This window comes from Phlebotomus papatasi, chromosome 2 (assembly GCF_024763615.1).
Source record: "Phlebotomus papatasi isolate M1 chromosome 2, Ppap_2.1, whole genome shotgun sequence".
NCBI classification, from domain to species: domain Eukaryota; kingdom Metazoa; phylum Arthropoda; class Insecta; order Diptera; family Psychodidae; genus Phlebotomus; species Phlebotomus papatasi.
In genome coordinates this window covers 100,261,542-100,333,630 of record NC_077223.1, presented here as the reverse complement: position 1 = coordinate 100,333,630, position 72,089 = coordinate 100,261,542, and the positions used below count along the sequence as shown (strand labels likewise).

Here is a 72,089-nt window from a genome sequence, read left to right as displayed (position 1 = left end):
TCATAAAATATTTGTAAAATTAAGAAAACAATTGTTGAAGGGGGGTGAAAACACATGGTTAATGAGTGAACCGGTAGATCGACATATCCCACCGATGGCAGTGTGACCGAGTGCGTGATCACCAACCAGAGTACACCGATCAGGTACCATGATCGCACTGACAAGTATCCTAGGAATACCGTGTGCGGCAGATCTGTTAACTTCCTGAATTGCTGTCTCTCCAATATAATTAAAATTGTATTTACAATATTTGCAAAATATTAGTAATAAAAAAATTATTATATCAAAATGTTTGTAAAGTCTATAAAATTAAATTTGTAAAACTTGCTAATTAGTAATAAGATAAAATCATTCACAATAGAAATAACTAATTATTTACAAAATTTACGATATTTCTTTGACCACTAGGACCACCAAGTCTTCATCTCTCGTTGTGCCGGGATCCCGTAGCCGTATTATGCATTGCTCCTTCTTTATTGAGGGAATAATTCTCTAAAATGAATTTCCTATTTTCTAGAGACCGGAAATGGCCAGCTTATCCAAACCTTTTCGGGATCTTTTATTTGCCTTTCTTTTTTATTATATGTAAATCGTAAATCTTATATTTAGCATATGAAGCAAATGGTCCATACAACCTAAGAAAGAGCACATACAATCTAAGTTTTCCACCGTTTTACTTTGGAGGTTGGTGACCAACGCTAAGACGGCGGTGGCCGCTATTACACAAATATTGAATTCCTTGAAAACCTGCATCTGACAAATTTTTGCATTCAAAAATATTTTTTATACTCTAAAAAAAAACTATATTCCACAAATATCTTCAAATTATTACTTTGCACTTGAATTTATGATGTTTCTACTGCATTTAAACTTGAATTTAAATTTAAAATTCCTGAAAAACCAATTTATATGTTCGGTCTTTGAATAGTGTATCTCAATAGCAGTATATGAAATCAAAAAAATAAAAATTAATATGAGTAAAGTTACCTTTGTGAAACTAGCAAAATATGAGTAATAGGAGACAAAAATAACAGAATATCAAAATATTTACAAAATGATCGTTATATAAGCAAAAAATATTTTAAATCATATAAAGTAGTAATAACAATACGATAAAAATATTCATAGTTTTAGCAGAATATTTATAAAACTTAATCACTTGCGATATTTACAAAACATTTACAAGATGAACAAAATATTCGGAGTATTAACTATTCCTTAATTCCCGATGTTAATAAAAATTATACACATCTAAAATCACTTTATTTTCCTTTCTCTTTGCACTTTTTTCTTTCTGAGAAATATTTCTTAAATATGGGAATTAATTAAATAATTTTTAAAATAATAAAATAAATAAGAATTTGATATTAGAAAAGCAAAAATTACTATTTTTTACTATAAAAGTAGAACTAATTGTTTTTAATAAATCACTCCGTGAACATTACAAGGAGCCAACTCATTTTCAAAATATGTTTTTTTTATGAATTAGCTCATTGTCACTCTAAATTTTCTTGAAATTAGAATGACAAGGAATCAGCTTGCTTGAGTTAGTCCTTTGTTTCACAAAAATTTGAATGATAAATTTATTTTGTGCCCCGTTACTTCAAGCAAAATTGTGCAAGCAATCAAAATGAATAAAATAAAAATAAATGCTATTAAAGAAATTTAATCACTTATATCATCTGAAAATTTAGTAAACCTTCTTTCTAAGTGGATTGAAATATCAAGATCGCAAAAAAAAATAGTTGGTTCCATGTAAGTTCCAAGGAGCGAAATGGTAATCTAAAAATTCATTTAGAAGTATTCTTGGTCAAAACAACTTTGTTGCATGTGTTTAAAATAGATAATGTCGAACACTGAGAGCAATCCGAAAAAGTTAAAATAACATTCCGGAAATGTTAATTTTATCCTGCAGTATTGATCCGAAACTGGTGTAAATATTATGCTTTTTAAGTGTATTACGGATTGCAGTTACCCTTTGTCATGTTAATTTTACCCTTAAAAATTTATCCTTAGAATTTTCAATAACCAAAACCTTGAATAACATTCAATTAAGCCCATGTTGCTCCGCCTAAAAATAATTACAGGACACGCCTCTTTCTGACATCTTTATAGAAAGACTCTGCTATGGTCGCCTTAGACAAACCACTCTTACGATTTAAGGCGTCTACACACTAGAAGCATTGAAAAAAAAAACTTTTTTAAAGAAAATTTCCCTTATCATTGTAAGCAGAAAGTCAAAATTTTTTATAAAAACGAAATCTTCGACGAAAATTCTTCTAGTGCGTAGACGCCATAGGGGAAAGCGCGCTACCTTCGAACGACTCAAGCTTCGGACAATTCAATTTTTACTCTATGTTCATTATGGATTTCACCCATAGCTCTTTTATGAAAATTTGAGGCATTCAACTTGCTATTAAAATATAATACTATAATGAATCAAATTTATTTATAACAAATTGAAAAAAAATGATTTGTGCGTAGTATAAATCGTCCGAAGGTAGCGCGCTTTCCCCTATATATAGTTTAATTACTTAAAAATAAACTTGTTTTTCCGAAAAAACTTAAATAGTTTCTATTTTTTTAATTTTATTAAATTATTCTATTTTTTAGAAAGTTTTTATAATATCATGGATGCATTCCCAACGTTTCATTTTTAAAACATTGTTTAGAGAAAATTAAAATCAAATCTTATTGGGGGCGTGGTTTATATTTCAGAAGTTGCAGAATTTTCATTAATTTTAGCCTGTTTTGGAAATTCAAAATCCTAAATTATGTGTTGACACTTGCTAAAGTAGGACTCTCTGTATTACCATTTATTAAAAGCCTCTTTAATTGCTAAGTTATTAAGAATGTTTAGGCGATAAAATAGCATTACAGCTGTCATTAAACTGAGTTATCTGTACGATTTTCAAAGTTGCAATTTGTTGCATTAAATTTCTCAAATATATGACATTTTTTTCCTGTGAAATACCACAAGATAATAAAATAATATTTTATTGAAGTGGACTAATTTTCTGCCATCGACTTTCAGTGGTATTTAAATCTCCTTATCTTCTCGAAATCTCCAGTGGACGATATTTTTTTGCAATGATAAAACCTGTATCTAAATTCTGACTATAACCGATAATGAATGCTGAGATATTGCTCATTTATCGGAATTTCTGGCTTGATCATAGAAAAAAAATGCTCAATCAATTGGAATTGAAAATATTACTCAACTGGGCATTATTTCTTGCAGTGTTTGTGGTTGGAAAAAAGCGTTGAAATTGAACTGTAAACTCTGCGTTTGTCATTCAATCCCCGATGGCGGTTTAGTGCGAGGAAATTTATAGCTTTTCAATTAGCCAAACGCTCAGACTTTCTTGTTTTTCTATCTCCGTCCATAAGAACGCAACTCTTTTCAGCTGATGCAAAAAAGTATTTTTCCTATTTAATGCACGCACCATTGGCTTTCGGCGGAAATTATGGGGCGAAACAGGAAAACTTTGAGGTAAATCCCGAAAAAGGAGGTGTACATTTAATGTTTTAAAATAACATATGATAACATTTTCTAGTATCTCTCTCGTTTAATGATAAAATTCACCATATGAGGAGTTAATTAATGTCTAAACAGCTTAATCAATTAACTTTAGTCATTTGGTGGATAGATTTAGAAGGTAAAATTGACCTAAAGTTGTCCAAGGAAAAGCTCACAAAAAAGCTTATGACACTATTTCAGAAGAATGTAACTTTTTTTTAACACGAATTTTATTGTATTCTACTTTAAAAGATACTTCGGATTTTCAATACCTTTCCAAAATGATGAATTTTATCCAAAATGGAATATAAGTTTCATGTAAAGTGTGCCAAATTCCGGCCAGCTTGCAATTTCGGCCACATTTTTTGTTCTTTGAATATCCATGGATTTTCAGAATAACAAAGCAATAAATAATAAATTTTTAGAATAACAAAAAAAATGTCGCTTCGACGAGCACGATGATCTGAAAAAGACATTGAAAGAATTCTGGAAAGGCAAGGAACTATGAGAATGAAGGTGGCCGAAATAGGGCACCAATGTTATGTCTACATTTTTATTCCCTTTAAAAATGATTAGGAATGAATTTAGAGAAAATAAAGACGATAAACTGTCTACAAGGTTCCAAGAAACACTCCTTATTAAAAAGTAACAAAAAAATTTAATTTCTAATAAAAATATTACATTTCAAACTTGAGACTTTGGCGGTTGCATGTAACTATGCCGAAATTTGACACACTTACCCTAAATTTTAAATTTTGTAACAAAAATGAAAAAAAAATTAAAGAAATCCTCTATTTCGTAAATTAGGTACTAGAAATTTATTATTTTTAACAAAGTTCATCAATTTATTTAAGAAAATATGTCTGCCTGTCTGTACCTTCAAATATAAATAATTTTGTCTACCATACTGCATAGTAAACAAATGGGCTTCAGAAAGGGCGTGGATAGTATCGATTTCCCCTTTTAAAACGCACTCTTTTAATAATTATTTTATATAAGAATCCTCAATAAAAGCTATTGCCAACACATTTCTTCAACGCAGCACAATACATTGGCCGATGTTGAAACATAAATCATAAACAATCTGCGTGATTGCAGTGTCTCTAAGCGTCAATTTATTTTCAAATAATAATCAGCAACACTTAACACCACTTGCAATTAAAATCTTTTTTTTTCTTCTCCATCCCATTGAATGGAGATTTATGGTGAAAAAAAGAGAGCACTATGACAAAAGATCAAAAGGAGCTTTTAGCGACCAAGCAAGTCAATGACCATTTCAAGAAGTAGATGGCAAAAAAAAAGACCACATAGACTAAAGTGAGGCTGATAAGGCATGCTCCTTATGTAAGCTGGGGCACTTTTTGTGGGCAACTCGTTTGGGAGTTTATGCTGAGATTGTCCTTAGGCGATTTTGCAGACGACAGCACAAATAAAACTGATGGCAGGTATTTTGTGTGCAATTAAATAACAATAAAAACATAAAACTTTTTGTTTCAATTGCAGGAATTTTAATTATTCATTTAAATTCGTGTACAACTGATTTTTATTATAGTGTAATTTATACATAATCGACATAATTAGGCTGCGGTGGCGTCTCACCGAATGACATCGAAATCATTAACACTTGTCTCTTTAAATAAAAGACAACGAATTGAAAGTACATGTAAATTAAGTTTAAGTGGACAGTGAAAAATTGACTATTGCACGTTTTTTTACACTGTTGCTTGTCTACTGTTATAGAGACTTTTAATTTTTGTGTAATTTTTGAAAAATGTGTAATTTTTGAAAAATTGTATAAATTTACACGATACGATGCATTTGTTTTTTGTACTTTTTACAAATAGAACATGATTTTGTAATGTATAGAAATTAGGTTCAAAAAGACTTGTAATAATAGAAAATTTTCTGTGTATCAATGAATCAGTTATATCCACATTTTGCACACATCAATTTACTCAAAACAGTTTGATTCCTAGAATCACTAGAACACAATTGAATACAACATTAATTTTTTTAAACAAAATAACAAGAATTTTTAAAAATATAATAAAGCGAAAACTTGTATTTAAATATTTAGAAAAAAAAATTAAATATAGCACAAGTAGGGTGATCAAATTAGAAAATAAATTAATCAAATTTAATTAGACATGAAATTCTTTTAATAAGATTCATAACTCATAAAGAAATTTTATAAGATTAATTTTACATAGTAAATTCACAATTTTATAAAACGTAAATATTATTAAAAGCACTCCAAGTAATTTTAAATAAATCCCTGCTCAATTGTTTGATTTAACACTAAACCTACCAAGACCCGGTCAAATTGACCGGTTTGAAATTAAAACATTTTTAAACGGTACAATGTCACTATCAAACTTTATGAATTTCTTAAAATATGCATATATTATATTTTTCATTGTTTAAATTTTAATTTTTTGCTCTTTTCCAAGACAAATTTGTTGAGTATCTTACCCTATCGCGGTTTGTCATTTAACCGAAAAACGATCAAAAACGGCCGGAAGGTTGAGTGTTAAAGTGATTCCATATTTTGAAATAAATTAACCCGATCCACAAATTAGCCTTTAAATGATTTTTTTTCAATGAGTTCTTAATATTTTTATATTTGTATCTCATCTGCATAAAACAAAGTTTAAATAATGAAGAAAAGACTCTACTAAAAAATTGTTTTCAAATTCAACGTTATTTAAAGTTAAAATTAAAATTAATTATCGTGATATTCCAATAAACAACGAACATAGGGGAAAGCATGCTACCTTCGGACGATTTATGCTTCGCACAAATAATTTTTTTCAATGTGTTTTAAATAAATTTGGCACATTATAATATTATATTTTAATAGCTGGTCCAGTGCCTCAAATTTTTAGAAAAAAGCTATGAGTGAAATCCTTAAAGAACATAGAGAAAAAATTAAATTTTTTGAAGCTTGAGTCGTCCGAAGGTAGCGCGCTTTCCCCTACTTTTTAGCGCATTCTTTCCTTAAATTATTTTACGAGCTCTCAGAAGATCTGAGATATTTGCAATCAGATGATCCTGATATATAATTTGTAATTTGTGTCATATAGAAGATTCATCATGTTCGAGACACTTTTTTATGTTTTACTTTAAGGCATTATAACTCAGAAAATTATTAAAATAGCTCGATTGGTGTTTTGTTACGTTTATTTAAATAATCAAAGAATAATCCACCGCCTCTCAAACTACTTGCATCTCAAGCATGCAGGCTCATCCCTATACAATTTTTCTAAAGCTCTTTTTACTTTCTCGAAGAGCAATTTACTTTCGAACCATTTTCTCTAAGGTTTTTGTGTTCAAAAATGTTGAACAAATTATTTTACAAAATGGGGTAATTTGTGACATTAGAAGGTTGTTTGTGTCAGGAAAAGTTTCTTCGCTAGTTAAAAAAATGCAGAAAAGGCGAACTGGAGAAGAAGTTGGCTCCTTAGAAGTTGGCGCTTAAAGCTCTATGGCAAAGCTTGAAGCCTCAGATTCTTTATCTTCGATACCCCTTGCTACATTTTGGTCCAGGCTACACCTTATAAAGTGGTCTTCAAACCAGAAATATAGCTTAGTTCCAGAAGAACTCAAAAACCTAAGTAATTCAATTCAAATCAAATAGGACAAACTGTCCTCTGTAATTATCGATAAATACCTTCCTGGAAATCTCAGCCGCATGGTCGGACCAAGTGAGGATTTCATTGAAGATGATCACAATATCTAAGGAGCCATGGGAGATTATTTATAAAAAGTGAGAACAAAATTGGTACCAATATGGAATCCTGAGGAACTGAATGAGTAAAAGCAAGAGCAAAGGACGTACTCTCACCTGATCGGTGTGGAAACCGGTGAGCGTCGGGTAAGAAGAAGCCAAGAAAATTTTCAAATTCTTCCCAAAGCTTTCGACTCGGACAAATTTTTAGTCTTTTCTTGCTTTGTCAAAGGGTCTTTTGGTTCACAGGGCATGGAATTTCTGGCAGTCTCACAAAGGAATCTCAAGAAAGACGCACAAAGAGAGAAAAATTGCTAAAAATTCTTAAAATAACTAGAAAATTAAGTGCAGTGCCCCAAATCTCATGCAATGTGAACCAAAAGACCCTTTGACAAAGCAAGAAAAGACTAAAAATTTGACCACTGAGGAAGGCTTGGAGTCCGATCCGAAAGCTTTGGGAAGAATTTGAAAATTTTCATGGCTTCTTCTTACCCGACGCTCACCGATTTCCACATCTATTGAATTAATCGTCGGAAATTACCAAAAACTCACCTGATCTCACAATTTGCGATCGATCCGCAAAATGTCACTGAAAATTCAGGTAATTATATTTAATTTTTAGGATCTAATGGATTTTTGCCCTTTATATCCATTTCTAAGTAAAATTTTCCAAAAAGTCTTTATTGATAAGAATTTAGAGAAGTTAAGACATGTCTTAAAGTCTGAAGCCGATGTTAGGATGAATTAAATAATATTTTAAATAAAATTAAATTTGTATGTAATAATTCCCTAAAGAGACTCCATCCAGGATCGAAACGTGGGAAAAATAAAGTCAAATTGAAGAACAAAGCGGTAGACCGAATTTCCCATTTTGACTTCAGCTGTATAGTACATACCGTCGGAATACAGGACTGAACTACACTCTAAGTTTCTAAAGCTTTGACATGGCCAATCTGCAACAGAATCTTCAAACTTGAAGTTTAACGATATGGTTTAATTTTGTTGATGATTTAAAACACGGATTATGACCTATGTTTGAATTTATTCAATTGTTACTTCATACGACGCGACGTTTCGGAGATGTTTGTCTCCTTCTTCAGGTCTACAAATTTTGTATAAGAACACTTTAAAAACATTAAATAGTAAAGATTTTTTCACATTACATTTATATTAACACTTACATGGAGATAATTGGGATAAATCCCAATTTAATTTACAATTTAATGTTTTTAAATTGTTCTTATACAAAATTTGTAGACCTGAATAAGGAGACAAACATCTCCGAAACGTCGTATGAAGTAACAATTGAATAAATCCAAACATAGGTCATAATCCGTGTTTTAAATCATCAACAAGTATAACTAACTGACCATCCCAGCTAGCACAGTTAGCAGAATAAAATAGGATTTTCAGCATTTTTTTGCTGAATCGGTCTGCTGGCCAATCAGCAGCTCTCGAACAAAAAGTGCTAAGCAAATACATAAAAATGGCACTGTTTAGCGCTCGCAGTGGATGATGGCAGAACTAAATACTGCCGGTAGATGGCGCCAGGAAGCATTTAGCAGCAAATTTTCTCTTTCATTTTTTTTCTTTTTCTCTCAAAATGTCAAAATGGACTTGGAATTTCCCCTGAAATTATTTATCAACTTGGGGGATATTATAATCACGATTTTTATTACTTATATTATTATAGGAATTATGCTGCGGTATGCTGCCTATAGAGAATGGTCAAATAAGAGTATTAAACATACTCCCGACCAAAAATGTTGCATTTTTTAGTGAATTGCGTCATTATTTTCCCGAGAAAAAAAAAATATTTTTTTCTGAGCAAATATTCAGTCGGGGGTTATAAAATTATTCATTATTTATGAAAAATATGTTTTTTCTTTTGCAAAAAGCATATTTTCCTCAATTTTCGCAATTAAATATTGGCATCTTTCCTGGAACAGCTATTGATGTATTATGCTCACAGTCGGTCACAACTATTGTAATTGATCTTGAAACAGAATTTTTCTACTTTTTTTAACTTTTTATGGTAAATAAAGTTCCAGATGCATTTAAAAAAATCCATTTAAAATTTGTGACTCCCCCACTTAACTCTTTCGCCTCTTTTGGGACTCTGAGTACACAAAGCAGCATATGAATACTTTGTGGAAAACAATGCTTTTTTTTTAATTATTCAGAACTGATAAAAATCCTATTCTTGTGAATGATTACAAACTATAAGGATGTCTAAATGTAAAATATTTTTTTGTAGGACCTCAATTACAGTAGACTCTCACTCAATCGGATCTTTTTCAATCGGGCGACGAATTTTGTTGACAATTTTCACGTTTAATTATGAACCTAATTCGCTCAAATTCGCTGTAGTTCTTCCTATTTTATCGTGATTCTTTATAATTGAGCGCCCTTTGTGGAATTTACAAAGGCTTTGACGCTCAATTCTATCGCTAAACCGGATGACATTTTGCCCCATATTCCCGATTGAGAAAGAGTCTACTGTAATTTCTGAGCAAAGATATTTTTGATTTAAAAAAAAAGTGAAATTGGCTTACAGTATATGCTGCGGTCCGGAAAGAGTTAATGAGTTCAATAATGCCTTTTAAAAATACTAAAAAAAAAATTTCTATGGATACTACAAAATAAAATATAATTGTTTTATCACAATTTAAGTTGAAAAATTTACATAAAAGCGTTTTTGTTTGTTGCGGCAAATGCGGAAAATATATATTTTTTATGTTATAAAATGTTTTATATTTTACAAGTGAAATAAATGTATGATCCGTGCACGATGCATATGCATAATGTATATGCTGCACTTTTCTATTTATAAATTTTCGATTATAAATTTTCTAAAGCGTATTTTTACGCAAAAAACTATTTTTATTATCGTGGTAAAATAACAAACCAATAATTATCGTTTTTTTAATACTGTACGTATTCTTTTTTAAATGAAAAATTTATTCAATTTGATGATTCATTTTTTAAATTAAAAAGATATGCATTTATATTTTTTAGAAGAGAGTTTTTAAATACCTTTAAAGTCAGGAAAATATGCTAATTTGTTGGAAATCATTTCAAATAATTTTGAGTAGACTGTGTATACCATTAAATAAAAATTATAGAGGCTCTAAATTCTATATGTTCTTGATCTTCTTGGTATTTCCATGAGGTTCCGAAGTTTTTTCAATATTTCTCGAATTTAGAATTCATTAAATATCAAAATATCTTGAGAATTCCCAAGAATTTCTTGGGTTATTAATTTTCTAAAATCACAGCGGACAAGAATTCTTGGCAATGCAATTTTAATTTAGGTGTAGTATATTTTTTTATAAATGAATTCACAATATTTTTTGATAAAATTAGATAAAAAAATTAAATTTATTGGTCGGAAAAGGTTTAAGAATACATATTATTCAAAATATATTATAAATATGATTTTTTAAAATTTTTGTGAATTTTAAATTTTTTGCTTTATTTTTTAATGTCAAATGTGGTTATTGTAAGAATCATAAAATTGTAATAATGGAAAAGGTTAACCTTAGCTTCTACTCAACTCAGCAAAGACAAAAACCAAGTGCATTAAAGTCTCTCACTCGATTGGGGAAAAAGAATAACTTTGACTAATTGCCACTGCGATCGCTAGTGTAACTTCGAGGTCAGCAGAGCTCAGCTGAAAAAATATATGTTTTCAGCTGATTTGAAAAAGCTTAGCATTTGGTGCTCGCTGGGATACCATTCCAACGATATGGTTTAATTTCTCCGATTTTCTTATCAGGGAAGATCCATAAGGAAATTAAAACTTAGAATATGGATGAATGATCCATTACATTTCAAGATCTTCAAGAACTGAATTAGATTTCTAGTCCAAAGCCCTGTGTGGGGGGAGACTTTCAGGCTTCGTACGCACCCTGGCTTCGAATACTTTGTACTTTTCCCTTATTCCTTTAATGAATTTGACACAATATTAAGCTAGGTATTAAAATCTGCCAAAGATAGGTCAAATACCTCAAAGGAATATCAGAAAAACATGAAGTATTCGAAGCCAGAGTCTGTGCGAATCCTTAAAGTCTTCCCTAAAGTCAAGCTATTTCGTTTTAAACTTTATAATAAAGAGTTTATCCCCATATGTTCAAAAAAACTCTCTGTTTTTATTAAAGGATTAAGCTAAATCCTTATTTAGATCCAAAGTCGATTAATTAACTAGTTCTTTAATTAATTTTCCATTAACATTTTACTGTTAAATTTCTCGCTTTTTAATTTCGATTAAAAACGTGTTTCTTGTGCATTCACATTCCTTTGGAATTTTAAACCCATCTCTTTTTAGCTTTTTAATTAAAAAACTAATTTATGAGACACTTTGATTGATCTGGCATGTAATTAAATTGATTTAATTAAACAAGAGTAATTTCATAGACGAAAAGTTTAGTTTTTTCGCAATAATCAAGTTGCTTCACCACGATAAACTTCTCAGAACATCAACTGTGAGCTTTTCCGGAGAACATTAATAACAATTTCAGCTAAATTGTACTAATTATATTATTTCTAGGTGTCACTGTAAATTCCCGTAACGACAAAATTACGTGAGATCCGTGAGATAATGTAGATGAAATCTGTACAATTAAATTCGCATTATTCATTATAATAATGTCCAGGTGAGTTGGATGTAGTGAGGGAGCTTTTTATAAAAAAAAAAAATATCGTGAGAACAAATATAAAAATACGAAGAATAATAGCTAGGGATTGAAGAAAGGATGATGAATAAATTTAAAAACGTTTAATGGGGGAAATGAAGATGATATTTCCAAAAAATCCGCAGATAAAAGTTCAATAAATCCCAAGTGAGAGCAGCAGAGCAAAAAAGCTTTGAGGTGGAGGCGCCTGGTGCTGGGGCGCCCCATACGAGATTCCTCCGTGTTTTTGCAACATAGTAAGAAATGTTGACTGGAGGGTGTAGCCTGGTTGGGCGTAGGAAGAGTTAATTAGACGTTTTTGGATGCTACCTGTGGACTTTCTTGTATCGTGTGCCCCACTGACGCATTCCTTTCACTTTCCGCCACTGGTCAGTGATCGAGTTCAATTTAAATTGGACCTGTAACCGATCGCAGATTCTTTCACACTGAAAAATATTCTCAATGACGATTGCTCTGCTTGAGAAAATGCGTCTCAGTCGAAAATCCCTGCCAATGTGTATGAATTTTTCCTCGTTTTTTTTTCCATCATCTGCATGAGCCAAAAATTTTTCACCCAGTGCCAAGACGCGAGCCGAGAGGAAAAAAGTGATGTAACCAGGTGAGCCAGGTGAGAGAAAGAGATCGATCTGGTGATCTGCCCAAGAAGTGGCATGTGTGTGAGCGACGATCTGGTTTTTCAAATCGGTGTTTGTATCCTTCGCAAAAATTGAGATCGCGGTGGGGCCTCCAAAGCTCCACTGGACGTTGCTGGTGATCAAATGGGGCAAAATGTGCGGATCTCGCGACTGTGGTATAAAAGCGATCTTAGGGATTGGCCGTCCATCAGTCTCACTGTGCTCTACAAAGTAGAGCTCCATTCGAAACGTTCTTCATTTTTACACCTCTTTTTCCCACACATTAGCTCACAAAACATTTTTCCACCTTTTTTTTCTCTCTTCATTCTTCCGATCACACCGCATTTTCCATCGAGGTGCGCAGAAAAATCGAGCGATCCGCGAATCGTTCACAGTGATCCTCTTACAGTGCCGTTCATCCCCTAAATTCCTCTGCGAATGAAAATGAAGGTGAGTCACTCGCAGGATGCAGCCCTCAAGGATTAATACCAAAATAACAAAAACAGTGCAGTGAAGTTTATGAATGATCTGGAAAATCCGAGGATCATTGATCGTGATCAGTGTTTTTTTTTTTGCTAAACTTAATTATGGCTTCAATTAGCGAGAAAATTGAAAATGAAATTCGAAACCAGCGACAGCAGAAAATCCCAAGATAAACTACTTTTTTTCCTCCACCTGTCTCAAATTAATTGGACTGTATGTCTCAAGCGATCGCGTTCGGTTGCAATTGAGATCATATTGAATTAATTGATTCAGAGGATCGTGCTCAGAACTACCTTAACGGCCAACGTAAACCGCAGTGGTGTCAAAGTTTAAATAAAAAATTCACGGCCGTGAGAAATATTCTAAGTTACCTGGATATTACAGTTTTTTTCTGGCAGTTAGGATCCGGGAACCTAAAATGAACCAAATACTAAATGAGTGTCATTCTAAAATATCATATTATTGAATTAAATTTTTGCTTTTATTTTGGAACCTAATTTAAAAAGGAACCTAGTTCCTAGATATCCAGTGTGAGAATATCCAGGATCTAACAGATGCTTTCTATGTAAATTGGGATTATGTTTCTTTAATTTCCTATCGACGAATAGTAAACATTTGTTAAGCTTGTTAATTCTAGGTTCCTAAACCTACTATTTATTTATTTATGAACATTTTGTCAAATGTTGTGGAACCTAGATAATAGTCCTTCAAATGTTCAAGGTACAAAATCTTGATTATTTCTATAATATTTTTCTATTTATTTCTTCAAAAAAGGGATTTGAGATTGGTTCCTAAATTCATTTTCATCATCATTGTAACCATAAGTAATGGAACCTAGGATTTTTGCTATTTAGAATCCTTGCATTTAAGCTAAGATTGCATCTGTAAGGTATAGAAAGCTTAATTACACTTTTCCAAAATATTTGTTTCTAAGTTCCTAATATGAAAATACTAGGATCCTAGTAATTCAAAATAAAACTAATAAGTACTAGGTTTCTATATCCGCGATATAATAGGAGTTTTTTGATATTCCCCAGGCATTCGCAGCCCTCCTCGTTGTGGTGACTCTGGCTGCTGGAGCAACGGCCACAGCTCAACCAGACTGTATTCACGGAGACTCAGTGGGATACTCCTACCCAGCCCCTTCAGTTCAACTCAGTGTAGCCCCAGCTGTGAAGTATGCTTCAGTGGGCCCATCCTACAGTGCCTACAGCGCAGGTCCAGCTTACGCTTCCTACTCTACAGGACCAGCTGTTAAAGTGACAAATGTTGTGCCTGGATACAGTGCTCATGCCTACACTCCTGGCGTCACATACGCCAAGACAGCTGGAGTGGTCCTTGCTGACCAATCTCCATCCTCCAAATATGCCGCTGTGGCTCCATCTGGCTATGGATATGCCACAAGTGCTGGCCTCTCCTCCTACACATCAACAGCTGGAGTATCAACATATGCCGCAGCTCCAGTGGCTAAAGTGGCCGTAGCTGCTCCGGCTGTGACTTATGCTACCGCTGCCCCAGCCATTGCTACCAAAGTTGCCTATGCCGCTCCTGCAGTCTCCTATGCTACTGCTGCCCCAGCTGTCTCCTACGCAACTGCTGCTCCAGTTGTAGCAGCTAAAGTGAGCAGTGCCTACCTCCCTCCTGTGACCAAATACTCCACAGGACCCGCCTACGCTTCATATGTCTCCTCCCCAGGATACACCAAGGTTGTCTCAGCTCCTGCTGTTTCTTACGCTACAGCCGCCCCTGCTGTCTCCTATGCATCTGCTGCTCCAGTTGTAGCCAAAGTAAGCAATGCCTACCTCCCTCCAGTTACAAAGTACGCCACAGGACCTGCCTACTCCTCATACGTTTCCTCCCCTGGATACACCAAGGTTCTGTCAGCTCCAGCAGTTTCCTACGCCACTGCTGCTCCAGCTATCTCCTACTCCGCCCCTCTGGCTAAAGTAGCCACCTACGCCCCAGCCGCTAAAGTTGTAGCTCCTGCTGTGTCTACTGCCTACGTATCAGCTCCTCAAGTTGCCACCTACGCTTCTCCAGTTGTATCCAAATACGTCTCAGCTCCAGCTGTGGCTTCATACGTATCAGCTCCTGCCAAAGTTGCCACCTACGCTGCTCCTGCTGTTTCCTACTCCTCAGCTCCTGCCGTTTCTACAGCCTATGTTTCAGCACCAGCTAAAGTTGCTACCTACGCTCCTGCAGCTAAAGTCGTCGCTGCTCCTACTTATGCCACTTACTCAGCTGCTCCTGCTGTCTCAAGTGCCTATGTCTCTGCTCCAGTTGTTTCCAAGGTTGCCTATGCAGCCCCTGCTAAAGTTGCCTACTCTGCTGGACCAGCTGTCACCACCTACTCATCTGGACCTGCTTTCAGTAAGCTCGTGGCTACACCATCTGTAGCTACTTACGCTGCCCCAGCCTACAGCAGTGTCAGTGTTGGACCCTCTGTGGCATCCTACCATGCTGGCCCAACAGTGGCTTCCTACACAGCTGCCCCGGTTGTCAGCAAAGTTGTTGCAGCTCCTGCTGTCGCTACCTACTCCCATGGACCAACTGTTTCTACCTACTCCTCTGGCCCAGCTTATGCTAGCAAAGTCGTTGCTGCTCCTGCTGTTGCCACCTACGCTTCAGCCCCAGCTTATGCTAGCAAAGTTGTTGCTGCCCCAGCTGTCTCTTACGCTGCCCCAGCTTACACCAGCAAAGTCGTTGCCGCCCCTGCAGTTTCCTACGCCGCCCCAGCTTATGCCAGCAAGGTCGTTGCTGCTCCAGCTGTCTCATATGCTGCTCCAGCCGTCTCCTACGCCGCCCCAGCTTACACCAGCAAAGTTGTTGCTGCTCCAGCTGTAGCTTCATATGCTGCCCCAGCTGTTGCTTCATACGCTGCTCCAGCATACAGTAAGGTTGTTGCTGCCCCAGCCGTTGCTTCCTACGCTGCCCCAGCTTATACCTCATACGCTGGACATGGATATGGAGGTTACGGAGGATATGCAGGCTACGGAGGATATGCCGGACATGGATATTACGGTGGCGCTGGATTGAGATACGCTGCTGCTGCTCCCGCTGTCACACACTCCGTGGTCCCTGCCGCCAAAGTCGCCTATGCCGCAGCTCCAGCTGTCGTCAAGACCGTCAGCGAGAAGCACCTCGAATACTACGTAAGTTGACTTTTAATTAAAAATTCAATAGTAGGGTATCGTGATCTTGAAGGTCTTATTGAGGAGAGCTCTGGGATGACGCCTGTTCTAAAATTCGGTAGATGGTTCAAAGCTAATTTGAAGGAAGAGGGAGTTTCTTTTCAAAATTTATCAAAATGTCGGACTTCTAAATTCTAAAACATAAATCAAAATGTTAAATTTGGTCTAGTTTCTCTTCTTCATATATCCGAAATTTTGAACCTAGATAGGATGAACCTAGATAAGATCTTCTTCGAAATCTAATTAAGACAGGATACAAAAGTTAGGTAAGAAATAAAAACTGAAGTACGAAACTCAGACAGAATTTCCTGACTTAACTTATATTGTACTCCATACGTTCAGTTGTAAATTACGGTAGTCTTGCTCTTAGTTCAGACGAACATGAGCAGTTTTCTTGAAATAAGTTATCCAGACGTAACCTGCAAATTATGACATATCCTTTGAGTAATCTTCCTACCGGTTTCAGAATCAAAAATCACAAAAGCATTTCAAAATCAAAAATTGGCAAATAAATGATAATTTTAGAATGCTCTGGCATGAGTTACAAGTATATGAATAAACAAAAATTGTAAAAACTAGTAAATTTAAGATTTACAGTTTGTTTAAATTGTTATAATTCCGATTCCGGCCTTTGAAGCCGGAACTTCTTTTCGTTTTAGGATCCTTTTTATTTATTAAACACCTATTCAAATAGTTCTGGTTCATCTAATGTAGAATATTAAACTTGCCCATAGGGTTTACTGTCACTAACGGTCAGTATTTTAAGAAATATTTCAAAGTCCGTTAGGAAATAAATCTAGAGAGCTTACATGAGGGCCCGAAAGCTATGAAGCTGTTTTATGGGAGCGGCGATCTGGAAATTATGAAGGTTGACCCTGGATTCTCGATCTTATCTTTCTGATCTTAACTTGTAATCCTACTAGAGGGCGCAACACTAGCGTAACTATCGTTTTACATGTCAACTTGAATTTGATTGCATAACGGTTAGGATGAACTAGGTCTTTTACAATATAAAAAGAATTAAACTTATTAGGAGTAAGGAGTCGTCCACTGCAAGGAATTGAGCTAGTTTTACCGATGACGAGCCCATGAGTGAGGTTTTCGTACCCAAGAAAGCTATAAGAAGTCCGGGGGCTCATGAGTAACGCTGGGAAATAAAGGAAGTCTATTAGGAACCCAGGGGGTCTCTTGGGTATTTAAGGAATCCTCAGAAATTCCGAGGAATCCAGAATTCGAATATTTTAGATTATTAGCAGTGCCGATGGACGGAAAACTTATGCCCTAGACACACTTACGACTTAAGCCGAGAGACGACTTAGTGGAAAATTATGGAAATGAAGTTTAAACTTTATTTCGAATATAATTACGCTAAGCCGTCTCTCGGCTAACCCTCAGGTCTGTCGAGGCCCCTAGACCATTCTTGATTGCCTCCGTTTTATTCTTCGACATTCCGTTTTCTACGGAAAAACGGATAAATTCAAGAAGGACCTAAGTTTTCCGTCTACTCCCAGTTGTATTCCAGCTGACCAAAATTTTATTAGATTACTTTCATCCCATTTCAATCATCCGTTCGCCAATAGTCATCCCTTATCTCTGTAACGTTTCAGGATGACCATCCTCGTTATGCCTACGAATACGGTGTTAACGATCCCCACACCGGTGACATCAAAGAAGCCAAGGAGGAGCGCGATGGTGATGTGGTCAGGGGTCAATACTCCCTGGTTGAACCCGATGGTAATGTCCGTACTGTGAACTACTACGCCGACTGGGAAACAGGCTTCCACGCACAGGTGACAAACAGCCGCGATCAGGTGCACGGAGTTGTGGCCAAGAGGGCTGTGAAGGCGTAAGACGTCCGCCGCGGCGACTCACAGTCTCCACAGATAAGAAGAGAAAAACGCAAAGCCTAGAGCAACCCCCCATAGAGATTTCAGATACTCAAAGTTAAACTTTAATTTAATTTATAGATTCTTCCTCTATCTCTCTCTCTCTATCCTTTCAATCTTTCTGCAAATTTATTTTTTGTCTATCTGTCTCTCTATGAAAAGCTAATCTAAATATAATGTCTCTCTATGTAATTGTTATTTAAGAATTGAAAAAAAAAACTTCTGTATATTATTTTTTTTTTGTAAAGACACCCAGCAATTATTGTCACTGGAACTCACAAGAAACGATCAAAGAACGTTTCTCCCAACACAGCAAAACCAATTGGTCCTAAATCTATTTGTTACCTTTATACTTTTCTTAAGCTCCTACTAGTTTTTCTCTTAATTTAGAACTATTCTTTTTGAAGAAGAAGAAACAAAACAAAAAACAAAATGAAGAAAAAAAAATAGAGAACAAAATGAAATCAGCAAAAAGAGAAAATTATTTTGCGTGCATTTGCATTTGAAATATTACCTTCTTGTGATAAAAGTGTCATAAATAACTAATAATTGTACAATTATTTTTACTTATGATAATTTGTATAAAATAAATACTTTAATTATTTCACTTTTGTCCCAATTTTGCCAATCTTTTACGTGATCTTTTTTTTTGTCTTCCTTCATTTTTGTTTTTATTTTTTTGTGTGTTTATTTTGACTTCAATTCATGAAAAAAAAAGCTTAGAGTGAAATAAATCTTTTCACTGTGTCTCTTTTTTGCTTATGACTTATTTTTCAATTCGCAACATGTGTACAAAAGATCGCCAAGAGCCAAGTCGCGGTCGATGATGTCTGTTTGGGATTTCTCAGTCCACCGCCAAGATCTCAATGGAAGGTGGAGGATAGGCTATAAAGAAAGAAAAAATTGGAGGAAAGATACTGGATCACTCAATAAATTCCACCACCAGCCGTGAGCCTTTGTCGTACGCAAAAATTGTGCAATCAATATCGTGCGCTCTTGTAAAAGTTGTCTGGCCGGCCGCCTTCGGCCGCATGATCCATTTCTCATTTTAAATACACACACCGATCATATACTATTTTATGCAAATTTGCCTCAATTTTTTTTCCCTCTTCAACTTCTCCAGCGTATTCCACATGGGGACACCAACAAAAGTCTCCAAGATTTTTCTTACGCGATCATTTCCTCGTTTCGCAGAGCACGCGATCGCTGTGAAACATGATCATTTTTGGTTAATTTTTTTCCAGGTCAAGACCATCACAGGTATTGCATAAGGTTCATTTACAAACCACCAACTCGACAGAGCGACAATTTCTCTAAAAAACAACTCCCCTCATAAATCCCCCAGCACAGAGTATCCCAGATCCTAAGATCATCATCCCAAAAAGTTGCATGAAACATCGCAGAAATTGCAATGAAACACAATCTAACGGCTTTCTCTGCACCTCCTTGGCACATTTCCTTTTCCACTGAGCCTTATGTAAGAGCAATTTTCGAATAATTTTGCAATTAATCCATTGAACAAGCACTTTCAATGAAAGCTCTGGGGAAAAGGAATGTCAAGATCACACAAATTATCCCATGTTTGGTAACAGTCTCGTGCGATTTTAGCTATTTGTGGTGGTATTTGAATAATTTCAAATATTTAAATCTATTTTCAGAGCATCGATGCCTTTTTCTAGAGCAATCATAAAATTTTTATAGCTCAAAACTCGTTGATCTTCAGAGCTTTCGAGCAATTGCCCAAAGAAAGTTTGTTCAATATTAAAAAAAAAAACTTTATGTGTTTGGAATACTATAAGCGGTGCTATTTTTAGAGAAAATTAAAAATAGGGGAAAGTACCCATGCTTTGCACAGTTCCAAGCTTTACAATGACTAAATTTGTCCTACGTTTCTTAACAAATATGACTCCACAGTACAGTGTCCGCTTTCTAATCCGGATCGGCGTAATCCGGACGAGTTATCGACGGTTACATTCAAAATAATTTTGATGGCATGTAGGGTAGAGTCAGTACTTTTTCGCCACTAAGCACTTTTTCGCCACCTAAATTAAAATCACGTTTTAAGAGAATAATTGAGTTCATGGAACTACGAAATGAGTGTTATTTCGTTACCTCTAGCCTAACGAATCAGAAAATCATATCTGGTGAAATTCTCGAGAAGGTGAACAGTCACCAAAAAAATATGGAGTTCTTAATAAACTTGTCAACGCTCAGACAAATTGTCTTGCATAATTTTATGTTTTTGCTGTACAGCATTCGATATTTTTTCACTGAAAGTCAATCTGTTATTAACAGAACTTTGTTCCAATATCATTTTTAATAATTTTTTTCAAAAAAAAAATAAAGAAATTCGGATGTGGTGAAATAGGACTTACCTTTTTCGGCCGTGTAAGTACTTTTCGCCACTCATTTTTCCAAGCATTTTACAAGTGGCGCTCCTTGCGGAATTTAGTTGAAACAAGTATAATTTTCAATTGATTTTTATCGCAAATAAATAGATTCAATAGAGAGACAATGCTTCAAAGCACCTGTACACAAAATTTCATTTTATTTCGACAAAAAGTATAAGAATTATAAGGGTGTCAACTCTTAAAGTGGCGAAAAGTACTTACTCTACCCTATGCATGTGTGTTCAGCAATGAAAATGAATTATCCTGTGATGTTTTTGTTTAATAAATGAAGTATAATAGCATAGAAATCTCTAATTATGTCTTTTTAAGCTTCTTTAAAACTTTTATTCTATTTCTACAAAAATAAACTTTGTATTATATTTTCGAGACGTTGAAAAAATTCAAAAAATCCATCCGGATTACGAAGCGGACATCTGTCACATTGTCTCCCAATCATCCGGATTACAAATCGGGCACTGTATATTTTAAAAACAAGACACTTTCCTCTAGTTTTTAAAATATGGAAGAGACGAGTTACATTTAATGAAAAACATAGGGTGGTGTCACCACTTCTCGCCAGTGACCCACTTCTCGCCACCTATAGCTAAATCGAAGAAAAATCATATAATACGAGTAATAAAAAGGATATCGGGAAGAAAAAGCAACGCTGAATATATTTTTTAATAATATTGTCCAAAATAATTGAGTTTGGGCCTTTTCAAGTAGGTGGCGAGAAGTGGTTATTTTTGAATTTTTAATAAAAATATATTTTTTTAAGTAATCCACCGTTAAATTCAGGAACTATTAGTTTGATATATCTATAGACAACATATCTAAGTAACTTTGTGTCAAATTTAAGTTACTTAAAAATAAGGGTTTAAAAAATTATAATTAAATTAATTTCAGTTTTTCCTAAAAGTGGCGATAAGTGGTTACTCCACCCTACGAAAAATTTAGGCATTGTAAAGCTTGGGACCGTGCAAAGCATGGGTACTTTCCCCTACCATTTGTAATAAGGGTTCATACAGACAATAAAAGAAGATGGCAAAGCGTCTCAGCTTTGCGGAACGCGCGAACTTGTGAATTTTAACTTATATTGCTCAGCTTTATCGATCTTACATGGCAAGATGATTCACAAAATCCTTATCTTTCCATTATCAAAGATATTTAAATATTTTCAGGTTTTAAAATTTAAGATTTTCTTTCTATTAATTTATCTAATTATATTGTTTAGCAATCTTATCTGAGAAAACATTTTACTCACGATTTCAGCATTATGACCAGCGCACAATAACTTTTGTTTGTAAACATGTTTTCAAAATTTCCCATGAGAATGAGCGAGATGACTAGATCTAGATCTCACTCACTCTCACTGAAATGTCAAAAACATGTTTACTAAACAAAAGTTATTGTGCGTTGTGCATTACTTAAAATTTTAACCGATTTACAATCAAATTAACAATTAGTTTCTACAAAAGATTCATAATTGGTTCAATACTGAATTTTTACCGCTACCACAAAGAGTCAAAGATTGATCGGAACGAAAGAAATGGATGAAGGAATGTGGTTAATTTGTTTATTCCTTTTACGGGCATTAAACCTAAGGCTTAGCCATATGGCTTAATGCGTTTAATTCCTTATCAGGCAAGATTTTTGAGTAAGTTCTTGTTTAGGATTGGATATTAAGGGTCCATTAGATTTTGAAAAATAAGGAAAATAGTTTGTTTGCATTTTCGAGACTTTCGAGAACTGGGCTAAACCTCCAGTCTGAACCTGGCATTATTTACTTACTTAGATGGCTGAAATGTCCCTGAGAGCGGACCAGTCAAACTAATCTTCTTTCAGCAGTATCCTCAGATTTTTAAGAACACTGCCTACTACAGGATGGCTGTAAAAAATGCAACTACGACGCTGTAATATCCTCATTTTTTTTAACTTCATTTTAAATAAAGTCCGAATGGTAGTATATACATCAAAATTTTAGAATATTATCGGTTTTGTTCAATACAATCTTATTTTGACTGAACTATGGTCTTAAGTCTGTCAGAAAGTCAGAAAATGCATCGTAGTTTGCACGAATGCCAGCGTTCGGAATACCCTTTACGACGAAGGGCTGTCTATTCAGCTCATCGACACTTCGCTACTTTTTAGTCCTATCCTTGACCAACAGAATGCGTCTTTTGGAGAAGTCAAGCAGTTTTGTATCCGGGTTTCATTGAGGTCATTGTGCTCCAAAATCGAAAAAGGAAACGTTGTTTGTATTTTAGCCAATCTTGTTTGGCGTGTGATTTCTGCAACGGTGCCAAGTCTTGTTCGAACTTCCAGAATCGTTTTTCGAAATTTTTTGTATACCTATATTTTTGTACGGCTTCAGGGATCCTTCCGGAATAATTTCCAAATATACATTGGCATTCATATTGACGATACGACCCATAAATCACAGTGGAAATTTGCCATCACGGAAGGCCTGACCTTCAAATACGGTGATCTCTGACTTCCAGTGGCCATTCGAATGTTTAAATTAAAATTATCGAAAAATTTTTTCCTTCATGTAGACATAATCATATATTGTTTGCTGACCAATTTGTCAATTGGAACATTTTTTTCATAAAAAATCGATATTCTGCAACAGGCCTTAAACGTGCAAACCAAGTTACTTCTTCGTTCTATCGAGTATACATTTTTTTTGACGATCGCTAAAATCTTGTCGTTTTTGTGATTTTTTAAACCTCATATGAAGGTCCTTTTAAAATTTTTGTTGAAGGATTGTTTCCGATATACGTGTCTCACGGACCATTTGTTTGCAAAAATGACCACTGAGAAAAAAAGAGGGTGCGATTCACTTTTTTTCCTCATAACTTTAACACTTTTTAGGTGTAAAAATATATCAACATTTTTTAATGTTAATTTTACACCTTTTTAAGGGTAAAATTAACATGATCAAGGGTAAATTTAACCCCCAATACACCTAAAAAGGGTAAAATTTACACCGATTTTGGATCAATACTGCAGGGTAAAATTACCATTTCCGGAATGTTATTTTAACTTTTTCGGATTTCTCTCAGTGATGCAATTTGCTTCTTTATACCTTCAGGACGATGACTAGCGATGTAGCATTTTTTTTACATGTCCATTGAAGTATTTAAAAATGCTGCAAGTATCCTTGTACCAAGATATGTTTCGAAAAATAAAAAGTTTAATTACATTCAGGTTTTGAAGAGCCCTAACTAGCTGCTCCCAATTACAGATTAAGGAAGTTTCACAAAACATTTTCGGAAATGATTTCATAAGCTTTTAACCAATATAATGAGTTATAATTATGCGAAATATGAAACCGCTATCACAAGTGATTTGGAAGCTATGAGCTTTGAATCTTGTTGCTTTTTTTCAGCCACCCTGTACCTTCTTCCATCGTTTTCTGGGATACTTCGGATAGGACGGACTTTTCGGCAGCGACCTCTGATCCTTACATCCATCAAATGCCAACTGAAAGCTTGTAAACAGTGAACCTGATAGATAAAGGATCAGATGACATCTTATTAGTATCACTTCGACTCGATTAATAATAACAATAATAATAAGGCGATGTCATCTGATTCCTTTCCCTTCAGGCTCATTGTTTACTAGCTTTCAGCTGGCATTTGGTGGATGTAAAGATAATAGGCCGCTATTGAAAGTCCGTCCTATCCAAAGGTTCTTGCGAGCTTTCGTAACAATCTTGCTTTTACGGAGAGAGGGTTGTTAGCCCTACGTACAATCCTCTCAGAAAAACCAGATCCCTTTATCGTTAGCCTCAGAATCGTGACTTCCCACTAGAGTTAGAACGCTTTTCAAAAGGGCGTGACCTATTTCTATATGGGCGGGGCGTAAAAGCCAAATCGAAAATTTCCATTTAAAAGCATTTTTTTAAGTTTTATTATTGCATTTATAATTGGTTAATGAAATTGTCTAACAAGTTTATTAACTATAAATATATCTAGTTACAGTTAAAGAATGATAAATACTACCAAATCTAGTTGATCAATAAAAAATGACAAATTTTAACCCTATGCAATTCATTTCCATTCCGGCCTGTCTTTGCAATTTCTTTTAGCATAATTTATAATTAGATTAAAATTCCGCAATCACGAAAACGCCGAAGCTCATGCTAAAGCTTCTGTTTGAGCGTTGATAAGTGCAGTCATAAATAAAATGTGCGAAAGTCTCGAAAAGCCCACGATGTCAGATCAGTCTGACCAAATGAATTGCCAAATAAATTAGCTCGCGATCTCTCTTTGGAAGTGAGGGAGAAGTTTGTAAGAAAAAAAGTGCTGATCGAGCGACAAGTCGATTGAGTGCAGCCAAGAAGTCGAGCAAAAAGTTGCACAATATGATGCTTTTTTGTCAGTATTACATAATTGTATATTTATAGTTTTTTTCCTTCGAATTCGAGGCCTTGAACGTCCCTCAGAAGTGATCTCAATAATGCACTAAAAAATGCCTTTTCGGAATTTCGCGCTTCAGCACACAAAGAGACATAAAACATCGAATAGCCCGGGATTGTGCGGGCTTCACGAGTCCATGCTCCATTGAATGCCAATAAATCCATGGGCAAGCCTGAGTGCATCCGGTGGATAGTTTGTATCAGCTACAAAGTCCAAAGCTGGAACACCCTTTCGATGTTTAAGAAGGCCTCCGAATCGCTGTAAAATCTCACACGCGGCTTCTAATTTAAATATCAAGCGAGTCTCATGCAATTTTTTTCCACACGCCTTTCGGCAAAATTTCGTCGACTTCAACACATTCCGTTGGATTTTTCTTCAAATGCGACCAGCCCAGCTTAAATGGACACCATGAACGAGGAGAGTGCGAAAGTCGTGACTCGTGCTGTGGCTTTGGATCTTAAGACCTCTCCGAGGCACACACACAATCTCGATGACATAATATTTTAATGATATTCCAACCCTTTCCCCCGGCATTTCTTTTAAAAACCAAATGCGACAAATACAAAGTTTCATGAGAAAATCAATGGCAAAGGAAAATCTGCAGAATGCTCGAACTTGTGATTGTCTTTGTATAAATTACGATTTTACAGTTCCAAATTTAAAAAATGCATCCTTCATTAGAAGCCGAAGTCATTTGATTCGAAATTGAAGACCTATCATAAAATACAAATTTGATAAAAATATGATGAGAAATGGGAAGTTGAGATACACTTTGAATTTTAACCTTGGGAAATTCTTATAAGGAATAATTCAGGGCCATTGACATTATGAGACGCACAGAACAAAAGGGATTTATCATTTATTAGCGAAAAATGGGCAAAGTAACTATCTTATACCGGTTTCAGACTGGAGCTTTAGCCCAGTTCCCGAAAGTCTCAAAAATCTAAATAAAAAACAATTTTATTGATTTTTCAAAATCTAATGGATCTTTTGCCCTTAATATTTAAGACTAAACAACAATTCCCTAAAAACTTATGCCTGATAAGGAATTAGAGTAGTTAAGCCATATGGCTAATGCCCTAGACATACTTACGACTAAAGTCCAGAGATGACTAAGCTCGTTCATTGCCAAGTCAGTTCCTGACACACTACAAACGAGGCTTAACATTTTCTGGCAATCACAAAACATAACTTTCGTGGGTTTTTATGCAGATACTTCTACTGAAATGCACTAGTAGTCCTTTGAAAATGAAACTATTTGTAAATTTACTTCACAATTCACGTATAACAACAAGAATTATTCACTAGAATCGCCTAAATTGGCTTAAGTCGCGAGTTAACTTCCACCTCACAAATAATTGTAATTAACAATAATTATTGAACGTGTACTGAGACATGAATTTACAAATTGTTTCATTTTCGAAAGAGTATTAGTGCAATTCAGTGGAAATATCTGCATAAAAACCCACGAAAGTTATGTTTTATGAGTACCAGAAAATGTTAAGCCTCGTTCGTAGTGTGTCAGGAACTGACTTGGCTATGAACGAGCTTAGTCGTCTCTGGACTTTAGTCGTAAGTGTGTCTAGGGCATAAGCCTTAGGTCTGAAGCCCGTATTATGCCCTAGACACACTTACGACTTAAGCCGAGAGACGACTTAGTGGAAAATGATGGAAATGTAGTTTAACCATTATTTCTAATATAATTTCGCTAAGCCGTCTCTCGGCTAATCCTCAGGTCTGTCAAGGACCTTAGCCTATGAGATTAAAACACGGAATGATCTAGATTCTAGACACTGAAATGGTAATAGTAAGAGCAATACTAAAATTTATTAAAGGGGAAAATTGAGGAAAATAAAATTTTAGTAGTGATTTTGTGCGAAGGCTCAGTGAAGTTTTCACCTTCGCATACGATTTATGTAATTTTGAACTGGATACTAAATTTTTTAATATCATTATTTAAACGAAACTCTAATCTACTTGAGGAAACCATTTGTACAACGAATAAAAGCTACATAGTACTAAGGCTGAAAACTGACCAACTGAAGAAAGAAAAACATATTTTAAAAAATTCCTATTATTAAAAAGACTCAAAAATGACCTAAAAATACTAAATTTCCCTTTAAAAATATAAAAAAACAGAGAATTTCCTTTTAAAATTAGAAAAAAACTAAATCTTCCTTTAAAATTACCTGATTCAACAAATTTTCCTTTTATGGCCTCTATACAGTAGAGAAATTTATAACCATATTGAAGCAAATTCCCTGCTTCTGTAGGAAAAACCCTTCAATATTTACATAAATTTCCGTAGTGTGTAGGAGCCATTATATTACCTGAAACGGTATATTTCCCCTTAAAAGTACCCAAAACATTAAATTTCCCTTTAAAATTACATAAATCAGAGAATTGTCTTTTAAAATTACCCAAAACAATGCACTTCCCTTTAAAATTTAACAAAAATATTAAATTTCCTTTTAAAATTACATAAAACAATAAATTTTCTTTAAAAAATTTCCCTTTTAAACTCAGAAGATCTAATCTATGAAAAAAAAGCCATGCCTCTTAAAATACAAATATATTTAAAAAATATTTTTAAAAAAATGTGTTTCTTTGAAAAACTAAAATTAATTTTGTAAATCATTTGCTTGGTACTTCTTAAACTACTTCTTTTTTGATAGAACCGAACCTATAGAACATTTTCAGCGATCAAACTTCAGTTTTTCATTTTCTGAAACTTGAAATGAATGTGACTTATTTTCTTAACGACCATTCTTTCGAACCTGAGCATTGACTGAAATGACGAAGTTTTACTCTAAATGGGTTGTTTTTTTCTCCTATTTTCAACTGATTCATTTTTGTGAGAAAAAAAAATGTTTTCACTGCGAAATGAAAGCAATCGAAGGGGCGTCGTGTTGTCACTTCAGTGACAGTGACAATCTGGTTGACCGCTTGAGGGCACTGTTTTCTCCCGCGAGTGGCGCTGGCAACTTTTATTTTATTTTATTTTTTTTAATTTTTCGCTTTCTTCCTAATGGCCTCTACACACTAAAAGCAATTTCTTTAAAAAAGGCCTTTTTAAAGAAAATTCCCCCTATCCTTGTAGGCAGAAACGTCGGATTTTTTTAAAAAAGGCAATTTTTAACGAAAACTGCTTCTAGTGTGCAGACACCATAACGGAGTTACCAAATTTCTAAGAGTTTTTTCTATCTGAATAGACAGACTAACTCATTTAACCCATTCAATCAATGTACCAGAAATACTTGAGATAGAATGTTCATATTTTGGGATGAGTTTCCTACAGATTAATAGATGAATTTTTTGAAAAGAAATTTTTTTTATCTATTATGGGGGTGCGGGGAGCCGCCCTCAAACAGACGTCTTAACGGTCACTGAATTTAAATTCTGTATATTAATTCATTACAAACTCTATTGATTTAGATAGAGTAACTATCCAAAAAAACACATTCGCAACCAGAATTCAAATCAGGAAAGAGGATGAAGGTCAATTTTAACAAATTTGACGGGATGTCGAATTTTCCGTCCGCCATTTTGAGCAACATTTTTGCATGACTTCACGCGAAGCGAGGAAAAACAACAAAATGTATTCCCATCTCTGTCGGGCTATTTTTTCCAAATAATTGAAGGACTAAAGTAACTGAAAATCCATTCCCGACATAAATTCGAATACCAATTGCCCTGGAATAAATCATCTAAAATCACTCAATTTGCATATGATGTGTAATACCATGGTAAGGAATGGGTTAATTTCACAGGAATGTTTGTTAAACTTAAGCATCATGCTATTTATGCTAACTTTTTATATAATACATCCTGAAGAGCACTAAAATATGATTAAAATACAAATAAAATTGATCGATTGATGTGTCCGACTAATAAACTTAATGTAATCTTTGTTTTTCTTCTTTTTGCAACCTTAATGTTTTATTTTCTTATTGCTCAATGGTAAGATTTCCCTTTTATCACCGACAATTTAATGACTTAATAAAGTTAATGCTTGCAGTTTTATCTTGTGCAATTTTTTATTAAATGCCACAAAGTTCATTAAAGCAACTATAAATAATTTCAGTTGTACCCCAACGATGAATTAATTGTTGCCAGGAAATGCAATATTCACTTGCAATATTGATGTGAAAATTAATGAAAACTCTTCAATCCCGATGATCTCTGGGAGATATCATAATAAGAATCTGTATGACTTTTACTTATATAAATACAATTTGATTAAAATGGCAAAGGCCTGCAGTCTCAGGCCTAGTTACGTGTTCTTTATTCAAACGATATCGTTCAAAATCTCAATGAGAAAATTGCTAAGATCGACAGTTTCATTTACACACCATTATTATCTCCTAAATGTATCATGCGTATTCGCCTTCTGGCTGAACATTCATTCTTGGGTGTTTCTGAGTAACACTGCGGCAAGAGGGCAATTTTCTGTTGGAGATTTATGAGGATTCGCCTCCACCTCCTGGGAGCTTCTAGTCTTGGCTGCATATGGCACCAAAACAGAATGCCCAAGGACTCGGGGCTGCCTTTTTTCCCTTTCAGCAGAACATTCTCCACCTCAATCATGTTAAACTGAATTTGGTATTAAAAAGTACTAGTACGTGCTTGTCGCAAAAGCTCCAGTTTCCCAACTGACCATGAGTACATTTTAAGAAGAAGAAAAAGATCTTACGGGTTTCACTATTCGTCATTATTTCACTTGGACGGAAGTAATTTCTGTTTTAGATTTAATGTCATTCCTCTATTCCTCCGTTCCACAATAAACTTTGAGTTATCTTCCCAGTTTAAAAGCTTTCTCCACTTTACGTTTATATTAATATACCAATTCGAAAGTTATACGATTTATTCGATATTCGATTGATCTTCGTCTAAAATAATCCGGGGTCAGGTAAATTTTAAAAGATTTATTGACATGTGTTAACGTCTTCGAGCTTTTAGTTTAAGCCTAATATGCTGTGATTCCTTCTTATGGTATCTTTTTTGAAAATTACGCATATTACGGGAAAAAATCGATTCGGTCAGATCAGGATTCACAGCACAAACTTGAAACGTAAACAAAAATCGTTAGATTTTCAAGAGTTTGACATGTGCCAATCCTAAAATCCACGTGATATTTGGAGCGAGAGTCTATACTTACCAAAAAAAAAACTGTTGAATAGTTCGTATTTTAAATCCACTTTTACACAAAAACGTTATTTAAAAGCTTAAATATGTTCAGATAGATAAAGAAGGATAAAAACAATCATGAAAAGATTTGAGAATTATACACTGAGAGAAATCCGAAAAAGTTAAAATAACATTCCGGAAATGCTAATTTTATCCTGCAGTATTGATCCGAAATCGGTATAAATATTATGCTTTTTAGGTGTATTAGGGGTTAAAGTTACCCTTTTTCATCTTATTTTTACCCGTAAAAAGATGTAAAATTAACATTAAAAAATGTTGATATATTTTTACACCTAAAAAGTTTTAAAGTTATGAGGAAAAAAAGTTAATCGCACCCCCGTTTTTTTCTCAGTGTATCATACAAACGGTAAAATATCATTAATTTTATCTGTCACCTGTCAAAACCCATTTTGAATGGAAAACATTGTCAATGCTCAAGTGGCGAATACATGAAATACATCCTAGGACTTCCAATTAATTTTTGAGCATGTTTAACTTCTTTTTGCCTCTTCGGAAGTTTTCTGCTTTGACAAAGGCTCTGATAAACAAATGATAATTTTTCGAAGAGACAAAGCTAGTGAAACCTATTCGAAAAGCATCGAAAGTCTAAAGTGTAAGTTCACATTTTTCCGCTTTAGAGCTGGCTGTTCTTCCACTTCAAATTTTTCTACAAAACTGATTTTTGTGAAATTTCAGGATGGCAAAACGTTTTAGATAAGTTCATTTTATTTTCTAAGTTAATGAGGTATTACTAAATACAATTACTTAACAATTTCACGATGATGAATTTCGAGGATTTCTAAGAACAAGAATAAAAATTCTTCTTATTCACTTTTGTGCTACACGTTGGATTTAAAATTTTCGAACTTCCAACGAGCTTTTAGATAAGTTCTCTCTGATGTACCTTCGAATCGATACCAAAACAAAAGACTCAAACTCAACGGTGCGCTAGTAGTCAAAGTTTCATTTTACAAAAGTGTCGCAGCTAGGAGACAAGTAGCATTCTATTTTGTACGAAATATTATTTATGTTCAAAACAGAATTTCGAATTTTTAAACCAATTTTTCTGGAGAAATATCATTAAAATTAATTAAATATAACTCTGAAAAGCTTTTAAGGTAGTTATATGGTGATTACAAACAAAAATGTTATGAGACAGGTATATTATAAACCAAAAAAGAAAATTTGCACTGTTAACTTTCTTCTTCCTCCTCTTTATTTTATTTATTACAGCTGTCGGATGTTGATATTCGAAATAATTCGAAATTCAAACAGAAAATTTCCCAAAAGACGTCAAAATAACTTTTCATTAGCTTTTGACATACATATCTTCGAATTATTCAAATATAAATAGATTTATGATCTTCAGCCATGTTCAGACCAGAAAAGCAAATTAGTAATCGCGTCTAAGAGTGAAGCTGTGCTAACTAGGAGATACTTATTTCGATTAAAGCCGACCTGTTTAATACAGTTTCTGAAAGTCCGAGCTGGCTCGATTAATCTTTTCTTTGAAAAAGGGGTTGTTGATTGATTAAAAATGCATAATGGGTCCGAAAACTAAAAAATGAGCAAGGGATTTTTTGTTAAGCAATTTGCAATCACTCTTAGGGCTCTTCAAACTCTTCTTCACAGTAAGTTGTTCTTCAGTGATTTATTTAATTATTCAAAATTGTTTTTATTTATTATCCTTTTGTCTGTCATATGGAGAATAATATAGATCTATTGTTACTTTTTAATTTCAAATTTTGTTTTTAAAACATTCTGCGGCTAAACTTTGAAAAGTTTCGAAATAAAGTAGTAAATCTGCCGGCTTTCAATTTTAGCCAAGACATACTTGGGATTAGCGGAAAATATTCATCTCCAGAACAGACCGCTAAATTTTATAAGGCAAGCAATAAGGTTTGATGTCCAGTACAGTACCAATAATTTAATATGCCTTTAGGCCACGATTTGTTCAAGGCAAAATAAAAATCAGCTTTTCGAATCATAAAGTGTAAACCGATTACCACTGGTCAGTCGGGTTATCAGGAATCACGTATCATGTATCACAAGCAGGGCAAAAAAAGCTCCGAGATAACCATCGAATCGATTACAAGCATTGAAAAGCCATAAAGGTAATTAATTGCCACTCACAATTAATTAAAAAGACATTTGTGCAACACCGCCAGAGATTTTTCATCTGCAACACCTCATTATGCATATTGCAGAGTCTTTTGAGCATGATTTCCCTGGCCAAATCCAGCTCAATCATGCTTCCACTTGAGCACTTTTGAGGAGGGTGAAATGCTATTCTTATGCATTTAGCACCTTTTTGTTGGCCTCTTGAGCTCCCGTTTGGAGTGGCTCTTGCAAATCTATGCAAATTGGCCAGCAAATGGGTGGAGATTCGCATATTTTGCCGCCAATTTATTATGTGGGGATTTATTGACTTGTATATCTTGCAGATTATGTGCATTCTTAATTCTCCTTTCTTTACCCATTCATCTTTTGTGGAGTGTTGAATGAATTTCTGACAACAAATCCAATTTATTTGATTTACTGTCGAGAAAAGGTGCAAGAAATGAGCTTAGTTCACTGCTCAAGACATGTTTAACCCAGAGATTAACCTTTCCTACTCGGGAATTAATTAGGATTAGGTTACTTACATGATGTGCATGAATTTATATTAGAATTAGAAAACATTTTGTTTATTTATATAATTTAAAAGAAATTGCAAAGCGTTCTAACTTTGCGTAATGTTCGAACTCAACAGATAGAGCTCTCGTGAATTAGTTTTCCACATAATCTTTTGGTGCTTACTAGTCTACTAGTGCTTAAATTGATTCACAAAACACAAAAGTATTTTAAAATCGAAAATTGGTAAATAAATGATAATTCTATAATGTTCTCGTGTAGGTCACAAGATTGTATGGAGAAAATTTGTAAATACGAGAGAGATAAGTCATTTACGGATATTGAACTGATTTCAAGACCTCTCCAAAAAATCCAAATTTATCCAAATCGGTTGAAAAATAGGCCCTCTCTAGATTGATCAAAATTTGACATTCAAAAAATCAGAAAACAAGAATATTTAAAAGCCAGTGATCAACCTACATCAGCTTATAGAGGTGTGATTCTTCATTGATAATTTGGATAGTAGCCAACTCGAACGATTATAATGCAAATTTGGTTTAATAATTCTTAAACCCTATGTAATTTATTATCGTTATTAATGAAAAAATTGGATGAGAAAAACATAAAAATGTCTGACAAACTTTGCAGTCAATTATCTTGGAATAATCCGAGAAAATCCACGACAAATTCTACTATCCCCGAAAATCCTTGAAATATTCGAGTGGTAACTGACGTTATGTAGAATTTTAAAGATTCAGGGAGATCACCTCTTTCCGGGGGCGTCAGTGGTGTTTCTCTCTTCAAGGACACGAAAAACACACAGGATTCTTTGCCAAAGCTTTCGACGCTGCAGTGCGCCTTCCTCAGTGGCTAAAAAGGAGGGTAATTTTTATTGGAGACTGTCATAAATTAAAAAACCAACAAAGATATGTATTCATTGAATCATTCCCAATAACCGTTTTTCAAAGTCAAAGACCAGAAGGATATTAGACAGCGCATTAATCAAGCGAATGGGGTCATGTTTGATCTCGTTGGAAAGGTCTTGGAATATTCTATAAAACTAAACCGGTTCCAATCGATTTTGAATCGGTAATGAATCGGTTCATAACCAATAAATAAAATTTTTATACGGAATCCAACTAAATTACTCCTGAGGAGTATTTTAGAAAATATTTTGAGTGATTATAAGTTGGTTCTAAACGGATGTGAACCGGTAATGAACCGGTTATTTACCGATAAGTAATTTTTATTTGAATTTAATTTTTATTACTCTTTAAACTATTTTGTGGAATCTATTGAGTGGTTTATGAATCGATTTAAATCGGTTATGTACCGGTAAATGGTAAATGATGCGAAAGTACTTTTGATGTAGGGGAAGTGCTTATAATTTTGGACAGTCTGCATATAAGCATCGATATTCTAAGTTTGAAGTGCCATATTTTCAATACTAATTGACTTTTCTTGTTACTCTCTTTTCAGAAGGATTGTTTAGAAACTTGGCAAGCTATTTATCATCTCATTTTTACTAAAATTAGTTTTAATACGTTTAAAAATGAATTGATATGTAGAGGTGAATTTGACTCTTATTTTGGACAACTTGGTTATTAATTTTTACAACTTGTCTGTAAATTTGGACAGATAATCCGCCTCAACAGGATGCCCATTGTTCTTCATTTTATGAACCAATCTTACCAAGTCCTCTTCCTGATCATGTAAGGGAAATGCAGAATGTCACAGAAGCCCGGAAACATTCCATATCATTCATTAAAGTGAGTTGACTTCGGTACTCCAAGTACGTGCGGATTCGCTCATTCCCTGCCCTTTCCGGGAGCCTTTCAAGGCATTTCTCACTGCATCTCTTTCGTAGAGATGATGCTCCTTCATTTCTCCAGGCATTTGTCCAGCCTAGTCATCACAAAAGCTAAAACTTCACGAAATTTCGTGAAAAAAACACCTGTCCAAAATAAGAATCATCACCTCACTGGTGAATGTCTTAAAAAATTTCCCATTTTTCACACGAAAAATATAATTCACAAGGCAAATCTCACTTCAGGTCAAATGTACAAATCATCAGTAACGTGAATCAACACAATATTCAATGAATATTCAATAATATCACTCAAAAACAGCGAACAAACTTTGTTAGTACTTCACCAAAACTAAATAAGACTGAAGTAAGCCACGAAGTTCTGTCATATTTCTCGTAAGCAATTGCTCACACTGAATTTTCAACAAAGCAATTTCAACTCAAATCATATTCAAATTTTAACGTATTTAGTGTTAAAATATTCCAAAAGGAACAAATATTTAGATAGAATTCATTATTCATCAAATATTGGAATAAAAATCCATCATTTTAATCAATTTATTTTTAGTGTCCAATGTTATCCTCAAAGTGTCCAAAATAAGAAACTGGACAAAATTAGAAGCATTTCCCCTATAGCATCTAACCCCTTTTTTGTGAAAGAAAAAAAATCGGAACAACACAAAATATTGATGAGCAATCACACCCTCCTTTAGTATACCCAAGAAGCAATTTTTTCTTAATATTGTCTTATAGAATTCCTTAAGTAAGGCACTATAGAACCAAAAATCTTTTCATTTGCTTATAACGCTCTTGGTTCCATCTCTGAGATTACTATAAGTAAAGTGGCGCACCCATAAGGACCTTAAAAGCTTCTATAGAAATTTCAAGAGCAAATTCTCACTTTAAGTTTCTTAAAAGTACACTAAAAGACTTGTTTAGTACTTGGTTCTATAGGGCAGCTATTTTGCTTCTTGGGTAAGGTCCTCCACCCTCAAAAAAAAATCAGCAATAAAAATGAAACCAATTAACACAACAAATAAAATGTCTTATATTTGGCCTTCGAAAAGCCAACAGAGTTTGATTCGGTGTACTTTTTGTCTCTATGAACGATAGGGACAAAAATAGCCCAAAAATTTAAATAATTTTTCTAGCAATACTAATGAGTGATAATTTTCAATCTAATCAAAAATATTATGTTTGAGTATGTAGTTTTTTCCCCAAAAGGGGTTTTTGCTTAAAAAAAAATTGAAAGTACAAAAAATATTTAAAATTAATTTTCATAATGAGAATTAAAAAATTCGTCATTTTTGAGCTTAAAAATTTACTATTATAGCAAATAGCTGGAGACTTTTAAAAAATATCCTAGATGCCTTCAACTTTCTACTTTGCAATTACGTACAAACATAAGGAAAAAGTAATTTTAGGTAATCAGGAAAAATAATTTTCTTTATGAGACACCGGTGTTCCAATCGTCCATAAAGGATTAAGGTCCTTCACCATTTAGTATAAAAATTATTAAGTAATTATCACATTCCTGAATAAAATTAATAAAGAGCAAAATAGTATTATACTTACAGATAAAAACCCTTTTGAATTTGCCCATAAATTGATTTTGTAATGTTCGGATCGTGCTTTTATAAACTAATCTATGCTTATCACTAGCTTTTTTGTGACTGTGTTGTACTTGTGTAGTACTAGTCAGTAATTTCTTCAGAGTGTGAGGCAAAAATTCCAGTGTGTGTGCAACAAGATCAGTTTTGCATCGATTGCGTCAGTAGTGTATAAAATTCATTCGAAGACGCTATCATCAGGGAAAGAAGTGAAATTAAAATAAAGAATTGTGGAAAAAATCATTGTTAATTTGGTGATTTATTAATCGGTATTGCAATCAGGACGTCGACCATCAAGGCTCTGAGGAAATATTCAGGAAAATATTCATATGGGAGTATTGTAATCCCTCAAAACAGCGCGAAAATTGGACTGTATCGTGAGCCGGGTCCGAATAACACGACATGGAAGTTTCTCGAACATCTCCGGCAATTTTAATTATTGTATTTTTATTTTTTTTTTGCAGTGACTGCTATCAATTCGGTGTAGATAAAAGAAACAAAGCATTGACCTTTTGAAATGGAGAAGAAAATTGGCAGACCGATTGGCTCACCTGTGCCGAAAAAGGGTGAATCCGGTTCTTGTAGGTATACAAAGGAATTTGATGAGATCAGTCAATTAGGAAGTGGTAATTATGGAAAGGTTTTCCTTGTCCGAAATCGTCTGGATAATATTAATTATGCTATTAAGAAGGTTTCCATAAAATCCTCCGATAAGAAAAAGATATTGTTGCACGTAAAGGAGGTGCACATACTTGCCAGGCTTAATCATCAAAACATTGTTTCCTACAAGACTGCCTGGATTAAATGGAATAAATCCTTGACATCAGCGCAAAATGCGAAAAGTGTCTCCATATCACAGGAAGTATCTACGGATAATACTTCCAGTGATTCTATCATTTTTGCTGATTCCAGTCGTACGACTTACAAATCCCAATCCTCGGGTAGCACTTGTAGGACTTTAAGCAGTGAGGATGAAGAACTGGATGATAAATTTTATTTTGCTACACTGTACATTCAGATGTCACTCTGCGATAAGACCCTTACAAGTTGGCTTAAAGATAGGAATAGTAATTTCCAAGAGAATCCCAGCATCAATTATAAGGATTTCTTTATTAAGGATTCTCTTTGCATTTTCAAGCAACTCACCAAGGGTCTCAATTACATTCATGAAATGAAAATTGTTCATCATGACATCAATCCCAACAATATTTTCATGAGCATGAACAATTACAATTGCAAGCATCCTATTGTCCAATTGGGAGACTTTGGACTGGCATCATATCGTCGGGAGCATTCCTCCAAAGGTGGTGCAATGGGAACTATACCGTACTCAGCACCCGAGCAACGACGACGTGGAGAAAGCTGTTACGAAAGTGACCTCTACAGCCTAGGAGTCATCTTCCTTGAACTTCTGATGCCCATCAATACTATAACGGAACTCATAGAAGTGATAGGTAAAGTTAAAATTCAGGAACAGTTGCAACAGCCATTCGATTCCTGTCTAAGATTTCGAAAAATCAAAAAACTAATCGGGCGTCTTCTGAGCGATGAGACAGAAAATCGACCCACAGCAAATTCAGTGATCAAGATCATTAAGTTTACTGCTATTGTCATGCAAGTAAATTGCGATCCGGATCTGAAGGTACTGAGAGAGAAGGACAGAACAATACGAATTCTCAAGGATCAGGTGAATGAACAGGCTAAAATGATCAAGAATTTAACAGAAGCAAGGAATGGAATTGCATGTGAAATGCCCTCTGGACCTAGGAGAACCTGGAATAGAGAAACCAGAGACTGGATCCTCCAGGAGCAAAATTCCACTGAGGCAGTATCCTCCAGGAGTAGCCTTCCCCCGGGGAGGTATACTCCAGGGAATGTATCCTGCAGGATCTGTATTCCCATGGAGCAGTCTACTCCTGGAACAGTATCCTCCAGGAGAAACATCCCCCCGGGGCAGTATCGCTCAGGAGCTGTATCTCCCAACACCTGTATTCTCCTGGAGCAGTATCCTTCAGAGGCTGTATCCTCAGCGTTCTTACAACAATTCTTTTAACGAGAATGTTACTTCTGTTTTAACAATAATTTTAATTCCTCGAACTCCAAGAGAGAGTAGTTTTCACAATCCATTTTCAAAATTGTCTTCAAAAAAGAGATGGCAAAGCGTCCCAGCTTTGCGGAATGCTCGAACTCACGAGATAGGCATAGGACTTACCGCGAATTACACAATAAAAAAATGTGTAAAATTTTACTACTATAGAAGTGCAAAAGCGATCATTTTAGTGTTACACTATTATAGTGTAAGGCCTTGTGTATTTCAACCAAAGTTTTTGAATTTTTAAACAAAAGTTGCGTAAAAATTCTTGAATTTCCTTTTAAGACGTATAATTCAGTCGAGATGCTTTTCATTGGGCAAAAGTCATATAGAACATCAAATATTTATATGCATAATAAGTATATCGTGAAGATCCGAGCATCAGATGTAATCATTTCGCATTAGGGCGAATCCAGAATACAGGAAAAAAAGCATTATAAATGTCTAAAAAGACAAAAAATCAAATCTTTGAAATGAAATGAAAATTCAACATAAACAGAATTAAACAATTTTTGAGTTTACACAAAAAAATTCAACAACTTTTAAATTCAACAAGGCCAAATTCAACATCTTAAAATGCAACAACTTTAAATTAAACAATTTTAAATTAAACACCTGTTCTGAATTTAACACTATAATAGTGGTGTGAAAGATTACACACTATAATAGTGTTATTTTTTTTACTGTGTAGTTTTTCTGCATAATCTTTTAGTATCACTTATCTACTAGAGATCAAATTGATTCATAAATAATTAATAATAATATTTATTACGCTTAAGCATACACGATTGATACAAAGTTCATTAAGCAATAAGGCATTAATTTTCTTGCGTCCGTCACCGTCTTAGCGTTGATGACCAGCCTCTAAAGCCAAACGGCGGAAATGCTTCTTCACAGGCTGTATAGTCTTTTTTCGTGATAACGATCTTTTAATTTTTTTATTGCTAATCAATAAGTAGTTACAAAAATTTACTTCAACATTAAAAAAGAATAGAGTATTAAAATAAATTGAAAAGGAGCGCAAGAAATTACACCAAAAGGAAGGTCCAAAAAGAGAAAAAGGATACGAAAAATTTGTACTTAACCAATTCATTACCGATGAAGACCGATGCATCCGGGTTCTAAAAGGGTTTTAAAACTGGGGCACCTTTGAAATTGGTATTTTTCACCTATTTTTAATTAAAATTAAGCCTTATTATGATATATTTTAGATCCACAAACAGATTGAGAATCTAAATTATATCACGATAAGGCTCATTTTTATTAAAAAAAAAAATGGTAAAAAATCCCAATTTCAAAGGTGCCCCATTTCCCCCTAAAATAATTTTTCAAAAAATCCAATAATTCAAAATGGCGAATATTCCGGTTATAGATATGTTTGGACGAAATTTTCGCCAGTACCAGCTCTAAAACATATCCAAAAATCATTGAAAAAGCTCGGGGCGTGGACCAATTTTTTGCAAAATTGGAAAAACCTCATTTTTGACCTATTTTTAAGGGATAGGGAACGTATGAAAGGGGAGGGGGGAAAGTAAGAAGGATGGGTACAAGATAATGTTATTTGAGGAGGGGTCATCGAAAACCGGAAGTTGATATCTATTACCGTTTAACCCTTTAACGACGAGACACTTTTTACGGACTGAAAATCAACAATGAAAATTAACCTTTAAGGACAAGTGGGACACCGGTATCCCAAAATCAAAAACATTTTTTTTGACTATAGAAAGTTGTTTTGTCCTCTATATAGTCCGAAAAAATGGTTTTTATTTTTGGGACACCGGTGTCCCATTCGTCCTCAAAGGGTTAAATTGAAAAACATAATCAATGATAAATCTTACTGTGTTATCACACTTGCACATTAAAATTTTGATGTGATTCACATTAATTGCCGCTGGTGAGAGACCAAATGTGTAATTTGTGTGTTTGTATCATTTTATATTCAAAATTTGATCTATTTGTTGATAAAAAGATAGACTTGGCCCGCAAAATTTGATATGAATTGATGTATAGCATTAATGCGAAAAATTAATACGATTTTCTCTTTAATTTTTTTAATGTGAAAAATATTTATGCTTTAGGTAAATTAGAACTTATTTTTGCAGGTCAAGTCCACTTCTTTATCAATAAATAGAAAAAACCCCAAATATTAAGTGGCATATTTGGACGCTCACTAGCGATAATTAATGTGAATCACATTAAAATTTTAATTTGCAAGTGTGATAATGCCATTATATCTACTCTTGGAAAGTCCAACAGAATCTGATTGGGTGTATTTTGTGCTTCTATGAACGATAGGGACAAAAATAACAGAAAAATTTAAATAATTTTTCTGACAATCCCAATGAACAATATTTTTCACTTAAATGAAAAATATTACGTATGAGTATTGTAGTTAATATTGCCAAAAAGGTTTTGCTTTAAAAAAACGGAAGTATAAAAAATAAATAAAATCAATTATGAATTTGAGAATTTAAAAATTCACCATTTTTTAGCTTAAATATTTACTACATAGCAAGTAAGTTAGAGACTTGCAAAAAATATTCTAGATTCCTTCAACCTTCTACTTTACAATTACGTACAGACATAAGAAAAAAAATAAGTTTAGGTAGTCAGAAAAAATTATTTTCTTTATGGGACACCGGTGTTCCAAACGTCCTTAAAGGGCTAAGCTCCAGAACAGTGACAAGTTGAAAAAAAAGACGATTATATAACTACTCTCTCTTTGAGTTCGAGCAGTAAAATAATATGGTGAGTGTACCAAATTTCGACCAGCTTGCAATTTCTCAAATTTCTATTATTTTTTTAGACTAACTTAATTTTAGGCCACGACACGATTACACTTGGCTCTTTGTTATCCGGGTGACAGCTGTCAAACTCTGGCGGTTGATGTATTCAAAACGATTTTTTAGGAAAGATGCAGTTTGTCAAGATGTGTTATTTTGATTTTATCTAAGTTTTTGACACACAATCGTGCTACAAAATGAAACATAAACACACCACAAAAAAATCTGTTGTTTTTCGACAGAAAACAAAGTTCCACAGAAGGAAATATAAAAAAACGTTGACCAGATTAAAAAAATTAAAATGTCATTTGTCCCCCAATCAGCCGGATAACGAAGAGTCGAGTGTAATAATAAAACCGAAATTTGGTACACTTTTATCCTAAAACATTTTATTGCAAATAAAATAAAATAGGAAAATTCTTTTTCAATATTTAAAAAATCAGAATGATGAAAGAGCTCTTGTACTTTTCCGCAGGCTCTTAAGGCAGACCCTTAATAGACAAAAGAGAATGCTGTTACATGAATACGCATTCTAATCAAATTGTATAAGATTGTGGGTCTAATAAAGCAATTAATCTACTCTAAACCCTCGTCTTTACATTACAACCCACATCAGTATGGGTGTTAATTGAAGAATTTTAAAAAAAATCAAAAAATGACATCACCGCTACCTTTTGTAGATACTGCACTGGCTTCTCCCTTTGAGTCTCCTAAAGGACAGTGAATGAGGAATTCCAAGCTACGCGTAAGTATGGCTTCGAACACTTTATATTTTTCACATATTTCTTTAAGGGAGTAGCCTGAATTAGTAGGCCAAAAATTATGAATTTCATGAAATTCTCGGCATATGTTTATACATATTTTATGTGCTAAAATTATTTTATTCGAAAAAAATACAAAATGTTAGTCCGCCATTTTGTATTTTGACATTAATTGCTTTCAATTATTTATTTTCACATTAATTGCCGCTGGTGAGAGACCAAATGTGTAATTTGTGTGTTTGTATCATTTTATATTGAAAATTTGATCTATTTGTTGATAAAAAGGTAGACTTGGCCCGCATAATTTGATATAAATTGATTTATAGCATTAAAGCGAAATATTAATGCGATTTTCTCTTTAATTTTTTAATGTGAAAAATATTTATGCTTTAGGTAAATTTAAACTTATTTTTGCAGGCCAAGTCCACTTCTTTATCAATAAATAGAAAAAACCCCAAATATTAGGTGACTCAAAGACACAAATAACATATTTGTACGCTCACAAGCGACAATTAATGTGAATCACATTAAAATTTTATGTGCAAGTGTGATAACGCCGTTATTGAATCCAGAAAAGCAATTCCTCTGTACACGGTAAAAAATTTCAGCAGGTATTTGTTCAAAAATTAGCTCGTCTACGGACACCCAAATTTTTGGAACAAATTTATATCAATTTTGGACAAATTTGTATATATTTGGAATAAAAATGTTTTCTTCAGATACAATTTTGATTCAAAAATATTTGTTCCAAAGTAAATTTATTCCAATACTTCGGTCAGTGGCCAAAAGTTTTTACCGTGTAGTTATTGCAATCCAGTCTGTCTCCTTTCTTGTATACTGGGACAATTGTGGCCATGATTCAGTCACTGGGAATCTTCTGCGACTCCCAGACTTTCTGGCTAAGACCGTAAACACGATTATGCAGCCCCTTTCCTCCATATTTTACCAGTTCTGCCGGGATATTATCCTCTGTTGGAGCTTTATAGTTTTTCAAGTTTTGAATGTCTATAGCAACCTCCGTCCAGTTCGGAGCCTCCTCTCGGTGGCCCTTTTACTCCCCCCCCCCACATCCCCCGAAGCAGATTGTACTACTTTCAGGAGACCCTTGAGGAATTATTCCCTCAATGCCGGACTGTTAATACTTAGTATATAATTCCTTATTAGCGTCCATTATGGACCTTTTAGAAAATACATTAGTTCTTATGCTCAACGCACAATAAACTTTGTTTTGTAAACATGTTTTTGACATTTCAATGAGAATGAATGAAACAGAGATCTAGTCATCTCGCTCTCTCACACAGGAAATTATGAAAACACGTTTACAAACAAAAGTTATTGTGCGTTGGGCATTACACTGACAACATCGGTATTTTTTGTTTGAGTCCAAACTTCACAAATATTCTTAGTTTTTTCTATACTACTCTTTTATTTCTTTTACAAAATCCTTGTATTATGTTCTAATCGCTATAATTTTAATGTTTCCATCGTTCGAACCTCCGTTCTTTTCTGTTTGCTCCACATCGGTATAGCCTGTTTTTTTTCTTTCCCAATATTCTCTGTTCCACCATTTACATTTTACGTTTTCCTGATAAAACTTTATTTTCCTGTTTCTACACAAATTTTTTTTGTCCCCCGAAGCAGATTGTACTACTTTCAGGAGACCCTTGAGGAATTATTCCCTCAATGCGGACTGTATTATAATACTTAGTATGGAACTAGTATGCACCAAAAACACCTTAAATATTTTTTCCGGATTCATCCCTGGACTTTCAAGCAATGAAAGGTCGCTTGCAATGAATCTCAGCTACCATAAACTTATTTGGCTTCCCACTACATTCTTTTTATCAAAGATATCCAAGAAGACAGCTTAATGTTTTGATTAAGCTGCTCATGCGTTGTTTTAGCAATTTCGCGTTTAATCAAATTGCATTATTCTGATAGAATTTCAACATAAATTCTTATGATTTATTGCTTTTCCTCCAAGTTCTCTTCAAATACCATTGACTTACCCTTTGCTGAAATTCCTCCATTAACGTGTTAGGTCACATTCACCCTCCAGAATCCGCACGAAATTCCCTGAAAGATCACTCCAAATTTCTTTTGAAATCACAAGAATCACGAAATTATCTTTAAGAGCTGTAAAGTAAAACGAGTAAAACCCAAAAGTTTCTCCTCAATTCTTTTATTCAAAAAGACCTCCACAGAGATTAGGTGATGAGATCACCAGAAATTGCGGATGTTTAGTGGGCAGCCTTGGCCGCGAGCCTCTTGTCGCGCTCCTCGGCGATGCTCAGCTTCACGCCCTTGCCCTTCGGCAGCGAGATGTACGTCTTGGCGCCCTTTCCAATGATAAACACATTGGAAAGACGCGTGGCGAACATATGACCTTGACTATCCTTAATGTGGACAATGTCAAAAGATCCTGGATGTCTCTCGCGATTCACCACAGTTCCCACACGACCCAAATTGCGTCCTCCAGTGATCATGCACAGATTTCCTGCGGGAAAATTTGCTTTTCAGGGAAAGTTCTCAACTTTGAAAATTTTCTTTGGGAAATGCCACTTTTAGCCGTTGTTTCTCCTTCACCTCAGAGCCCTCTCTTGGAAGGGCCTTTAACAGTGGTTCAGGAAACTTTTTCTCTTGGTCATCTTAGGATACCCTTGTCCAGTGGCTCAAACATTGGCTTTCCGGACAAAGGAGAGTCTCAGAGACCGGATCAGTAAACTTTTATTAGGGATTGGCGCTATGCAACTTGAAACTTTGATATCAATTTGCTTCTGCGCCTGGAATCTAGGCAAGACTGTTTTGTCTGTTCTTTAATACTTAGGCGATCATAGCTCAGAATCTACTGAACCGATTGAATTCTTCACTGAGGAACAGTGAAAGGTCTTCGAATTGTTGATAATTTTCTAGAATTAGTGAAGATTGTAAAACCAACACCAGGAGCGCTGTAATCTCTTATGTGTCACTTCTGACACATAAGAGACTACAGCGCCTCTGGTGTAGGTTCTACAAACTTCACTAGTTCTAGAAAATTATCGACAATTCCAAGACCTTTCACTTTCCCTCAATGAAGAATTAAATCGGTTCAGTAGGATCTGAGCTATCATCACTTAAACACCAAAAATCTGAAAAATGGTTCTACCTAGAACACGGGCGTAAAGGCAAACAGAAATCAAAATTTTCATCATTTTCAAAAATTGAACAAATAAAATGTACTTCAAATAGGTAAATACTGAAATGCATCGTAAGAATCCTTTCGTTAGAGAAAGGTTTCAGTGAATTCCAGCGACCGTATATGAAGTCAATTAATTTCTCTTGGCCAGCTATTGACTCCCCAAAAGTGACTTTTCGTCACAAGGAGAGCTTCGATGTGGCCGAAATCCTGCCTTAGGGAAAAAAACCAAGAAAAAATAGAAACAAACTTCCCACTAACCTGAATCGAATTTAATGTGATCGGTGATCTTGGAGGTGGCAATGTCCAGCTGAATGGTGTCGTTGACCTTGATCAGGGGATCTGGGTAGCGAATGGTGCGTCCGTCGTGAGTGACCAAGAAGGGAATGTTCTTGGGACCAACCTGCACTTTGCGCACCTTGCAGAGCTTGTACTTGGCCTCTTCGGCCGAGATGCGATGGATGGTGAAACGTCCCTTGACGTCATAGATCAACCGGAAGAACTCTCCGGTCTTCTCAATTGACACAACATCTGCAAGTCCAAAGTAATAGGCCGACGATGAGTTTAGTTAAACTTGAACCAATTGTCGGAGTTATTTGAAATTCAAGGAATATTGCATCAGCCATTTTGAAATATTTCGATTTAAACCCCTAACCCTTGGATATCTCACTTCTTAGATAAAGGAAGAACAACTTCCGAAGAGATCTCGACTTTGACATTTCGTGTTCGAAAAGTGTTCGAAACTTTATCGGATTTCTAGAAATTGCCTAGAATGATAAGGACTGAGAGAAGGCCGTCAAACACGAAAAATTGATCTTCGAAATTTCGATATCGAATATTTCTAAATTTGAATTTTCGACATCACTGAAATTTCAGAATTTTGTAGCTTGCTCTGGGACTTTTCCCAAGGATAGGTCATACAGTCGCACACCCCAGTGAGCCCAAAGAGAAGTATATTTTGATTCTCCAATAGTGTCTTGGATAAAAGGTAAATGGAACTCTATTTGCACAAAAATTCGTTGAATTTCGAATTTTCATACTAAATTTTCGAACAAGGTAGGGAAAATTTATCAAATATCACACTAAAAAGCTGGCAAAAGAGTTACTGAGTGATTATGGAATGATTAAATACTGGGGCAAGAACAGTAAACATCGTTGTTCTGTTTTTTCCTCACAACAATGTGAAAACCGTCACATTTTGACACTTGAGCACTTCGAAATTCGAATAGGATGTAACTTCCAGCCACCTTGCGAAAGTATTAAGAAGTAAGAAACTTTCTGTACAGAAGTAGATCTTGAAAAATTCGAAAATCTATTTGAAGATCCAAAAAAGAGACTTTCTTACTTCTTAATACTTTTGTAAGGTGGCGGAAGTTACATCCTGTTCGAATTTCGAACTGCTCAAGTGTCAAAATGTGACGGTCTTCACATTGTCGTGAGGAAAAAACAGAACAACGACATTTACTGTTGTTGTCCCATTATTCAGTCACTCCATAATCACTGAGTAACTCTTTTGCCAGCTTTTTAGTGTGATATTTGATAAATTTTCCCCACCTTGTTCGAAAATTTAGTATGAAAATTCGAAATTGAATTTGAATTCTTCGAACTTCAACGACTTTTTGTGCAAATAGAGTTCCATTTACCTTTTATCCAAGACACTATTGGAGAATCAAAATCTACTTCTGTTTGAGCCCAAAGTCTCTTTTTTGAATCTTAAATAGATTTTCGATTTTTCAAGATCTACTTCTGTACGGAAAGAGTCGGTTTTATATGAGCCCAGCTAAAAGATGACCGAAGTATGATTTCAAATAACCTTTTTGTTCTAATTCCTAACTGTCAAAATTTAATTATTGGCAACGCAAATGGAAGAATAATATAACACTTTCAGAACTTCTAATATTCGTACAACCGTCATTATGACGTTAAAATTGTAAAATCGGTTTTCGAAATTTCGATATCGAACGTCTAAAAGTTGTCTGTCCAGATTTCGATGAAATTTCAATATGCGGAAGCTTCTTTTTTCTTCGTATGATAAAAAAAAAGAAATGGTATGTTGTTGTCCAAGTGGTATCCTTTTCAACAATTCGTAGACAACCCTAACTACGTGTCCATCCGATTTATAAACGATTAAAATTTAATCGAACCATACATTTGTGATGTTTTTAACCATTTCGAAAATTTTCTTTTCGATATTTATCTTCTGTGATCAAACTACGAATTATTTCAAAATCGAATTTGCATAAATACTGAGTTGCAAAACTCTTCAAGATTTCCTGGAAAGTATTGCACAGATACAATAAACTTATCTAGGCTTATCATTGTTTTACTTTCTGTTATACCTATTTTACAATGTGGTCTTTAATTTTGAATTAAGTAACCATAAACTGACAAATATTTGCAAACAAAGAAGATATCTCAGGATATAAATATTAATATGAACTGAATTAATGTTTATTTCATTTGTCAAATTGCGAAAAAAAAATGCAAATTAAGAAGATATTATGCTTCCCCTGATAAGACTATAAAATGGGAGATTTTTCTTGCACTCCAAGTATTTCTGCATCTACGTTCATTGAAAGAAGTTTTCCCAGTTCTGACAGCTTTTTCAACCTAAATTGAGAACCTAGAAGACTAACGATGAAGATTACTCTACTGATCATCTGCATTATCGGAACGATGGTATCACTGGCGAATACGGAAGGTTCTTGTCCGATTTGGGATATCTGCAGATGGTATTGTAATCTACCAGGATTACCAGAGTCACACAGAAGTTGCTGCCAGAGCATTTTAGATATTTGTTGCCCAAGGAATATCAACAACTTACAACATTGTTTTGATATATGCAGATGTACTTTACCAATTTTTTAAAAAAAATACTTTGACCAAAAAAATTACTCCAAATTCAAAACTTTTGAGTATTTTGAATGTCAATAAAAAATATTTTGAATTATTTTGACTATTATCAATTTCTAACTCGTAGTTAAATGAAGAGATTTTAGTATTAGTCCGTTTTCTGCTAAAGGTCTAGAAGTCGAACGGTAAGAGATATTAACTATCGGTCTTTAATGCCCCTAGAGGCGTTTCTATCACTATTTCTCTAAAAAGTTTCACCCAAAAAGCACGGAAAAATGAAAAATGGAAATTTCTCCTGTCTCTCCTGAACAAATTTTAAATCATTACTGTTCTCAAGTGCTTCTGCATTATCGACTTGTCTTTCTGTTAGTCCCTAGAGAAAACAGGCAAGACAGGAGCCAACACAGAAAGAAGTCGATTACGCCGAAGCACTTGAAAAAAATCATGTGCTAAAAAAATGTGCAGAAGACAGATTTACTTTATTCATTAGAACATCACCATAATTTCCATGCCCGAAAAACGAACCGAAGAAACACGAAAAAAGTTTCAAGTAATGCGTAATGGTGCTATTCGAATGAAAAATGAAGAGGAAATCTTCCTTCTGAACATTTTTTAGTACATGACTGTTCTCAAGTGGTTCTGCAAAATCGTTTTTCGCTGGGTTTGTTCCTGCCTCTACTGTTTGCCCGGTTTCCCAGTTCTCGCAGTGATCAAAAACCATCAAAGAGTTAATAGAAGAAGCAATACAGAGAAGTCGATTATACAGAAGCACATGAGAACAGTCATGTACTAAAAAAAAATGTTTTTCCCCTTTTTATGTTTTATTGGAATAGCAGCATGAATAGCTTCTCCAAATGCGAAACGTTTCAAGAAACGCGGAACGTATACAAGAAATACAGAAACGTCTCTATAAATGCGAAATCGTTTTTAGAAACTCAGTCATGGAGATCAGAATGTTTTTTTATTAGAAAAACATTCTCAAGAAACATAGGCACCTCTAAAAAGGGCGGAATACCTTCCAAGTTATACAAAGGTTCTAAGGCACACAAAAATGTTTGTAAAAAAGTGAGAAATTTAAAAGACACAAAACGCGTTTACAAAAAACACGAAAACGTTCCTAAAAACGCAGAAGCAAGTTCAAAGGGCATAGATTTCTGGCAATCGAGAAACGAATCGAAAAAACCACGAAAGCATTTCAAAAAATGCGTACAGTGCTGTATTCCAATGAAATATAAAAATCTTTCTTCTGATGAGTTTTTTAGTACATGACTGTTCTCAAGTGCTTCTGCGTTATCGACTTTTCTTTGTGCTAATCCAAATCTATAAATTAATATTTCTGACTGCTACTCCATCAAAAAATTAAAAGCAAAACCCTTTCTCCTGGAGAGTTAGTTTAGTACATGACTGTTCTTATAAAAGATTTCCCAGAAAAAACAATGCAAGCCATTGAGAGGAGGCATCGACCTCGAGGCAGACCTAGGACAAGGTGGCTGAATCAAGTTCAAAATCTTGCCTTGGAGCGCCTCGAGTTTGTACCCGAACATCTTCCTAAAGTAGCGAAGGATCGACAAAGGTGGGCTGCTAAACTAGACATCATGTTCCTGCGACCCCAATATGGATAAGCAGAATAAACGGTTGAAAATGATAATGATGACTGTTCTCAAATGCTTCTATATTATTGACTTTCCCTTGTGTTGATTCCTGTCTCGAGTGTTTGCCCAATCCTCTCCGTGTTCTAAAACCACCAAGCAGTCGTGACATGAACCAACACAGAGAAAGGTCGATAATGCAGAAGCATTTCAGAACAATCATGTACTAAATCAAACCTGTGAGATAACAGACAGATATACTGGTAGCACTAATCCCGCCCATTCACGGTGCCATGATAAATATTTTTGCGCCAAAAAGACATAACAGACATAAAAACTCATATACAGTAGAGTTCCTCAAATTTGAACTCCACAAATTTGAACGGCAGTTGAGTTCAAAATGTAAAATTTGAGGTTATGTGAAGAAAGTTTTGCGTGGAGTGCCATTTTTCTCTGATGTTTCCTCAATATTATCGTATTATATTAACTTCCGCAATAAATTCCATCTATTTCACAATAAATTACATTGATATATTCTCTAAAGTTGTTTATCTTAATTTAGGGAAAGTAAATTTCACATGAATTCCATTATGTTTTTGAAAATATTGTTCAAATTTGCGGAGTGAGAAATGTCATCTATACCCCCCAAATGTTCAAATTTGAGGAACTCTACTGTAGAAAGAAATTGTCTTCTTGATATTTTTGTCGGAAGACGGATAGCTGTTCACTACACACCCTTTTACTTGAATCTTGCAGAAATACAAAGAAATTAAATGCAAATTTCACTTCAAATGGAAAGTTCTTAAATCTCGCGCAATTCAACTGTGAGAGAGAGATAGAGACACAAATAGCTCATTTGACAAACGTCTGGCGGCGCTGCGGTTGCAAAAAATCTCTGAAATGTGACAAAATATTTTCTTCTCTATTTTATCCTTATTAGCAGGTCGTGTCCCTTCTTGTAATATGTACTTTTGCATTCCTTATTAACCAAAATAGTGCTGAACAAAAGGATTTTTCTCAAACCTATCCTGAATTTTGGGACAGCTCAAAAGAATATGAGTCTTCCAGCTCAAAATTTCATCCCAATGTTTTTGTTGTAATATCGACAATTATTCACAATTAACCCAAATAACTGTATTCAACTAAATTATTAAAAGGATTTTCTTGTGAAAATGATTTAACTCTAAAACATTAAACAATTTTCACATTAAAAAAACCTCTCATTTTCTCTACGTGAATTTTCGGGGCATTTCGAAAAATGCCAACCAGGTACCACCAAATTAACTTCGGCTTTTCTTTTAGCTCAGGTCTGTACTAAATAATTCTCCAGGAGTTTTTTTTTCATTTTTTTGTTGCTCTTCAAGTTTTAATGAAATAATACGCCAGAAACAGAAATTCATAAATTTAGATTATACATTTCTAATTCAATTTTAATTACTTCTTGCTCCGGCACACCTTTTAGATCAGGAAAATTTCATAAAGTCGAAATTCGCATCCCTTTCTTTCTCAAAACTATTGCATATGTCTATCTCACTCTTTTGCACTCTTCTTCTTATTTTAAACATCACAACAAATTCAATTTAGTTCAAACGAATTTTAAGTGCGAGGGAAGAAGATAAATATATGCAAAACTTTTAAGAAAGAAAGGGATGTGAATTTTGATTTCATGAAATTTTACTGATCTAAAAGGTGTACCAGAGCTATTCGGTTTAAAAAGAAAATAATTCATGTTATTTCCATCCGAGATTTCTATCTTAATTCATTTGCTCGCAATTAATCTTTGAAAAGAGAATGCAAGTGAAAAGTATTTTCTTTTGGATTTTAAAGCTTTTTAGCGCATTTTATTAATAAAATAAACTCGTTATCTGACTTTAAAGATCATCCAAAGTTCTTCTATTCCTAACTAGAGGGAGATAAAATTGATAACATGAAGCATTTGTTTGCATGATGCATATGCTTCATCAGTTGCAAGTACAAAAAACTTCAAGGCTTAGCATTTCCTCCTTAAAAATACCCCAGAAATTGAAAAACCTTGTCCTCCACAGTGAGAAGATGCCCAGAAATCCATCTGGGCATGGCAAAAGTGGAAAATGTTTATCTATCGAGATGAAAAAAAAATTCGCCGGAAGGTGGAATGTCCCTCTCGGCAAAGTCTCTTCTCGAAGCAAAACTTTAGCCATTTCCGGATAGAAAAAAATCTTGGGACTTACCCATGAATCCAGCAGGGAAGTTGGGGTCTGTGCGCACCTTCCCGTCCACTTTGATGAGGCGCTGCATGACGATCTTGGTGACTTCGGTTTTGGTCAGGGCGTACTTTAGTCGGTTCCTCAGGAAGATCACCAATGGCAGAGACTCCCGCAACTTGTGGGGTCCCTGGGATGGACGAGGGGCGAATACACCCCCCAATTTGTCCAACATCCATGCTTTTGGGGCATTGAGGCGCTTCAAATGCTTTTTAGGGCCACGAGCCTGAAAAGTGACAATAGAAAAGTAGGGTTAGGTACACAAGCCACCAGAAATCGGGCATTTTCTCGCGATATAGTAGATTATAAGAATCCATTTTGCAGTGAAATTGTGCTGGGATGATTAATCTCCAGAATTTAAGTAATTTCACATTTGGAAAACGCAGAAAATCACAGAAAAACGAGAGAAAACTCACCATGTTTGTCACGTTTTCAGGAAAATATCTGAGAGAAAGACTGCATGCAAGTAAATTGCCGGGCTGCCAGATTCAAAATCTGCAGATTTTCAATATGACAACTCTTTGTACTAATAAAATATTTTTAGTACACGTCGTGTTTTTCACGCCGATTTCGCAATTATTACGTTTCGCGGGTGAAAATCGCGGAAATTATGCAAAATTCTCCGATAAAGAAGGTCAATCACGGTGAAGTTCAACTCCGGAAGCCGCCGATAATCACAGCGGAGGAGGAAAAAGCTCTCAGGGATCAACTTCACCTGGAAATTGAGAACAAAACCAAAGCTTGCTCTTTTTCAAAGTACGATTGCGGTGGGCAGAGGCTTGTGGGCTATGAATACTGCCTGAAGCACATCCTGCAGGATCCCAGAGCACCTTACAAACAGTGTGCTTATGCCTATCCCATCACAGGGAAGAGGTGCCTTCAGCCGGCTCCGAAATACGAATCCAGGAGGAATGTTGCGTGAGTTCTTTCTGACAAAGGCGCACCTTCCCGGAAGTTTCCAATCAATTCCTCTTTCAGATTCACAAACTTCTGCTTCGAGCACAGTCGTCTCAATCAACTATCCAAGACTCAGGCTACCACAGGGAAGCTGAAGCATCTAGAAACCCAGGAATCCTTCCTCAATGAACTCTCGCACTACGTCAAGACCGAACCATCCCAGATTCCTGCCCAGGACACAGAAGTGGACGTTGTGACTCCGTGCCTGGATCCCTTCTGTAAGTATCTTTATATTTCCCAGCCTGTCCTTCCTCACTGAACCAGTTTTCTCTGGTTTCAGTGGAAATCAACAGCCAGGAGATCAATGAAAGGGGCCGGAAGATTCTGGATTATGCTTCCGACAGCTCCACAGATGACGATATGCCGACGATCTCAAACACCTGGAGGGGATATGAGATGGACAACTCGGACAATGAGAGCGTGGACTCCCAAAATGAAGATCTTCTCAAGTAAGTCAAATTTTATTTTATTATTAAAAAAAAGGTGAGATTTCTAAATAAAATTTTGCAATTTAATTTCCTAGACTTTCATTAATATTCAAAATATAATTGCAATATATTACTTGAATAGAAAAATTGCTTTCATAAATTGATAAAAATTTATAGGGGAAAGCGGGGCAACTTATATGAAAAGGCTCCAAAAAATTAAAAAGAAAAAATATCCAAGGGGCAACTCATAAAGAGAAAATAATTGTCATGTGCTTTCTGTTCATAGAAACATGGTGTTTCTTTCCCCTTTGTGTCACAAAAATTGTGTTTCTTGGATGTTTCTGTGTTTCTTGAAACATTTATAAAATAATTCTAAAAATTTTTCTAGTTTCCAAAAACATTTCTTGAAACGTTTCAGTGTTCCTTGAATTTGTTTTTCGCTTCACAGAAATCATTTCGCATTTTTCATGATCTTTCGCAGTTCTCTGAATGGTTTCTGTGTTTCTTGCAACTCTGTTTCTAGAAACATGGTGTTTCTTGCTATTTTTTTATATAATGGCCTCAATTCTGAGACCAAGATCGAGATGAAGAAAATTTCAAAATTTTGGAATTCTTAAATCAAAAAGTCAAGATCAAGGTCAAATCTGTCAAATGTCTTGCAATCTTGAAATCCAAGACACAAACCGTGTGGATATCAAGTGCAGCTAGTTGTTAACACTGTGTTGGCCGGGTTTTGCTACACTCGACTCTTCGTTATCCGGCTGACTGGGAAACAAAATGACATTTAGGTTTTTTGAATGATCAACGGTTTTTGTATTTTGTACTGTGTGAATTTATTTTCTGTCTGACAAAGAACAAGAGAATTTTCTTCATGGTGTGCTTATGTTTCATTTTTTATCAGAGTATGTATTAAAAACTTCGATACAATAATAATTATACTTTAATTCACTCTGGACAAACTGTATGCTTCGTAAAAAATCGTTTTGAATACATCAACCGCCAGTGTTTGGCAGCTGTCACCCGGATAACGAAGTGCCGGATAACGAAGAACTGAGTGTATTCTGAAACCAATTACAGTAGACTCTCACTCAATCGGCTCTTTTTCAATCGGGCGACAAATTTTGTTGACAATTTTCACGTTTAATTATGAAGCTAATTCGCTCAAACTCGCTGTAGTTCTTCCTATTTTATCGTGATACTTTATAATTGAGCACTTTTTGTGGAATTTACAAAGGATTTGACGCTCAATTTTATCGCTAAACCGGATGACATTTCGCCCCATATTCCCGATTGAGAGAGAGTCTACTGTATTACAAAATTTCAAGACGTCAAATGTCTTGTTTTCTTTAAATAATCCAAGAACCTCTCGGAGGTATTTGGAATTTTCAAGATAAAACTAACAATTTGAAGAGTTTCATATGGAAATTACTCTTGATGAGGAATATTTCTACACAAAAACAGAATTACTATGATAAATACTGCATTTAGTCTTGTAATTTAATCGATATGGTACATTATTTCTAGATAGATGTTCGCATCGAAGTACAACACCCTAGAATACCTGCAAAAGTATCACATCTTCCATAAGCATTTCAGAGTTTATCATACGTCACAAGTTTTGTTTGCACTTAATTTACTCTCGATTATGGCCTCTCATAATTATTTAATACAACTTATAATTAATTTTCCTAATTTATGTGATGAAATTTCAACAAATTCAGCACAGAAATGAAGATATTTGTCAGAAATGACGTTTCGTTATGGAAAATCTTGAAATTTTGGTTTTAGCTAAGACAATTTAAGTTCCATAAAATACTTCGCGTCAGAATATAATATCTTGATTTTGGAAATATTTGACAGCTTGAAATTTTTTCTTGATCTTGGTCTCAGAATTGAGGCCAATGTCACAATAATTACATTTCTAGTACGTTTCCGTGTTCTGTGTGAAACCTTTCACGAAACCCGATAAACCTAAGAATTGCGAAGCGAAACTCGAGAAACCAGAAACTCTTCCAAGTAAATATAGAAATGAATTACCCCTTAATTTCCAGATTTTCCAGAAGAGTTCCATAATTTCTTGGATGCATTCTAGTGTTTTATAGTTGAGAAATCCGAAAAAGTTAAAATAACATTCCGGAAATGTTAATTTTACCCTGCAGTATTGATCCGAAATCGGCGTAAATATTATGCTTTTTATGTGTATTAGGAGATAAAGTTACCCTTTTTCATGTTAATTTTACCCTTAAAAAGGTGTAAAATTAACATTAAAAAATGTTGATATATTTTTACACCTAAAAAGTGTTAAAATTATGAGGAAAAAAGTTAATCGCACCCCCGTTTTTTTCTCAGTGATAAAACGCTAGAAACACCTATAAAATTTGATTGAAAATTTTTTTCGTATATTTTTGGACTCGTTTTTGTGTTTTTAGAGTTTTTTTTGTGTTTCTTGTTTTAGTCTTCGCATTTCTAGGAATATTTCCGCGTTTCTGGGAATATTTTCGCCTTTCTAGGAACGTTTCTGAATTTGTGAAAATGTTTCTGTGTTCTCTTTTTAATTCATTCATGTCAATGTTTTTAAAGACGTTTCCCGAATTTGTTGAAACGGTTTTTATCTTCTTTTCCGTGTTTTTTTTTTAATATTTCCGTGAGAGTATTCATGTTAAAGAGGCGTTTCCGTGATTCTAGGAACGTTTTCATGTCAAGATCTCCGTTTTCCTCTAGAACCGTTTCTATTGAAACGTTTATTTGTTTTGTCTCTCAATTCATTTCCGTTTTTTCTTTAAAATATGTTTTCGTAGTTTTTGGATGAGTTTCTGCACTTTTAAATCCCTTTAAGTGTCTTAAAACACGTCTTCGTTTTTATTTGAAGGTTTTCGTGCTTCTAGATGAATCTTTGTGTTTCTGTAAGGAACAACTAAATGGCCTCTACACACTAGAGAAATTTATGTCCATATTGATGCAAATTCTAAGGTAATGCTGTATAAGCTAGCGGGCCTTTCGCGGCGGAACCAGTATTAATTTTATACTAATTTAGAAACGGTTCCATATTTCTTAAATAAGTTTCTCTGTTTTTAAAGGTCTTTTCTTTATTCTTGGATGAGATTTCATGTTTTGGTAAATGTTTTCATGTTTCTTGAACGCATTTTCGCATTTCTAACAACTTTCTTGAGGTGTTTCACTGTTTTGCGTACGTTTTTGTAAACCTGTTTCTTAAAACGTTTTCGTGTTTCTTGCATCATAATTCGTGTTTCTTGAGTACGATGTCTGTATTTAGATATTTAGAAGAATCCAAAACTTTTGAATTTGGATATCTTCCGCGGAATCCTTCCAAAGAATTTCCCTGGAAAAATTTCCGAAATTCCGGGGAATAATCGGCGGGACTGTATGCTAAATTTCTTGTGGAACTTTCATTGCAATTAGCTGTACGGTATTTTTGGTATCCATTGTTGCCCTGTTTGCCCCTAAATTAAAGCTGAAAAAAGTTTTAACAGCATATCCAACAAAATTATTACAGGAACTGTTTGAGAACTATCAAAAATCACATTTAGAATCTAGGTTTAGTCTTAAGATGTAAAAATTATGAGTTATTTGAATTTTTATCAGGTCATCGAGGAACTTTGTGGCCGACTCATCAAGCACTGAAAAAAGTGCTTTAAGCGGCCCAAGTTCTTGTTCAAGCCAACATGAAAAAGGGTATTTCCCATTTTTAATTACATTTTGCTTTTCCTTCATCATAAATTGTGCATTTCTTTTAACTAAATTGAGAAATTAAAGTAGAATTAAGCGCCCCATAGCGCATTTCTGCAGTAAAATCCATGGAATTCCTAAGGAAAATCCATGGATTTTCTAAGACATTTTCTATAAGAATTCCTTAGAAAGTTTGAGTAATTTAGAAGTGTTTCAATAAATTTCATTTATTCGAACGCTGCATGAGAGAGTTATGGAAGGTTTCTTAGGAAAGTTCATACGAACGTCAGGTGGAAATGTGGTGGACTTTTCCATGGCAATTCCTTTATGGAAGATTGCGCTATGGGGCAGAATAATTATGATATTCCAATGAAAAAAATGAACATGATTTTTTTTAGCACTTTACTGTTCTCAAGTACTTCTGCGTTATCGACTTTTCTCTGTGTTGGTTTCTGTCTCGACTGATTTTATTCAGTCTTTGCTGTGCTCTAAAAGTACCAGATAGTCGTGACAGGAACCAACTCCAGAAAAGTCGATAACGCAGATGCACTTCAGAACAGTGAAGCACCTAAAGAAACATGTTAATTTTTCATAGGAATTGCACCATAATTCCATTCAAATCATGCATAAGCTTCTCATTCTCTCAGAAGAGAAAAGGATAAGGAAGTTTAATTGGGATGAGATTATGGAAGAATCTCATGACAATCTCTGCGATTTTGCAGACACGCCAGCATTTACACGACAGAAGAGGCCACAATGATCACAAAGCAAAAACTGATAAGGCTTCAGTCTCTTTACGTCGATCAGTTTGAGCGTCTGCATCATGTGCTGCGCGAGAAGCGTAGAAAGTATCTGCATTCGCTGCGTCGCGAGAGAGAAACATACTGTAGCATTCACAATCAGTCACGTGATACGCCGAGAGAGCGTAGGCTGTACAGAAAGCTAAAGGCTCTCAATCAGTATCACAAGAAACACGGGGTAGAGGCTGTGTTGCACAGGAAGAGGCTCGAGAGGAGGAATAAGGCAATAGTTGGCCTGGCCCAGAAGACACCATTTCACAACAGATGCACCTTCACGGAGGGCGGCGTGAAGTGCAACGAGAGATCAATTCCGTGCTGCAAGTTTTGCAAGAAGCATATACTCGAGGACAAGAAGCAAGTGCTCTTTAGGGCCTGTGGCGTGGAGAAGAGTGGCGTTGTTTGTCAAGAAGCCGTCCCCGTGATTTACGATGATGCCACATGCGTCTTGCACATTGACATGCCACCAGCGAGATCCTACGTCCTGAAGGTGAGTGGAAACATTTTCAAGCTGCAAAATGCTGCTTTATATTTGAAGATCGTGATCTATGTACTAAAGTTCTCAATAAAAATGAGTGAAAGTGCCTCATGCAGTCGACAAAATCATTCTCATTTGATTAAATGCTGATCTAGCGTCGAATATATTTTAAGTTCTAATGATCTCATATTTCAATTTTCTTGAAAAGAAAGGAAAATATAATGATGCTACTCCAATGAAAAATTAAAAGGGGAAAATCTGTCTCCTAAACATTTTTTAGTACTTTACTGTTCTCAAGTGCTTCTGCATTATCGACTTTTCTTTGTGTTGGCTTCTTTTTCGACTTTTTTCTCAGTCCTCTCCGTGTACTAAAACCACAAAACAGTCGTGACAAGACCGAACATAAGAAAAGTCGATAATGTAGAAGAACTTGAGAACAGTAAAGTGCTAAAAAACATGTTCATTTTTCAATGGAATAGCGCCATTACCGACTTTTCTTTGTGTTGGTTCCTGTCGCGACTGTTTTAGAACATAGCGAGGAATAAAAAAAATATTCAGGAGAAAAATTCCCCTTTTCATTTTTCATTGGTCCAGCAGTAATAGCACCATAATTCCAAACTTTAAAAACTAATTATTTAAAATACAATTATGTATTTTTCTTTTATAAAATGCCTGTAATTTAAAGAATTTTTATTTTTTAAATTTTCTGTTTTTAATACAGAAAAAAGTCATTCGCCAATTTCTTAATTTTTATTCATTCTAAAAAAATGTTTTAAAAGTAAATAAACTTATTCTTTTTGAAAACATTGCTTTATTAAAATTTTTTTTCGTAAAATATATATTTTAGTCCTTTTAACAGAAAATTTGGTTTATTTTAAAAACATGTTTGGCAATAATTTATATCTAGTCTTTACTTATTTTTATCAGCAAATACTTTTTTTTCAAAATAAACTATTCTAATGTTTCTTAAAATTTTTATTTTTTTTATAAATTCTTCTATTATATTTCTAACAATTATGTTTTTTCATCTTGATCTTATTTGCGAATATTTTAATGTTTTCTGACCAAGTTTATAAGGTTGGAATTTCTTTAAAATCTTTTAGCTTTCTCAAATAACATTTTGTCAAATAAATAAAAGAATTTATTTTTTTAAGACCGCTCAAAATTAAATAAAAATGCTGATTTATGAAATACAGTTTTAAGATATTTTTTTTAAATGACCGATATAAACCTAAAGAATTCTACTTTTTTTCTTTTAATTAAAAGAGACAAAAAATCATATTTCAACAATTTTTTTTAAATTTTTTATTTAGTTTTAATTTTATTTATTTTTTTAATGAGTTTAATTCAATATTTATTATTTTTAAAATATTTTTTCGACTATTTTTATTTTTGAATTCAGAATTTTTTTGTCAATATTGTCCAACGCTCGATAAATTTTGTTTGTAAACATGTTTTCAAAATTTTATATGAGAGAGAGCGAGATGACTAAATCTTGCTTTCATTTACTCTCATTTAAATGTCAAAAACATGTTTACAACATAAAAGTTATTGTGCGTTGGACATATCTTTTAAAAATGTTATTATGCCCAATGCATAGTAACTTTTATTTTTTGAACATGTTTTTAACATTCCAGTAAGAGTTAATGAGATCTAGATCTATAGTTATCTCGCTTACTCTTATAGGAAATTTTAATAACATATTTATAAATAAAAGTTATTGTCGCTGGGCATTATTATTATCAAAAGAATTGTTTTTTTTTCAAAAGTAAAATATGGGCTTTTTTTAAAGTCTTCTAGTATTTTTTTTATTTTTCGCTTGAAACAAAAATTATTTTAGTTTTCAAATTGTTTTTTTTTTTTAATAATAAAGTAATTTTTTATTAGTTTTTTTTTGTGAAAATAGTGTTGATTGAAATTTAAAAGTTTACAAATTAAAAACTTGCCAAATTTAAAATATAATTTAAAATTTCTTTGTGCTAACTTTTATTTTTATTTAAAAATGTTTTGTTTTTGACAATATTTTATTTATAATAGGGTTCATGAATTTTCTTTCAATTTTTATTTTCAAAATTAAAAAGATACTATTTCTTGAAATTGTTTTTTTCCTTTCTTTTTACTAAAAATTGTATTTTAAACTATTATTAAAAAAATAGTTTTGACTTAATTTAATTTGAATTTTTTTTTATAAAGTTAATATGATTTTTTTGAGATATTAAAAATCCTCAATTTTTATTAAATGAAATTAAAAAAAAATAGGTTTTTAAAATCTTTTGGATTTCTACTTTTATTATAAAAATTAAAAAAAAAAACATCTTTAAAAAACAAAATAAGAACCATCAGGAATTAGCGGAGTTTACTTTTATTTCTAATTAACTAGCTTTCTTTTAAAAATATTTGTTTTTTAATAGAAAATTTATTTTAAATTTCTTAAACGTTACAATTACCTAAATAACCTAATAATTAATGCCTCTAAAATATTTTAATTTAGTAATTTAATTAATAATTTTTTTATTCATTATAAAATAATAATTTTTTGTTTGTAAATGCGTAAAAAAATTAAAAATGCTGAATATTTTTTATCATTTGAAAATAAACATAACTCCCCCTGTAACCTAATTAAAAAATTTCTTCAAAATCTTTTGGAGGTTTAATTTTCGTTTTGGGAATAAAATTCTTTTTGAAAACCAAAAATTATCTAATTTATTAATTTAAATTTATTAATTTTTTTGATTTTTTTTAAATTTGCCAAATTTGCTTACAAGGGAGGTCATCGAGTCATCAAATTCAGATTGGCTTCATATTGAGAACATAGACGCGGATAGGGATCATAAGGATCGTGTCATACTCAAAAAGTGCTAAATTTTTTTTTCCTTTGCAAAAAAAGCAATCAAAGGATTCCATAAAATGTTAATGATAAAGAAAGTTCTAGAGAGTCAGCAGGAGCAGTCGTGGTGCAGCGGGCTAGCGGACGGTGTTTATAACGCAAAGGTCCCGAGTTCGATTCTTGCTTTGTGCCGCCTTATTGTTTTTTCTTCTTCTATTATTTTTTATCTGTTTTTTTTTGTCGGATTTTTTTTTCATTGACCGTAATTTTTCCTTAGTGTATCTATATTTGCTTTGCACTGTAATATACTCCTAATATGAATGTTTAACTAAAGTAAGTGTCTTAAAAGTTCTTCAACGCGTCTGCTTGTTTTAATTTTTTTTTAAGGAATAGAAATTAAGAATTCATCCATATACGGTCTTATTGGTCCTAGATATACATAGCGTTATTTTTATTTGCTTTTTTAAATCACTTGCCTAAGCAATGTGTCATGCATAATATCTCAATAAATCTATGCACAAGAGATAGAGAATTTAAAAAACACTCACTCATTTTTAATCAATTGTCTGCAGAAAGATTTAAATGCAGTTTCAAATATGCATGGCACAAATCAGGATATGTTGATGAGAGGCCCGAAAAATTTGAAAATCCAAGTCAATACTGTTTTACAAAAGTTTATTTGGAAACTTGCTCTCAAACTGATTGTGAAAGCATATCTTTTATTCGATGTGCACATTGTGACTGTACATTCTGTTTTAATCATTTCTTTACAGAAATCCACATGCACTAATTAGTTATTAAACTAATTTGTGCATTGAGGACTTTTGTAAAGAAATGATTAAAACAGAGGACAATGTTCACAATGAGCACACCGAATTAAAGTATGACTCACAATCAATTTAGGCAAAAGCTCCCAATAAACTTTTTCAAAACAATATTGAATTGAATTTTCAAATTATAACAAAATTCAACATATCTTGATTTTGTGCAGATTGCTAATTATAATAATTCTCTATCGCTTTGTGCATAGATTTATTGAGATATTATGCAAGACACATTGCTTAGGCAAGTGATTTAAAAAAGCAAATAAAAATAACGCTATGTATATCTAGGACCAATAAGACCGTATATGGATGAATTCTTAATTTCTATTCCTTAAAAAAAAAATTAAAACAAGCAGACGCGTTGAAGAACTTTTAAGACACTTACTTTAGTTAAACATTCATATTAGGAGTATATTACAGTGCAAAGCAAATATAGATACACTAAGAAAAAATTACGGTCAATGAAAAAAAAATCCGACAAAAAAAAACAGATAAAAAAATAATAGAAGAAAAAAAACAATAAGGCGGCACAAAGCAAGAATCGAACTCGGGACCTTTGCGTTGTAAACACCGTCCGCTAGCCCGCTGCACCACGACTGCTCCTGCTGGCTCTCTAGAACTTTCTTTATCATTAACATTTTATGGAATCCTTTGATTGCTTTTTTTGCAAAGGAAAAAAAAATTTAGCACTTTTTGAGTATGACACGATCCTTATGATCCCTATCCGCGTCTATGTTCTCAATATGAAGCCAATCTGAATTTGATGACTCGATGACCTCCCTTGTTAGAAAAATTTAGTTTAAAAAGTAAAAAAAAAAGTCCTAAAACAATACTTAACTCTTTCGTCTCTTTTGGGACTCTGAGTACCCAAAGCAGCATATGAATGTTCTGTGAAAAACAATGTTTTTTAATTATTCAGAACTGAGAAAAATTCAATTCTTTTGGATGATTAAAAACTATAAGGATGTCCAAATGTAAGATATTTTTTGTAGGACCTCAATTAATTCCTGAGCTTAGATTTTTTAATTAAAAATATCTAAGCTCAGGAATTAATTGAGGTCATATAAAAAATATCTTACATTGGACTTTCCTTTAGTTTGTAATCATCCAGTAGTATAGGATTTTTATCAGTTCTAAATAATTAAAAAACATTGTTTTTCACAGAACACTCATATGCTGCTTTGGGTACTCTCAGAGTCCCAAAAGAGACGAAAGAGTTTAAAAAAAACTTTTATATTTTTTTTTTAAATACCAACCTGAATATGCTCCAACAAAGAAAAATCTCTCAAAATTCCTTTTCCCAGAAATACGAATCTGAATCAGAGGAAGATGAGCCACCGGCCAAAGTGAAGACGCTGGAAATCAAAGAGGAGAAATCCCTGGCTCATCCAGATGACGACGTCCTTCCGCCCGTGAGCAGTGAAGCCTCCTGCTCCAAGATGGAAGTAGCCCAGGAAGTGGAGATCAAAGAGGAGTTCGTGGCGCCAACAGAGGAAGTGCCAGCAATTGCCAAGGAGGAAGAAATCAAGATGGATTGAAGGCGCAAATTTCAATAAATTTTATTTCAATATTTCAGAGTTCGCGAGAAAAAAAGAGCGCAAAAATAATTGTCTGTAATGTATAAAATAAAAAACAGAGATTGGAAAACACGTGGAGAGTCTTCTCTGGGAGAAGAGGGCGTGTGCTTCCTGCTGCTGCTGGCCCCCCGGAATCACCAGAAGGTGAAGCCAGCGCCTTTGCCGCCGGTGAAGAAGTTGTTCTTTGGCTTCTGCACTTGCACAGGCTGGCCCTGCATGGCCGCCAATTGGGCGGCTGTGGGTCCGTAGCCTGGGGGCGGGGGTGGCACGGAGAACGAGCCGCCGGCACTGAATCTAGCTCCTGGATCAAAGAGCGCCACCTGCGGGATGGAAAAGTCACACAAAAGGGTTCACTTTTGTCTCAATGTTTCACTTAAAGGTTTCATGAAAATTTCAAAGCAGGAAGGAAAGTTTCTTGCAACATTTTTTCCAGGGTGTTTCACTTAAAAAGGTTTGTAAAAGTAGTTCTGCAGAGATTTTTTTAAAGTTTTATTTTAAATTAATTTTACCAAAGTTTTTTTTTTTAGTATTATTCTGAAATTAAGGACTGAAGCGCTGTGAAATATGAGTGAAATTGATTTTTCTTCCCAATTTTGTCAAAATAGCGAATGAACTTATTTTTGACAAATAGCATATTTAGAAAGTTTTTTTTTTCAAAGTTTGCCAATAATATTAGTAATATTTTTTTGTATTATTTTTAGAGGATTTCTTAAATCAAATTTAGATGTCTATTCAGTTGATCAATATTTGTTTGAAAATTGGACTTTTAACCAATTTGACTGAACGTTTTAACCAAAAGTTTGCCATTTAAAATTTAAACTCTAGTTTCGGTCGTCTATTCACCCTTGCTTTTCGTAAGCTTGTCTTTAAGAATTATCTTTAGACCATCTGTTAGGTAACCTTATAATTACTAAACCTTCCTTAAGTCCTAGAATTAAAGCAAAGCTTATAAAAACAGAGGTACAAAGTCACCTGCATCTACGGTACTACATAGTTGCAAGATAAAATAAGCCTATTTCTTTTATTCTGAAAATGAAGACAATTTTTAAAACAATGAACTGTGTAATTGGAATATTTAGCCCACAATCATGCGATAAATTTTTAAACTTTAAAATCTTTTCACCGACAGAATTTTTCTGAAAATAATTTTTCATTTCTTAAAACATAAAAAGAAAACAAGAAAGTCTAACCCCTTTATGACACTTTGATGACTTCTGCCCTAGATACACTTACGACTTAAGCCGAGAGACGACTTAGTGGAAAATGATGGAAATGTAGTTTGAACATTATTTCTAATATTATTACGCTAAGCCGTTTCTCGGCTAATCCTTAGGTCTGTCAAAGCCCTTCTCCTCATATTTGTGTGTTTTATGGCTTCTACACACTAAAGAAATTTACGTGCATATTGAAACAAGTTCCCTACTTTTGTGTAGGAAGAACTCTTCAAAATAAACATAAATGTGTGTAGCGTGTAGAAGAAATTAGTCTACTAAAATTGAACAAAAATTAAGGAATTATAGACTTCTTCTTCTTCGCTTTATAGTTTTAGGCCGGACGTTCTGTCAACATCCACACATCCTGAATTATAGACAATTGAATTTCAACTTATTATAAATTTTTTATACAGTAGACTCGCTAATTCGGCTCTTTTAAGATCGGGCTACTTTTTAATTCGGGCATCAGTTAAATTTGAAAAAAAGTTTATCGACATTTTTTAAGTTTTCAAATGAATATAATATTCTGAAATTTGGAATGTTCGTCTTAGTTATGATGTGATTTTGCATTATAAAGAGAGTTTCTCAAAAACTCGTTGCATTTCAAACAATTTTGTGCCCGAATTTCTCTCTAATTCGGGTGAAATTTCGGTCCCAAATGCCCGAATTTGAGAGTCTACTGTAATTGACAAATTTGATCTGACATGTCTAAGAATTTCAATAGCTTGATAGGTCTTCAACGTTTCAACAGGTCAGTCCATAAATCCGTAGCATGACGCATAGATAGCGCCACTGTTAGAAACCTCAATATGTCTCAAATCAGTCATTTTCGAATGATATGCCTCAATAAACTTTTATTGCAATCGGACTATTCTGGTCTCAAGTTAGAGCTGTTAGAAGCAACCAATTTAAGTGATTTTCTTTTGTCTCTTTTAGGACTCTGAATACCCATGAAAAAAACATTTTTTTGGACTATTTAGAATCGATAAAAATGCTATTCTTGTGGATAATTACAAACTAGGGAAATGTTGGCATGGTTCGCACAGAGTGAACCTTCAAACAACGCAAATTTTCTCTTTATTTACAAAGAGCTAGTTTGTCATTTCTTAACCATAAGATAGATAATTATTAACCTAATGAATCGAGATGAGAAATAGTAAGTCAGCTGTGCGAACCATGCCTACATTCCCCTAAAGATGTCCAAATCTAGGATATCTTTTTCAGGATCTCAATTCCTGAGCCAAGATATTGTAGGTCAAAAATCGTGAATTTTCGAATTTCTGCTTCACTGCAAATATTGTGATTTTCTTTTTTGATATTTCTAGACCAGAATAAGGAAAAATCTCTCGGAGTCAATAAGTATGATAACTAACAAACAAATTGCATAAATTTGGAAAATAAATCAGTCTTAAATTTTCTAAAAACCTGGTCAAACTTTTTGTGTACACTCGTCCCCAAAAATATACACGTCAAATGTAACGGTTCTCACCTATTTTCGCCATCTCATTTTTGACACCACAACTTTGTAAACTTAATTTTAAGCGGAGGAGCGGCATTTTTGACAATTTACTCGATGATTTTGACACTTGGTAATGCGAGAGAAATGTGTTTTAAAGTGTTATTGTGCGAAATAATGAGGAATCTATTGGCAAGCAGAAATTTGGTGTCTTCTTGACCACTTTCTGGACAACCTAGAAAATACTGGTCAGTAATTCATCTTGTTTTAGTAATCAACATCGTCTGAGTGTCCTCTGACACGCAAAAATAATTCACAAAATCGATAATATTGGCTTTGGGAAAATTGAAGTTTGTCACCTTTTCGTTTTTTTCTCGACAAAGGACAGTTTGTCCCATTGTATTCCGAATTGTAATAATTCAGTGTCAGTAAACTGACTTACTGAAATGATCTGTTATTCATATTTTCAAGACAAAACACAGCTTTTGAGCGCAGATTTAAAGATATTAAAACTTAAATATTTATCTGAATTGAAGTGTAACTCTTGAAATTTTGACCACTAAAATTTTCATATTATGCAATATGAACGTCAGATTTAATTTTGACATTAGTGCCTGCAGCACATTTTTTGGATCAGGAAAATTTGTTGAAATCAAAATTCACATCCCTTTTTGTCTGTCAAATGTTTTTCATACGACTATCACATTCTTTTGCACTTTTTATTTATTTTTTTTTAACATCACAAAAAATTCAATTTACAGTAGACTCTCAATAGGGCATTGGGGCAAAGTGTCATCCAAATTATCGATAGATTTGGGCTTTGGGCGTCAGAGTCATTCTAAATTCTATAAAAAGCGCTCAATTATAAAGAATCATGATAAAATAGGAAGAACTACAGCGAATTTGAGCAAATTTGCTTCAAAATTAAACGTAAAAATTGTCAACAAAATTTTTCATCCGATTGAAAAAGAGCCGATTGAGCGAGAGTCTACTGTAGTTCAATCTATTTTGGAACACGAAAACATTCAATTTCATTGTAATTTGACGATTTTTTTTCCTGACTTAAAAGAATTTTTAAGAAAATATTAAAATATTTCAAGCTTTCTTTATCTCAGAATTGACAAGTTAATTTTATAAAATATTATTCTTCAAATTTCGATTGACTGATTAGTTTAGAATTATTTACGAATTTCCATTATCTCTACTACGAATTATAGTAAATAAGTAATTATCATGAAAAGTTTATAATATTAAAATCATTTTTAATTTCTCAATTATACTCATTTTATGATAAAAGACTCAATTTATTCTTATCAATATTCTTCTTAAAAATCTTAAGCGAATCGCGAAATCATATTTTTACAATCTGTTTTTTTTTTTCGGGCTTTGCAATTAGAAAATGAGAAAAACAATATCCGGAACTTTCTAATAGTTAAAAAATCGCTAAAATTACAATTTTTCAATAAATCCGAAATGTTTCACGAAAGTTTCAGTAAAACCTCGGAAAAGCTGCAAGCCTAAAGTGACGAAAGTGAAGGAAGAATGTGATAAAACTTACCTGGGGCACGGTCTGCTGTGCAAAAGCGGGCGGCGGGCCCGCGGGAACGGGCTGGACCTGGAATGTGGGTGGGGCGGCAAAGGGGGGCGGATAGATGGCACCGGGCACCTGATGGGGCGCATAGGAAGGGGCCGCCATACCGGGCGGAACCCCAGCAAAGGCGCCAGAGTGCGCAGGATAGACGGGGGGCATGTTCTGCTGCATCACATGATCATAGCTTGGTGGAGGGCCCCACATTGGGGCACCCTCCGGACGCGGGTGGTAGAAGTCCGCCGGCACCTGTGGCCACTGTTGATAGTGCGGAGCTGTCGGGGGTGGCCCATTTGGAGCTGGAGCAAAACCACCCGGACCAGCTGAAACAGAAAAAAATCGTTTAAAAAATCCCGAGAAAATTTTCAATCTCAGCTGAAGCAAAAAAAAGGGACTCCTTCTTGTCAGCCATCGAGCTTAAATCAAAACTCACCAAAGTCCTTCATGTCCTTCTTCTCGCTGTTAAACATTCTGTGATATCTGTCGCATGTGCACTGTTCCAGGGATGATTCAACTAATTGAGCGATAAAACGGCACTTGAGAGATTACAGAGCAAATTTCACAGAATTTCTTCAGCACTTTTTGTTTTGCTTTGACAGCCACAATCAACTTTTTTTCGGCCTTGCTTTTTCCCCCTCCACCGAATGCCACCCGAACACGTTTTTAGTACACACGAAGGCGACACGAAAGGGCCGTCTGGCAACACTTTCACTATCGCGCGCGTCTTTTTCCGCTCTCGCAAAACTGCCCCAGAAAATTTTCCTTTTCGCGAAAAGTGAAATTGTGTGAAAAATAATAGACAAAAGTGTTTAATTGAATCAACTATAATTTGCAAAATGCTAGAAGTCTGATAAATAGATAGGATTTGTCATGTCGATCTGTTTCTCTGCAACATCCGCCGAAGGATCTGAGCAAAGGTAAGTGCAATGTTTTCTATCACATTTTCTATAGTTTTTCATTCTTTTATTTATTAAAATGATTGATAAAGAATATGTTTAGGAGATGATGTTGTAATCCAATTATTGAGGAAGAAATTCTAAAGGAAGTTCCTAGCAATTTGAATTTTAATCTTTACCCTTTTCGCGCATCCCATGCAAAGCTATTATAACAAAAAAATTCTATAAAAATTTTTAATCTCAAAATTGTCTCCGTCTCGCAAATTTTTTTTTGAAAAATTTGAATAATCATGTAGAAGGCTTTTCTAGACAAAATGTTTATTTTTGAAGTAAATCCCAAAGGTTTTGTCAGATTTAGATCCGAAATATTTGGTAAAACTCAAAATTCCATCCCTTTCTTTCTCAAAATTAATACACTTTTCCTGAGTTGGCATCAAAAAAAAAAAAATTTAAACGCGAATACAGTGGGACCTCGATAGAGTCAACTAATTATTTCCAGGCCTGTTGACTCTATTTATTGGATTCGTTAACTCTATCGGAGTCCGAAAAAAATCAATTAAAACGTGAAATTTTGATATAAAGGAGTAGTATGGGTATTATGTATTATTATAATGGCTAGCTCTTACTGAGCTGTGGCTATGAGCCAATCAATGGCTCACAGATCAGTAAGAGCTAGCCATTTTTCTCTCACAATGCTTGTTAAATCCGCAAAAAATTACTCTGACTCAAAAATGACTGGTTAATAAATGGTCAAAAAAATTACTCCTAATTGGAATCTTAAGAATTAGTCATATTCGCGTCGAATTTTGGTCACAGCATTACTTAAGATTGAATTAGTAATATAACAGTTATTTTACGGTTCTAAAATTTACTCTACCATGCAGTAACAAAAGCGACTCCAAATGACGGTATTTTTCCGTACAAAAAATGACGCGCCAAAAACAATGCACTTGGCGTCCTTCTCTAGCGCATAGGTACGAAATCGACGTACACACTTTGAATGAAAACGTTAAGTGCACTTCACAACTTTGTATTGCATTACGACTGTAGACAATATTTTCTCAACAGTTCTTCACATTTTCCATCGTTTTCTACTACGTTCTATGTAAATTTATGTAATTTTTTTCCTAATTCACTACACACATTTGCGAAGATTTTTGCCGTTCGCCTATTGCTGAATGAGCCATCCGACATGTCGAAAATTTTCCCATTGGATAGCAACAACACAAAAAAATCTTTTAAAATTTTCACTAAATAGGTCTTTTTGACACAAAATTTTAATCACAAGACACTCCAGAGACTGGAGCAAACTCTTAAATCACAAAATTTCATTTTGCAAAAAAAATGTTTGTGTGTTTATCATGCAAAAAATTGCCTAATTTTCACTTAACTTCTGTCGGCACTGTACTTTTTCGAATCACAACACACATCTCTACTGAAGGAGCTTTTCCTCCCAATGTACACTATTATATTGTTGAGAGAACACGCGAAAATATCAATTACTTTGCGAATTCACAGCTCTGAATAGTTCTATTTGCCATTTGACAAGTGAAATTTCCCCTCAAATATATCCAGTGAGGAGAAGAATTTTTATTAGTACACTGGAAGTCGGCGTCATATTTTAGTCGTAGGTGGGTAATTTCAGAGTTATTATGACGCCAAATGACTTCCGTAATTACCGTCATATTATTCCCCACTTTCCGTCATTCGACTCTCTGACGACCGTCATAGGACCCGTTTTTGGAATCCAGAATACATACATCCAACGGTAATCTTACTCCAAATTGCTATTTGGGTAGGGCACTATTACACAGAGCAGCATTAACTGTTTTTTAATCTTTTCCTCAACATGATTCATTGTAAATCTGTATAGAAATAGGGGAGACTGGGGCACATGTAAATATTTTCGATAGATGGGAATTTGAGGTGATTTTCCAAGCATATAGTGATTTTTTGGAAAATCTTTCTTAGCTCATGTTTTACCCTTGGGTATAGGCAATACATTGAGGGTAATGCGGATGCTGGAAAAGCATTGATTTTTCCATAAAAATAAAATTTGTAACACTGTGCATTTTTCTCTTTTCACAAAAGACCTGGGGTAGAAGTAAACACTTTCTGGGGAGGATGTATTGTAAACACCCTTTTTTCCACCCTTGAAATTAACTTTGCACCACTTTCAATTATTTTAATTACATAAAAGAGATATATAAAGACTGTATATTTTTCAAAAAACCACTACACATTTTACAAAGAATAATTAAAATAGCGAAAAAACTAAAAGCATGCAAAACAAAAACATTTTTCAATGGATTTTCGCCATATTTTGACATCATGTGTCTTCTTATTGAACACAGGAAAGAACTGGTATTGCTACATTTCGATTATTTTACACAGTTTTTAATTTCCAGGTGGAAATCCAAATGACCAAAATAATCGAAATATCAACATTTTCAGGAAAAATGATTTTTATTTTTAAAGTATTAGGATTATATTGACCAATTCATCTGTGGACATACATCCCCATGGTATCTATGATATCTATGCTTATGGGTTTTATCATCTGGAGTCTTAAAATTAATGAAAAAAATCAAAGTGTTTACAACTACCCCTGTTTACGAACATGTGATAAAACCAAAATTTCCATCCCTTCCTTTCTCAAAATTAATAAACTTTTCCTGATGGACCCCGAAAGGTTGGCATCAAAAAAAATTTAAGGCCTGTACTGTATGCAAATCTTTAAACGCGAATATCTCCTAAACTAGAGGATAGATCCCCCAAAGTTGATATTAAAAAAAAATTTTTTTGGCCTATAGGGTAAGCCGTAAGGGCTCATAATTTTGGACAGTCTGCTTATAAGCATCTATGTTCTAAGTTTGACGTGCGATATTTTCAATACTAATAGATTTTTTATTATACTTTCTTTTTTGAACGGTTGTTTAGAAACTTGGCAAGGGTTTATTGTCTTTGTTTTTATTAAAATTAGTACGTAATACGTTTACCAGTCAATTGATATGCAGAGATGAATTTGACTCAAACTTTGGACACCTTCGTTGAAAATTTAGACAATTTGGCTGTATATTTAAATTGAACAGCTAATCCGCCATTGTTTTCCATTTCACGAACCAATCTTACCAAGTCCTCTTCCTGTTCATGTAAGGGAACCGTTCACAAGATGTCCGGAAACTTTCCATATCATTCATTAAAGTGAGTTGACTTCGGTACTTCAAGTACGCGAGGATTCCCTCATTCCCCGGCCTTTCCGGGAGCCTTTTAAGGCTTTTATCACAACATCTAGTTCGTGAAGATGATGCTCCTTTGTTTCTCCAAGCATTTATACAACCTGTAGGGGAATTCTGTAATTTTCGTGGTATTGTCACGCGTGAGTTCACAACCTGACAATGGCAATCGAGCTTTTTTTGTCATTGAGTTCGAAAATGCATTTCACTGATATTTTAATGAAATGACTTTATAGTAATATTATGCAAATACAGTCTGTCTTGGTTGATTTGTTTAACACTTGGAAGGACCCTAGTGGCAGCCGCTGCCAATTTAGTTTTCAATTTAATTTTTTATAGTCAAGAATATATCATTTCGCCTGGAGGCCTGATTGAATGCGTGCAGAATTTATCTGGCTATTTTTTCGTTATAAAATTTTTAAAAAAAATTAAATATTAATGTAAATATATTGCAAAAACAAAAAACTGCACTCGGAAGGACC

The 72,089-nt window shown here is 34.2% G+C and overlaps 5 protein-coding genes across 6 annotated transcripts; 3 read left to right on the top strand and 2 right to left on the bottom strand.

The window, feature by feature from the left end:
- Window positions 1-12,762: 12,762 nt before the first annotated feature.
- Window positions 12,763-18,871, top strand: LOC129800394 (paternally-expressed gene 3 protein). Its single transcript, XM_055844739.1, has 3 exons — window positions 12,763-13,005; window positions 14,076-16,190; window positions 17,837-18,871. Exons 1-3 carry the CDS (start codon window positions 12,994-12,996, stop codon window positions 18,077-18,079), a joined length of 2,370 nt encoding a protein of 789 aa, XP_055700714.1. The 5' UTR covers window positions 12,763-12,993; the 3' UTR covers window positions 18,080-18,871.
- Window positions 18,872-36,321: 17,450 nt separating this feature from the next.
- On the top strand, window positions 36,322-41,601 carry LOC129800398 (eukaryotic translation initiation factor 2-alpha kinase 1-like). Its single transcript, XM_055844745.1, has 3 exons — window positions 36,322-36,532; window positions 36,611-38,206; window positions 41,497-41,601. Exon 2 carries the CDS (start codon window positions 36,664-36,666, stop codon window positions 38,197-38,199), a length of 1,536 nt encoding a protein of 511 aa, XP_055700720.1. The 5' UTR covers window positions 36,322-36,532; window positions 36,611-36,663; the 3' UTR covers window positions 38,200-38,206; window positions 41,497-41,601.
- A 2,347-nt stretch (window positions 41,602-43,948) lies between these two features.
- On the bottom strand, window positions 43,949-52,137 carry LOC129800408 (40S ribosomal protein S4). The gene is made up of 4 exons (XM_055844756.1): window positions 52,059-52,137; window positions 51,610-51,868; window positions 45,219-45,488; window positions 43,949-44,279 (listed from the first exon to the last, which is right to left on the bottom strand). Exons 1-4 carry the CDS (start codon window positions 52,059-52,061, stop codon window positions 44,023-44,025), a joined length of 789 nt encoding a protein of 262 aa, XP_055700731.1. The 5' UTR covers window positions 52,062-52,137; the 3' UTR covers window positions 43,949-44,022.
- A 46-nt stretch (window positions 52,138-52,183) lies between these two features.
- Window positions 52,184-63,289, top strand: LOC129800397 (KAT8 regulatory NSL complex subunit 2). 2 transcript variants are annotated; one of them, XM_055844743.1, is made up of 6 exons: window positions 52,184-52,560; window positions 52,621-52,817; window positions 52,880-53,048; window positions 56,631-56,720; window positions 57,437-58,001; window positions 62,945-63,289. In XM_055844743.1, the coding sequence occupies exons 1-6, from the start codon at window positions 52,253-52,255 to the stop codon at window positions 63,176-63,178; spliced, it is 1,563 nt and encodes a 520-aa protein (XP_055700718.1). In that variant the 5' UTR covers window positions 52,184-52,252; the 3' UTR covers window positions 63,179-63,289. The 2 variants fall into 2 exon arrangements, with proteins under 2 accessions (XP_055700718.1, XP_055700719.1); XM_055844744.1 differs by lacking the exon at window positions 56,631-56,720.
- Window positions 63,175-68,128, bottom strand: LOC129800411 (DAZ-associated protein 2). Its single transcript, XM_055844763.1, has 3 exons — window positions 67,909-68,128; window positions 67,446-67,798; window positions 63,175-63,537 (listed from the first exon to the last, which is right to left on the bottom strand). Exons 1-3 carry the CDS (start codon window positions 67,943-67,945, stop codon window positions 63,352-63,354), a joined length of 576 nt encoding a protein of 191 aa, XP_055700738.1. The 5' UTR covers window positions 67,946-68,128; the 3' UTR covers window positions 63,175-63,351.
- Window positions 68,129-72,089: the final 3,961 nt, after the last annotated feature.

Coding starts and splice junctions, on each gene's coding strand:
- LOC129800394 (XM_055844739.1), top strand. Junction 16,191..17,836: donor AGAAGCACCTCGAATACTAC/GTAAGTTGACTT, acceptor GTAACGTTTCAG/GATGACCATCCTCGTTATGC.
- LOC129800411 (XM_055844763.1), bottom strand. CDS start 67,945: ATGTTTAACAGCGAGAAGAAGGACATGAAGGACTTTG. Junction 67,799..67,908: donor GAAGGACATGAAGGACTTTG/GTGAGTTTTGAT, acceptor TTTCTGTTTCAG/CTGGTCCGGGTGGTTTTGCT. Junction 63,538..67,445: donor CACAGCAGACCGTGCCCCAG/GTAAGTTTTATC, acceptor TCCATCCCGCAG/GTGGCGCTCTTTGATCCAGG.
- LOC129800408 (XM_055844756.1), bottom strand. Junction 45,489..51,609: donor CTTCCCTGCTGGATTCATGG/GTAAGTCCCAAG, acceptor TTGGACTTGCAG/ATGTTGTGTCAATTGAGAAG. Junction 44,280..45,218: donor TCACATTAAATTCGATTCAG/GTTAGTGGGAAG, acceptor ATTTTCCCGCAG/GAAATCTGTGCATGATCACT.
- LOC129800398 (XM_055844745.1), top strand. CDS start 36,664: ATGGAGAAGAAAATTGGCAGACCGATTGGCTCACCTGTGCCGAAAAAG.
- LOC129800397 (XM_055844743.1), top strand. CDS start 52,253: ATGCAAAATTCTCCGATAAAGAAGGTCAATCACGGTGAAGTTCAACTC. Junction 56,721..57,436: donor TCAAGCCAACATGAAAAAGG/GTATTTCCCATT, acceptor GCGATTTTGCAG/ACACGCCAGCATTTACACGA. Junction 58,002..62,944: donor CGAGATCCTACGTCCTGAAG/GTGAGTGGAAAC, acceptor TCCTTTTCCCAG/AAATACGAATCTGAATCAGA.